Below are 54,387 nucleotides of genomic sequence, written 5' to 3' on the forward strand. Positions count from 1 at the left end.
CTTCACAAAAATGCGGGGAAGAGTCCTTCCATCTCATTAATGTGAAAAAGCAAAATCCTAGGTAGGAAAGGTCAGAAAATAGTGAGAATGAGCAGATATAATTGACAATTTTGTAGAAGAGAGAAAGCACTTAGGAAAAAAAACAAAAGGAAAAGGTAGCTATCATGGGAAAGCTTTCTTGGCAAACCTCACCAATTTGGTTTTAATTATTGTGAAGAACAGGCAGAATAATGATATTTTTAAGTAGATTCTTTTAGTCAATCCACCAATAACTCACACAAAACAACATATATTGGGTGTCTTCTGTCTGCAAAAGGTCAATCACAATGGTCCAAAGAAAAATAGGATACTTCAGCCCTCAGTGAGCTCACTGCAATTTACTCCCAAGCACCTGAAATAGCAGAATTAGCCTTGGCAAAGCTCTGTTTAGATAAGGGCCTTGGTACATGGATTGGTTTTAACACCTAAATGGCACTAAGATATTAGTGACCTTATGTATATCATTCTCCTATTTCAAAGGTATAGGTTGCTTTCTGTTTTATAATATTATAACCAAAGTTACTATTTTTAGCACTTTTCTTCTTTCTAATTTTATACTATTATAAATAACATTACAATGGACATCTTCATGAACATAGATTATTTCCTTACTCCATTTCTCAGAAGGGGTTCATTGACTCAAGAGGCTTTAACATCTAAATCATTTTTGGAGTATTGCTAGATTCTTTTCTCAAAGGTTTGTATCAATTTATAATACTGGGAGCAATGCGTGATGGTGAGAGAAGCAATTTTGTGTCCTCATCACATGATCATACTTCATAATTAATAGTTTCATTTTTAATTTAATATTCAAATAACATCATACTATTTGAGAGCAGGTACTTATTTTGCACAATAAGGTTTTTAGCATGTGATTTTAATGGAAACGATAAACATATAATATTAAAATTCAGTCTTTAAGAAAGTGTCAAGGAACAGGTCACATAAATATGAACATGTTTCAACTTCTCATTTTCCCATAACAGCTCATGAGGGCACTTGAAAACCATTAACAGGACTTTGAAAGCAAATGTTATCTACACTAAACTAAACATACTTAAAAACATTTTTAGGAAATTATAGTCTCATATTATCCAATTTCCCCATGTTTTTTTATTATAGAATGAAAAAGTTATTTTTTAAAAAATTAGTAGCTTCAAGGCATATAATAAAAGAACACTAAATACTGCACCTTAAATTTGGAAGTCATACACTTAAAAACACCAAATGATATCTTTTTGGAAAAAATATTAACTTAAAAAGTCACAAGCTATTAATGTGAACCTTTAAGTTATTTTGTTTTGTTTTTATCAGAGTAATTTAGAAGTTTAAAAGGAAACTACTGCTCACTGAACATTGAATTAAAAAATGAATTAATTTCTAGCAATCACCTCCCTGATTCTGTAAGCAGATAACTGATAGTTAATATTTCCTATTTATAGATTATTAATGTTTTAAGCATATATTCTATTTTCTAGCATTTCAAAGAAATTGCTGGATTTCTAGTGAAAACCTGTATGTATTCTCAAATGGAGGAGAAGCCAGCAATACTTGGGAATCAAAGGTTTCAAATAAATAAACAAATGGAAAAATAAATTCAGAATCACATATGTAAGTGCATTTAGCAATGGAACATAAGCCAGGCACATTTCTGTTTGTGTAGCACGTGGTCTGACAAACACAAGTGTCCTTATGTAGACAGCTGGCCAGGATATTTTAGAGTACAGCTGCCCCCAAATAGGAAGCCCATATGAATGCTGTAGGCTCATTGCTTATCAAACCCATTCCCTGATCCTAAAATCTTTAAATCTAAATTTCTGTATACTGAGTTTCTATTAGGAGGCATACTTCATGGATTCTGGAACCAAATTACCACCGTTCAAATCCCTGGTCTGTCATTTACTAGCTGTGTGACTTCAGGCTAGTTACTTAACCATTCTGTACCTCAATTTTTTCCATCCATAAAATGGGCACAATAATAGTATCCAACTCACAGAATTGTTAGAAAGATTAAATGGGTTAATATGTATATATACCGTCTTAAAATTGTACTGGGCACATAGTAAGCACTATGTAAGTGTTTGCTATTATTATTGCCATAATTATTAATTGTTATTACTACTTCTACCTGAATTTAATAAAGCTTTATAGCTGTTATTAAAGAATCAAAAGGATCGTGAATGCTTCTAGAAATATAATCTGTATTTCCCAGGGCACAGTTAATTTGGGTCTAAAAAATGTAGTCTTGCAATAACTGTTAGAGAGTAGGCAAGCATAGAAGTGGGAGAGTTTAATCGTTCTTGGCTTTGAATCCTACCTGCACTTGTAACTTGCTGCGTGGGACTGGGAAGTTTACCTATTTAACATCTCTAAACCTTTAGGAGAAGAATCATACTTGCCTGACATGATAACCAAGACTTCGATAAGATAATGAATGTGAGGTACCTAACAGATGGTTCAGTGCATATGGACCTTAGGTCTGCTTTCAAGAACTCAACTAGCTCTTGCAGCTCCCATGTGGGCCCTCCCTGTCCACTTTCTGGCTCCTTGCCACCTTACCAGGGACTTCTCGGCTGCCCAGTGAAACCAAACACCGAGAAGCAGGCCCAGGATGATCACCAACTGAAAACTTGGTGTATAAACATATCATTGGTAATGCAGTATTACAATGTTATATAATGCTATATTAATGCTATTATAATTAATGCTACATAATGCTATATTAAAAAGGTTTAAAAGTCCATATTTTTTAGAAATGTACACTAAAGTATGTATGGGTCAAGGTGACATATGGGATTTTGTTTTTAAAATAATTTACCAAAGGGAGAAAAAAGAGAAATAAAGACACATGAAACAAATGTGGCAAAATCTTCACATTGTTTAATCAGGATGATAGGCACATGAGGATTCATTATATTCTCTCTAATGGTTAGTGTGTTTGAACTTCATACATGATATAAAAAAACTGGGGAAAAAATTTAAACCTTCACATTTTTAGAAGGGTTGTCTAATATTCTAGACATTTCATCCCATTTCCAAGTCAGACCAGGTCATACATTTCACTGAATTCTTCATTCTTTCTGAATATGCCATATAATTACCGAACAAATATTTATCCAACCTTGCTTAGGTTATGGAAATTGTCATCTGTTCCAACATCATCATACAGACACTTTTATAACAGACATTTATATATCATTGTTTCCAAAAGTGAGGCCACAAGGTAAGTCTAATGCCAAAATTATGCCAACTGAAAGAAGCCAGACACAAAACACAATATATCATACAATTCCACTTATATGGAAAATTCAGAAAAGGCAAATCTATAGAGATTGACAGTAGGTAAGTGGTTCCTGGGGCTGGAAGTGGAATAGGTAATCACTCTGCACGGGCATGAGTGATTTTATTGGGATGATGGAAACATGTTAAAACTGGATTGTGGGGATGGTTGCACAACTTGGTAAAATTACTGAAAATCACTGACTTTAAACAGGTGAATTCAGGGCAGCTGGTTAGCTCAGTTGGTTAGAGCATGGTGCTCTTAACAACAAAGTTGCAGGTTTGATCCCCACTTTGGCCACTGTGAGCTGCGCCCTCCACAAGTAGATGGAAACAACTACTTGACTTGGAGCTGATGAGTCCTGGAAAAACACACTTAAAATGAATAAAAGTTAAAAAAATAAACAGGTGAATTCTATGGTATATACTTACACCTCAAAACATTTAAAAAAAAAAGATATATCTAGGTGGATCACAAATTTTTAAAAAATCATTTATTAGGCATTTAGAGCATTTTATAGTTTAGAAGAAAGAATTTCAGCACAAGTTGTGATTTCACAGTTATATAAACTTAAAATAAATTTTAAGTTCAAATAGATGAGTTAAATAATTTAAATAAATTATTTTAATTAATCCAGATAATTAAATAAAAATAATGACACTAACAAACTAGAAGTTCTGGTAAATGCTAGTCTGGGTCATTGATTCCTAGGTGATAAACCCCAATTGTGTTTGTGTGTTTGTGTGTGTGTGCACGCGTGTTTGTGTTAATCTCAGGATCATATATAAAGATAAAATGGGATAATGTCGATGAAAATGTTTTATAATGTAAATTGCCAATGCTGTAGAAATAAAGGAAAAGGAATAATCTACCTACGCGGCTTTTATTTTAATATAATAGAAATCCTAACTAGTAGGTTATGTCCGGTAAGAGACTCTCCAGGTTGGGCAGGAGTAAATCAGCGGGTTGTCCAGCTTCCTTCCTCTGGAGTGCCAATTTCTCTGGTTTTTTCTTCCTTGCACAAACATTATTGAACGCCTACCATGAATCCATTCGTTGGTAAGTCCTTATTCTTGATCCTTAAAAGGTACTCAGGTGTCCTCCTTCTCCTCCTCCTCTCCCTCTTCTTTTCCCAAATCAAGCTGCTCTATTATAACAACTTCCTGCCTGATTGGGAAGAAGCGCTCCCCACCAACCACGCTCCTGGTTGCACTTGGCACGGGTTAAATGAATTGGCATTTTTGAAGCTTTCCCCAATATTAAAGGAGAATATCCCCCTCCACACACACACACACACACACAATAGTACAGTCAAGTTTTAAAACTACAGATTGGAGGACTGGAAAAAAAAAAAAAAGCTCTCTAATCTCCATCTAGATTTCAGTTCCTAAACTCCTGTCTCTTACACCCCTTTTTCTTTCTAAGGAAGCCAGTCCTTCCCACCGTTCAAGAAAACAATCAGTGCTCGGTGTCATTTGCTACCTTAGTGGACTAATCAGTGAAGTTACCCAGGAAAACTGTCAAAGGAACCCTGCAGACGGGCTACCCCTGAGATAATCTCCCTCAACTTGACTCAGTGGAAACACAAAGACAACCCTGGCTCGGTGTTGGGGGAAAAGCCCCCATTCCCGCGGGCTGACTACTCTCCCCCCACACGGAAATGAGTTACTCCAGTGGGGCTGCAATTCTTACTTGCCTAAAGGGGTAATTCCACTGGAATTTGGAATTTTAAGTCCCATACCCAAACGAACAAAGCAGCCACTATATTCTAAGTCCACATCCCCATAGAAACCGGGAGCAGCCTCTTTCTTCCTATCTCCGCCGGGTTAAGGGTGGCTTGTTTTCAGCAAAGTGGCGGTAGTGTTATTATTACTGTTACTTTTCTGACGTTAACTTGACTAATTAATTAGGGATGTCTAAACGTTTTGGTAAATTCTCTATATTTCAGCTCTCAGCCAAATTTGCAAAGGCCATGGGGAAAGAAAAAAAAAAAACAATCAGGGTCGGGCTCCACATCTCCCAGCCTCACGGGTGTACTGTGCTCTCCCGTGGTTTTGTTTCATCTGCTGCCAATTCTAAAAGGGTGCATGCCAGGCAGATCCTATTACTCGTTGCGCCGATAGCGAAGGAAGAAGGGATTCGCCTAAGAAGACACAGCTTGCCGTTTGATGACAGAGCCTACATGGATACCCGTTCTGGCTAACCCAAGTTAATTTCTCCTTTAATTCCAAATTCCCTAGTGGAATTACCCCGCTAGCAAGTAAGACTTGCCAGCCCAAATGCAGTAACCGACTCCCGGGCGGGGGGAGGGTGGTTCGCCCTCCGGAAAGTGGACTTTTCCCCCCCAACACCGAGCCAGGGTTGTCTTTGTGTTTTAACGGAGTCCGGTTGAGGGCACCTCAGGGGTCGCCCGTCTGCAGGGTTCCTTTGAAAGCTTTCCTGGGTCGTTTCACTGCTTTCGCCCAGCGACGTAGCAAGTTACAGAAACCAAACAGCGAAATAAAAGGCAAAGCACGTGGCATCCCCGAGCTCACCGTTCTTGGCCCCTCTCCGGATCCGTAGCCACGCCCCTTTGCGACTGCGTGGGCGACTCGCTTATAAAGCTCGGCTCCGAGCGTCGGGTCGCCACGGTCTCTTCCTGTTCTGTCTCTCTGTTGTTTTTTGCTGGAACCGCAGTGGCCGTGAAGATGGCGTCTACCAGCCGGTCAGTATGTCCCGCCGAGCCCGGCTAGGTGAGGGGCGGGCGGAGAGTGCCAGGCGGCCGCCGGGGCTGCCGCGTCCGGCACGACGTCCCGGAGATACAGGCTGAGGCGGCGGGACTGGTTGGCCGCCCTGGACAAAGGCGCTTCCAGACGGCGAGGCTGTCAGGGGTGTCGCAGGGGGTACGGAGCCGTCGGCGTCCTGGGGCGCGTTCTCGCCCTGGCATTGGCGTCACCCTGTGGGCGCCCCTGTGTCCCCAGCCCCCGGCCTCGCGTCTTTTGCGGATATTTCAACCGTTTTTTTTTTGTTGTTGTTGTTTTTTTGCTACGCTTGTTTTTCCCTTTACGGCTCAAATCAGCCCGAGGGTCCGTGATTCCTCCTTTCCAAAGAGCGGGACAGGGTTAGTTCCAGGCCCCTCGCAACCTGACAGCTAGGAAGTTGGGGACGTCAGGATGGGTGAGCCTGATGGAAACTGATTATCATCCCAGAGGCCCTCTGAAGTGGAAGTTGCGGCATTTCCGAAGATTTGATCAATTCTGAGCGATTTCTTTACAAATGCTTTCCTTTTCCCCGAAGAAAACCTTGCCTGCGGAAAATTTATTTACGTACGCTGGGAAGTCGGTCTTCCAACAGATTTTTAAAACGCAGTGGACTCCTCTCCGGGAAACGTATGCGGTGCCCTTAGAGACAGCCTGTAATCCTGTCCCCGAAAAATGCTTGCCGACCCTAGTTAGAGCTCTGATTAACACTGTGAGGGACGTGCTGTCTTGGTATGGGTGTAAACTGAGTCATGCCAGTGTTGCCGCTCCCGAGGTTAGTGCGACCACAGAGTCCCCTCTATTTCCTGTTATCGCACGACGGGTCTCCAGTTAACCCGTAATGTATTAAAAGGGTCAAGTTAAGTTCCGTAGCTTTTGAAGGGGCAATGCTGGCATCATGTCTTGAACGTGTCATGATCTGGAATTGAGTTCCCAACGAAAGCCACGATCACAAATAGTGAGTGGGAGATGTACGTCCAGGCTTTTTCTGGTAACCGCCAAGACTCACTATTTTATGTTGCTGTGTTTTTCTAAGGGGGTGGGGAGGCAGCTTTCGCGAATGGCCTGTTTGGAAATAACTCTTAAAGTCAGTGACACTCTTGTTTATTTATTTTGAGTATATGATTGAACGCTCAGTCATTCTGTCTGGGCGTGACTCTGTCAGGGAAGGCTTCCTTGGACGTTAAATGGAAAACTTCAGCTTCCCAAAGACACGCAGGTAGGAACTAACAAGTCTTTCGTAGCAGTGGGTCTGAAAAGTGCGTGTGCTCACATTTGGACGCAGCTTTTACATGTGATAGAACAGGAAGTTGTATTTGAAAGAAATGGTGCACTAGTTCAGTGAATTCACTTGATAAAATTCTGTACCCAAAAAGTACTTTTCCTTTGCCTTTATTGTTTCGTTTGTTAGAAAAATGTTTGAAAATAAACTTTTTCTAGACATACCCAGCTCTTAAATATGTGTATCATTGCAGTTGTCCAGCTCTTGAATATTTCTACCAGTGACAACAAATGCAGATGTTAGTATTTCTACCATTGGTATTTTCTACCATTAGCTATTTTTTTCCTGAGGAAGATGTACAGTTACTAGGCTATGAAGCTGCCTGGTGTTTTCACAGAGAAGAGCACAAATTCAAATTCTGAATTCAAATTTAAGCTCCAATACTTACTAATTCTGTGACTTGAGGCAAATCATTCTGCGGGTAATCTTTAAAATAGAGACAATGTGCCTGTCTTGCGAGGTTGGTGTTGGGATTTATAATACATGTATAACACTAGACAGTAGGCACCCAGTAAGGTACAGCTGTACAGTGAGGCTGGGATTATGGAGCTCTTTAGGTAGTCTCATTTTTGTAAATGTTAGGGGTGGTTGTTTACTCCCTTCCGCCGTATTTCTCGCCCTTAACTTCCCCCACCACCCATTCTGTGGTTCCTCTTTTGTATTTTGTGGATGATTTGATTAAAAGTTAGCATAGTTTCATTTTATTTTGGATAGGTAACATATACACACATGGTATAAAAACAAAACGAAAAGTGAAAACCAGTCTGCCTCTTTCCCTAGCTCGGAGCCTTCTAATTCTCCCGCAAAGCAGAGATTGAAACCAGTTTCTTGGTGTTTTCCCAGTGAGTCTATGCTTGAGCAAACATATTCATATAGTTTTAATCTCTCTTCCCCTTCCAAAAACGTAATGTAAACACTGTTCTCTGCCTTTTTACTTTTTTAATGAAGTTAGCACACATTTTAAGTGCACAGCTCAATCACAAGGTGAGAAAGTACACAGAGCTACTACCCAGGTCAATAAATCAAATACCACTAGCACCCTGGAAGCCACCTTTGTGTCCTCAGTAACTACCCTTCCCAAAGATAACCACATCCTGACTTCTACCACCATAGATTTGTTTTGCTCACATTATATAGATGGCATATGTATTCCTCTGTCTAGGTTTTTATCAGCATTTTGAGATTCACCCATGTTATTGCATATAACTGTCATTGATACTTTTCCAGTTATGTTTAAAATCCTTACTTATTTTCACTTAGCGTATCTGAGATGTTTTCATGTCATTTATATACCTACACACACTACATGATAGTCTATGAACCTTTTAAGAGTGTAGAATACATCAATCCTTTTCTTTGTATGCTGTGTGCCACATGGCTGCCCAGTTTATGCATTTGTAATTACTGTTAATCTGCTAACATTCACTTTATTTCAACAATTTTTCATAATTTTTACTTCAACATTTCTTAATAATTTATTAATATGTTTCCCTAATATGAATTTATGAAATAAGCCTGAATCTAAAGCTAACCATTTTTTCAATGAAAAGATCAAAGACATGTTTTGGTTACCTCGAATGTATACATTTTGGGAATATGGATTATTTTATCAGTTTCCCAGTGGGAACCACCTGTGTTGAGAGTTAATATTCTGAATTGTACTGGCTAGCATGAGAAACTTTATCCCAAGCCACAAATACCAATTTACATGCTGTAAGAATGATTGATGTGTCTTTTAGATGTATATTTGTGGTTGCCATAACATAATCTTTTACTGTATTACTTCAAGTGAACTTTAAAGACAACTGATTTTCAGTGATACCAAACATTTCTGATTGTGAGATTATACCCACAGAAATAATTACTAAATCTATGTTAAATATCTTTGTTGCTTTTTTAAATTGATTCTGTCAGGTCATTTAAGGCTGATGTGTCCTCCCCAAACTGCTTTATTTTCAGAATAAAAATTGAGCAGATTATTAATAACACAAATGGATTAAAAAGTAGCTTTTAAAAGCATTCGTTGAATGCTAACCAACTCAGTTCTGCAGTAAATGAAATCAGGCCTTAAGCAGAGCCACATCTGCCACTCTCATTTATCTACCTGTTAGGTTCAGTGTACTATTCTAAATCGATTACTTAAGATGACTGGCAAGTAGAAAAACACAGACTTGAAATTTATTCGCTGACCAGAGAAATAAGTGGCAAGGGGCACAAACCGGATGGTTATATGTAAATGTCACAGGTGATTAGGGTAGCTAGTCATTTCTATACTAATCAAGACTTTTTTAAATCTATGTAGCCTACATGTTGAGAAAAAAAACAAACCCTGTTTTTCATTTAAAGTTTTAAAGCTTTTCCTGCCTGCAAACCAGTAACTTCTTACAAAAAATAATTCCAATGAAATTTACCTGTTAATGGCTAACTAGAATTTAACTGGTACGTATACTTTGAAAATTTAGTATAAATGTATTATAAACATACTTTGGAAAAGTGTTCAGAATCCTCTCCTCTCCCCAAAGAAAGACTACTTTGCTACGTGTTGGTTGGGAGAATATAAAAAAAATAGTTTTTCTGGGGTTTTTCTGTTTTCTTTTTGCCATTTAGTTTGGATGCTCTTCCAAGAGTCACATGTCCAAACCATCCAGATGCGATTTTAGTGGAGGACTACAGAGCTGGTGATATGATCTGTCCGGAATGTGGCCTGGTTGTAGGTAAGCAATTATGATTTTAACGAAAATCACAACTTGAGGTACTTCAGTTTTGAGTATTTTCCAAACTGTCTTTTAATGAATACGTTTTGACTTTTTTCCCCTACAGGTAATTCATATTTATTGTAAAACAAGCAAAAAGAATTAGAAAAAAAATAAGTAAAAGTAGAATCATCCAGAGATTCCATATTTTCTTGTCAATCCAGTTGCATGTATTTCATAATGTGGGATAGGAGGGAACATCATAGCAAAACAACCAGTCCAAAAGAAAAAGGCCCTCAGTCCTTAGTCTTCTGAGTCCTTAGTCTTAAATATCTGATGGGGGATTGAGGATGGCAGGATGACACCCATCCATGTAAAATAATAGATGTAATCTAACATTTGTGGCTTTTTTATATTCAAACATGATTTATTTTAGAATAATAAAGGCATATCTGAATCGAATCTCATCCAAGGCCTTTCAAAATTATTTTGAGAATTTTTATAAAAGTTTACTTGAGCCAATCTGATAATATATGCCAAGGAGCAAGATCTATTGCTCCCAAGAATAATAGTTTTGCAGTTTTTTCATGCATTTGAAATTGAGGGAATGTAAGGAAGATTACATGGAGGTGGGAGGAAGCAAGAGGGTATTGGATTTAGGATAGTTAAGATTACGTGCTGTCTTGAGGGCGATTACTGCTTTTTCCAGAAGTGTGTTAAAGTAGATGCACAGAAACAATGGACAGGGCTTGCTTAAGACAAATATAAACTTATTACTAAAAAGTTATATGCCTGGGGCATGACTATCCACCATGCCCTGTCCATTTAGGAATTTATGATCAGATCACCCTGTGAGGTTACTTTCCAGAGCACACCTTTTTTAAATCCACAGTTCCCCCTTTTGGTCATAAATCAATCCAGAGTCATCCAAGGCATTTTAGTCAACAAAAAAGATTTGTTGTAATTTTAATTTGCTCATATGGAATGATTTTACGAATTTCTAGTGTAAAATGGTCATTGCCCAAAATACTATTTAAAATTTCACTTTTATTTCTACTTGAACACTAGTGTAGACATGCAGCAGAACTTTAGAATAGAGATGGTCAGTTCAAAAATTATTCTATGGCGGGGTTGTAGCCACTCCTGAGAAAAGGACTAATGCTTAGCAGTTTGAAATACATAGGAATGAAAATGCTAGTGGGGTTTGGGGAAGTACTATAACAAATATTAGTGTTGATGTACTGTGGAAGTATCTTACTTGGACGACATCTGTAATAGTCATCCAAGTAGGCTACTTGCTTCAGATCTCCAATGGGAGTTTTAAAGCATACAGAGTTGCCAATAAGAATTGAAATCCATTTGCAATTGTATTCTACTCAGTAAGAAATACTAACAGCTAGTACACTTACTGTATGCTAGGTACTCTTCTAAATGATTTATGTATTCACTCAGTTTATCCTTAGAGAAATCCGTGAGGTGAGTGTTAACAATATTTTCATTTTAGATAGGAGGAAACTGAAGCTTAGGTAGTCTGGCAGTTTAGCTCCTCTGTCTGCATGGGAGACAAATTTCTATCCTACATTGCCTTTCATAATAAAATGAGTTCAATTTGAGATTGGCAAACTACAACACACCACCTGTTTTTATATGGCCTGTGTGCTAAGAATGGCTTTTACATTTTTAAGTGGTTGAAAAAAATCAACATAATATTTTAGGACACATGAAAATATCAAATTCAAATTTTAGTATCCATAAATAAAGTTTTATTGGAGCACAGCCACAATCATTTGTTTACAAATTGTCTGTGGCTGCTTTCACAATACATCAGCAGAATTTAGTAGTTGTAACAGAAACCATATGTGTTGCTCTCATTACTTTATTCTGTTACTCAGTGCACTACAAATTCCAGTGATGCAGTTAAAACTCCACAGCATGTTGAGTGCCAAGTATATCTCCATACTGCAACATTTTATTTATTTGTTTTGTTACCATTGCATACCCATCATGTCAAAACAAAACAAAACTGAACTTTGAATATGATGCTTTTAAGGCACAGTGGAGTATGGGTTATTTTGTTATTCAATTAGATGGCAAAGCATTGTGTTTATTATGCAATGATACTCTAGCTGTGGTTAAAAGAATACAATAAACATTGAGATCACAGACTAAGCACTTATCACAATATTCTCAAGTCAGGAAAACAATGATTAGAAAATTTAGAAAAAATAAAGTGGGATATCTCACAACAGCAGTATTTTTTCACAAAAATAAAAGAATGAAAATAAGGCGGCAGCTAAAGTAAGTTTCTGAGTGGCTCATTTGTAGGCCAAGCAGGGAAAGCCATTTACCAATGATGAGTTAATTTGTGTTTGATTGCAGCAGCTGAAGAAATGTGTCCAGAGAAAATAAACTGGTTTAAGACTATTAGCCTCACAGCAAGAACAACTGCTTAAAAAGAGTTGAGGACATTGGGAACAACATCAATACTCAATTAAAAATCAAGGCAAATTATTTCAAGTATTTTTCCTAGACTTCAGATGACTAGACAGATGTTACTGATAGGCTGAGTTGTTGTTTATTCAAGTAATTGATGCAGAGTTTGAAGTGACTCTGCATGCAACAACTACAGGAGAAAATATTTTCAAAGAAATTGCAAAAGTACTGATTCAGTACAACCTGAAGTGGAACCTGCTAAGATGTGTTAAAACTGATGATAAAACTATGCGTGGAGCAGAGGACTAAGTTGGATAAATTTACAAAGTGAAAATGTAATATTTTTAAAACCTGTACTTTATTCATTGTATTTTTCATCAGCAGATATGTTGTGGAAAAAGTTTGAATCAGTCGTGTGTTTTTGATCCAGTAGTTTTAGTAGTGAACTACATTCAATCTCATGGACGTAACCATAATCAGTTCTATGAATTTTTGTCAGAAATAGAAGCTGAATACCCTCACTTGTCCTACCACACAGTTATTTGTTAATTTAGCAGTGGCAAAGTTTTCTTGAAGTTTTTTTTGAGCTCAGGGCCAAGGTTGAAATTTATCTGAACCAGTACTGCCTTCAATCACTATCATCAAACACTGAATGGCTTTGGTAATTAGCTTTTGCTGCAGACTTGCTAATATTTCTTAACTCAACCTAGAATTGCAATGCAAAACAGTGCCTATATGTTACACACTGTAATAAACTCAATTTGTCAACAACTAACATTTGAATCACAAGTAATGTCAAATTGCTTTGTATAGTATTTTATATACTTTCATTGATGTCTGAAGTTAAAACAAGAACTAAGATCTTCATTCCCAAGCAGATCTGCAGCAGATGTGTTTCCAAATTCAAATTAAAACTATATTTTCATCAGTGTTTTTCAGACCTGGATGCAAGTGGAAAGGAAATTTTCGTATTTAAAAAACCATTTAAGTTTGCAATTAAGGAGCTTCCACCAACCCTTCAATTGGAAGTGATTAATCTACAATGTAGTGACACATTAAAAGACAAGTATCAGAAGAGCGTAGTAAAATTCTATAAATGCCTTCCAAGTAATGAATTTGCTCAATTAGAATCATGCTTATGGATTAATATCAGTATTTGACAGTATTTATCTGTGTGTAAAAGACATTTTTAAAAATGACATACATAAAGTCTTGTTAACACAGCATTGATAGATGAATATTTAAAAATCAGTGTTGATAGGGAACACTAACTTTGAATTCCAGTTAAGTAAATCTTATCCCCCAGAAAGAGAATTCCATTCTTCTCAGTAGTAGATACATTACAACAAATTACACTCAATTATTATTATGTTTCTAATTTCATCAATAATATTAGTGGATTTTTTTTGTTTTTACATAAATATGTAATGTCCTCAGTTTGACCTCTTGACTTACAAAGCTTAAAATATTTACTTCATGGCCCTTTACAGAAGATGTTTGCTAACCCATAAATTAAGTGAGAGCATTCTAATTCTTCCAAAGTATTAACTGATTTGTAAGAGTGAAACAGAGACAGAAGATTGAATTTATTTTCATCTTCTTGGCTCTCCTAATTTCTGCAGTAATTTAAAAAAAAAGTAATTTAAAAATAAACAGTGTAATAATATTCCATTATGTTTCTAGCCCTTCCATCGGCTACACTTCCACTACAACCAACAAAACAGTTGGATAAGATTAACCAACTAGAGAAGGAAGATAGAATTCACAAGATTTACATGCTTTTTTGAGCTTGGAATCCTTAATTTTTACTTGCATTTTTATGCTGTGTCAAAGCAAAGGAAGTTGGTTTTCTTTTCGTTTTGCTTTGTTTACTTATTAGTCCTGAATACCAGCATTGGAACTCTGTATTTTATTTTAACTAAAGCTGTTAGTCTTAATTATAAGGCCTAAATATTTAAAAATGTAATCTGATTGAACTTCATATATATATTCTATATATATGTGTATATAAATTTCTCTTTATGATACTGGTTTTTCTGACATAAACTATAACAAACACTTATTTTAAAATATATAATAGCTTCATTCACAGGTACTTGCAGTTAAATGTGTAATATGATGTCATGCAGGTGAAGAATCTATTTCATGACCAAACAAGTGCAGGTAGGCAATAGTCTGTTGACAAAGTTGTATTTTGCTGACAATACCTTCAAACAGATTATGTTGAAAATAGCCTAATTGAACATGACACTCCATGAGTCTAAATTTTAAAAATACATATACACACAAACATATCATTGTCATTATATTAAGAACAAATTTAGGTTGTATTATTGAATTGGATTTGTATTTTTCTGCTAGTTTAAAGTCATATGCGCTTTATTGCCAGCCAATTCAAGCCTTTATCTCTTACGATATGGAGACAGGGAGGAAATTAAGCTAGGCAATTATTCTGCGGTCTACTAAGGGCATATAATTTGTGCCTTTTTTGTTATTTGGGATATTGATATTCATAGAAATTTAAATCCAGACATATAACATCATATGTTTCTTTATAAATTATCTTGGTATACATGGTTTTTCTGTAGTTGCCATAACATTTTTACATTGTCTGAAACTTTTTAGATTATACCATATTTATTGAATAATCACCAAACAACTTTAGAAACTGAAACTCTTTTAGAATTATTTTTGGACAACTCTGTACTTAATTAATATTTAATTTGTGCTTGAAACTTAGGATCGCTTGATGTCATTAATTCCTCTTAATTTCCAACTCAAGACTAGATGCCACTTAGTTCTCATTTTCAGAGCCTTATATTACTCCTCAACTGAGTCAGCAGCTAGGAGAGCCTATTACTGTCATCTTTTGTAATGAAATAATTGATAATATAAAAATGATCTTACGTGATACAGATTCCGTTTTCTCCAGTCTTTAACACTTTCTCACTGTCCTTCAGACCTGCATCCATAGGCTTCTTGAGGCCCACCACTCAGTCCTGAAACCGGTGCCACATGTTTTTAGGATTTTCCTAAAGCAGCATCATACTTTCAGGAAACGATTTCTGTTTCAGTTACATGACAAACTACTTCAAACTTAATGGCTTATACCAACCATTTTATTTTGCTGATGATTTTATGGGTCACTCATTTGGGAAGGACTCATCTGGGCCATTGTTTCCTCATGGCACTGATTGGACCTGAAGGATCCACTTCCATGATGGCTTCTTCATCTGCATTTCTTGTACCTCTGTGCTCCTTGGCTTCCCTACATGGCTGTGTCATACTCCAGGGCTTCTCCACAGTTGTCTCAGTGTAGTCATATTTTCTACTTGTGTTTGGTTTTCAAGAGTAATATTCCCAAGAGCAAGGAATTTTGAGAGAGTGGAAGCTGGACGTGGGTAGTTAAGGGCTATGCCTGAAACAGGATCACTTCTGTATACTGTGAGTCAAAGCCCAGCTGCGCTGGAAGGGTCGGAGAAATAGGCTTCACCTCCATGTGACAGTGACAGGGTCATGGTGCAGAACATGTGGATGCTGCCATCTTTGGAAAAGACTACATATTTAAGGCCTTATGTTTCCTTTCTTTCCCAATATTTAAATGGTTGTGTAGTATTTAGTCTGTCCTATAACTTAGGTTGTTTACAATTTTTGTGGCTATTTTTAATACTATTTAACATGTAATAGTTATCTGACTTTTTTATTTAAATTATAAGATTTTTATTTTTAACATATGAAGTTATGATTTATAATTGGTTGTCTCACCTTAGCAGTGACCTTTAATATATCGGTAGTGATCTCTAAAATAGGGCCAATTTTTAGAGCAAAGCTTTGTCATTTCTACCATGAAACTATTGCCTCTAACAACAAGCACTGTTTTGTGTCCCCCCACTCCCCTGCCAAATCCTTTGTGTGGTTGTGTCACGTTAAACGAGCACTAGGTGGCAGTATAATCATATTTAGATCATCAATTTGTGTATAAATTTTACCTTGTGCATTGTTTATATATTGATTTATAATCAGCAAAGTATTAGGTTAGTAAGCTGCTGTAATAGCTATTAAAATATGAAATTGATTATGACTTTTATAATTAGAATTTCACAATGATGGGTTGTTTGGAACTAGTGGTATCATTTCTAATTAAAGCCACTTTGTGTATCATTTAAAACTGAATTCTTTCATTGTTCTTAAAAGCAACATAAGAAAAATACTGGAAAATAGTTTAGATATATTTGAAAGAGAAGATGAGTCAATTTGACCTCTCTCTCCTAAACTCATTCTGGGAATTGTTTATACCAGTGAATCTGAAACATGACTGTATGACTGTGCATTAAGAATCAGCTGGGAAATATGTTTAAAGATTTCAGGCCCCACTTCCAGAAATTCTAGCTCAGGTCATACATCATATTAATACAGATCTATACTGTTAACAGTTTACCACATTCTTTGAGATCTTTTGTATTTTCAGATTTTTCATCTTTGTTTTCATATTTTCTACATCTCTACCTAGACTGCAAATTCCTGTAGGGCAGATATCGTATGTGTATAACTAGGAGTCAGAGGCCCTCGAGTCTAGGCTTGGCTCTGCTAGTTAGTTAAAAGCTATATAGCTATAGCCAAGTACCACGAGTTCTCCAACTTAATTTTCTTATTGTACACAATTGTAAAATAAGAACCCTCCACTCCCTGAAAAAAAAGTAAAGGTGCAGTACATCTGAGAATTTTAGGAATTGTTAAGGATCAAATGAGATAATGTATAAAATATATAGTGTAATTTTATATGAGATTTTAGTGAGAACATATTTCGGGCATACAAGTACTCCTTTTTTCTTAATCTTGTAGAAAAAGAGGGTGATTCTAAGTGTGATTCTAAGTCTGAGGTGCCAGGTCAGTTACATGTGTTTGATTGTTATGGATATGTCATATTTAATGCTCCAATTGTATTTAAAGATTATTGGGTTACCATCTTTAAATTTGTATCCTCAGTGTCTCCTAAAGGAAAAAAATTAGATTTAATTTAATATGACCAAGCTATATTTTTAAATTAAGGAATATTTGTATTCATTTTCAAATTCTTGCTTTGGCTTTTCTTGTAAGCCATGAGAGACATCCTATTTTAGACTTTTTAATTTAAATGTTACTTTCTCTTAAGCATTGGAAAATCAGTTAACACAACCACTCTTTATGGTAGTTCCCCCTCCCCCCCATTTTACAGAAAGAGAAACAGACTTGCAGTGCTTAGGTATTAGCTCAGTATTCCACATCTAGTTAAGTGACAGAGCCACTTAAAGTCAGATTGTAGAACTTAAAAAGCCTCTGGTCTTTCTACTACATGTTGTGTTAAGCACTGTGCTGGTCAGAAAGAGGGAAAGAAGAGATGCTGTACGCAACCTCTGGAGCAACTCTTTTGCATGTGGAAAGAAGGAGATTAAATTAATACAACATAGCTAATAAGAGCTCTATTACTGATCTTCCAACTTTGGTGAGAACACAAAGAGAGTGTTCTCACCAAAGGGAGTGTGACTTCCCGGGGAAATCACTATTGAATTTACACTGAAAGATGGTTGTTAAGAATTAGTAGCAGTTAACAGGGAAAGTCTCCCCCTCTATACGTAGAAGGGAAAGACGTGCCATAGGAAAGTATTAGTACGTGAATGACTAAATTTATTGTGACCAAGGTTAGGATGCATCAGAGCCACAGCTTCGTAGCTTGGCTGCTGCTGCTGCTGCTGCAGACCTGCCTGTATTTGAGGAAAAGCAAGATGTATTTAGTTATTCAGGGATAGAATTTATATTTTCCTTTACAAACTATTTTCCAAATGGTAATCACACTGTTGACTTGTACATTTTTACAAGAATGTGTAGGTAATACTAGACTGAAAATCGGGATTCTTTGAAATATCATGAGAAGGAATGGTAGAACGGGTTAAATGAGGAAGATGTGAAGCTAATGATGTATTTCATTTTCAGCATTAGATTTAATAATTATAGTGTGTTGGCTTAAACAGTTTTCCAAAGCATCTTTATTTTTTTTAATCAAGTATTTGATGCTTAGGGTTTGTCCATCTTAAATAATAATACATTCTGATTACTGAACTTTTAAAGATCAGTTTCCAAGGAAGATGGAAGAAAGAATTGAAATTCTGTAAAGATTCCTTTTCATATTCCCCTTTTCAAAACTCCTTTATTCATTTACAGTAAGAAACAGAAAACAAAAACATTCTAAGAGCCTAGGTCAGGCTAGAATATCAGATCCTCTCCAGTGGTGGCTTCCTGGCTGCTTTTGGTATATTGCAGTTTTCCCCTACACTGTTAAGATTGCTGCCTTAAGCCGTTCTGGTTTTAATGTTGTATTGCATACCTTGTTTCCCTGAAAATAAGGCCTAGCCAGACAGTCAGCTCTAATGTGTCTTTTGGAGCAAAAATTAATATAAGACCCGGTCTTATTTTCCTATAAGACCGGGTATAATATAATATAATATAATATAATATAATATAATACCGGGTCTTATTTTTCTATAAGATCAGATTCTTATGTAATATAATATAAAACTGGGTCTTGTATTAATTTTTGCTCCAAAAGAAGCATTAGAGCTGATTGTCCGTCTAGGTCTTATTTGTGGGGAAACAGGGTAATACCTTTTGTTGGATTTCCAGTTTATACAGCTTGCATGGTGAGGAGTTTAAATGTCTGTTTGTCTTTTTCTTTTAGGTTATATTGCACTATTTCTTTTAGATTATAAGGCAAAGTACCATGAGTCTAGTGGACATTCTCTCTCGTCTCCTGTCTTTCTACCCTATTATTCCTTATCGCTGAAGCTGCTGGTTGTTTTCCAGTACTTATTCTCCCACTCTTTCTTTAGTAATAGAATCCTGAGCTAGACTGTACTTTCCAGCTTCCCTTATAACTAGGTGTGGTCACGTAGGCTGTTAAGTAGAAAAGATGTGTGCGCCTCTAGATTCTGCCCTAAGGGATGTGTCCTCCATTTTTCCTTCCCCCTGGCAAGAATGCAGGGAATTACCAACAGCCATCTTATGCTACAAAATGCAAGTGCTGATGAAGATGGCTTAATCAAAAAGGTAGGAGGACCCTGGGTCACACTAGTTAAGGACTTTATTTACGGTGGACTGTTAACGTGAGGAAGTTCTATCTTGTTTGAGTCACGGTTTTTTTGTGGGTTTTTTTTTTCTTTGATTAGAAACCTACCTGTATCCTTTGCAATATACTTCTTGAACCATACTGTGAGTTTATTTTGTTTGGGCCGTCAGTTACCAACCAGAAACTGTGAGTACTCAGAGATTGAGAGTACTGTGGTTGGGATTGGAAGCAACACTGCCGTCACTGGACACTTGGATTGACAGGTTTTTATTATGGCATGAATAAGCATGAAAATCAACATGAGGCTTTATTTAGTTGGTATTTACGAATACCAACTACAGTGAAGAGGAATAGTGACCTATGGACTTAACAGAAAATTCCGCCCCTAACAGTTGACTAGAAGAAAGTTACAGAAGATAACTGATTTTTGTGATCAATGAAATAAAGCTTCCATCTTAAGTTTCTGTTAAATGAGGTCAGAAAGAAAGAAGATAATACAGGGGACAAACACAGCACAAAGTGTTTTAGATAACTGCAAGTGTTATCTAACTTCACATTCTAGAAAACTGAATCAATAAAGCAGACAGCAAACCTGAGAATAGCCAGAGTGAATGTGAAAGTGGTAAAAACCGTTGTGGTTTTACTTGAAGATCCAAGTGAATGGGATAAAATGTTAAAGGCACAATAGAAGAAAATTTTGCATTTTGTAGCAGAAGACCCTAAGGATTGCAAATCAAGAATCCTACACACTGCTGGGAATATATCCTTTAACATTTAAAATTTTTTATTGAAAACTTTCAAGGAATTGACCAGTAAAAATTTTACTTTGAAAGACCTAAAATGATTGACGGATTACTTGTCTGTGACAAGTGCCAAAATACAGTGAAGTTAATATTAACTCTGATTGCTCAGTTTGTTATATGGTACAAAAAGAAAATCACAGAACAATCTTTTAAAAGACTTATATATAAATCCCCCCAAATACAGTGCTGAATTCTGTTTGCTTATTGTCACGTAGATCAGCACTGATGACTATTCACTGATATTTCTGGTTCTTTTCCTTTGGGCTACATGGTACAATTGTACTTCCCCACTTCCTTTGAAGTTGAGCATCATTCCTTACTGATTTTGGCCTATGACGTGTGAGTGGAAAGGTTACTGTTAGAATTCATGAGGTTAGTGCGTAATTCACCACATTTCTTTCCCCCAGCATGGTATGGTGACTGCCATGTTTCAAGTGGTGGGGATTCCATCATCTTGAATAAGGATGGCATAAGAAAGCCATGCTGTTTCTTTGGAGACATGTAGTATAAATAAGAAAGAAATCTTTTTAACCCATTGAACTTAAGAAATTATTATCCCACCATAATTTATACTAACATGTAAGTACTAGAAATACAATCACAAACAACTATGGTTGCTTTTTATAATGTAAGTAAACAGTATGAAAGAAACCCTACGATCTGCTAAGATGATACACATTTAATAAACTCAACATTTATTCCTAATATAAGATACTCTGAATTAAAGTTAAAATGATGTTTTAATAGAAGACTGTTTCACTTCACTTGTTACTTTTATGCATAATGTTGAAATATTGGAGAATTTCATTTTAAAACAAAGGCATTGTTTTGAAAGTTTTGACAAGTACTTTAGATATTAAATAGAAATGAGAGTTAAGCTTGGAAAGGGAACAAGCTCTTTGCCACTGGTGGGGTTCTATATCTAGAATAGCATATCAAATTTTAAAAATTAATAGTCCATTAAAAGTGGCTGAATCTAAGCATATAAAATATTATAGCAATTACTGGTTAGAAAATGAGATTAACAAAAAAAATTTAGGTCTAGTCTTAAATGTGAAATACATATAATCTGAAAGAAGACCTTAAGAGCATATTCTCTTCTCCAAGAAGATAGATAAAAATTGTCCCGTCATTCTGAAAATAACATAGATTTGGTGCAGTTTAATTCAAAATCAACAGTATTTTGGTGGGAGTGATTTAATTTTTAATTTATTGAGTTACAATCGCATACAGTGCAATGCACAGATCTCAGATCTACCATTTGAATTTTGAATTTCATATACTGGGTAACCAACACACAAGGTGTGTAGACCATTTTCCTCACCTCAGCAGTTTCCTATGCCTCCTGCTGGTCAATTTCCTCTACCCTACCCCCACCCATAGCAATGACTACTTATTTCTATCCTCAGATTATTTTGCCCCTTTTTTTTGAACTTCCTATAAATGGAATCATAGAGTATGTTGTTTTTGTGACTGACTTTTTTTGGCTTAAAATAGTGTTTTTGAAATGTATCAGTTTATTTGCTGAGAGAGAATCCATTCTATACATTTTCCTATTAATGGACATTTGGATTGTTTCCAGTGTTTAGCTAAAATGAATAATGCTGCTATGAACATTTTTTTATGAGACTTGTAGGTAAGTACTTGAGTAGATGAACCGTTTTAAACTGGTGTGAATGATTTTTGACAATTTAGTCTCAATTTGTTCTTGAAAAATAGAGATGAAGTTTTCTCTTTGGAATATGATAACATATCTTGATTAATACTCTTTGGGCCTACCACCCCAATATATCGATTGGGAACTATACATGTGTGTAATACATCAGTGTACATATCAGGTGTGTTTGCTTTTCTGGATGGTTAACTTGATTAAAATGTTAGCGATCACAGAAGTAGTGCTGATATATATATATATAAATATATATTATAGTAGTGTTATTATTTTAGCTATTATAAGTCTTCATGTATAGACTTTCTGTCAGGTGTTAATTTTACAAAAATCGGTGTGTGGTTAAGAAAGGAACTGGTACAAGTTGAATATCTCCTGGTGGACAGATTCAGACTCTGATCCAGAGAGGGACTTTCCAATCCAGAAGATCAGATCTCCACTGTCATTTCTGTTGTACGTGGAAGGGGATGGGTATTGGACCACAAAGAAAAATGGTTTTCTCCCTTGCACAAAAGGTAGGGCAAACAGTACCACTCAGAGCTGGAGGAAAACACCAGAGAAAGAGACATGAGAATACTATAACCCAAATACAGGATCGCAAGACTAGTGATGAATTTATACTGCAGGCAGGTAGAATGCACACTACCCAGAGTGAAACCTTGGAAGAAGAAGAAATCTTAGGTCACCGTCTCCCTCCTGGGCACTAACTTTGGTCCCCAGCATCACATGTCTCCATTTATCCACTGAGAGCAGCAGTCCTCCCCTTCTTATGCACCCCGTTTCTAGTGATTGACCACAAATTCAGTAAAGACTTTCTCTGTCAAGCTGCAGCCAGTTAACTAGATCTTAAAGCAGTTATTTTTGCAGTTATCGCGTTAGTCAGTACACGCATATTATAGAACATTTGAAGATGACATCAGCGTCGTGGTGAAGTGAGAAAACGCCTTTGGATCTCCCCTTAAATCTTTGTTTCTCTGTTTCTAGAACATTAAAGGATATGTGAGTTTGTGGGTGTTTTGTGTACATGTGCTGATTGGCAGGCTTCTTCCTTATCAAAGGTTGATTATACCCAAACATTATGGCTTGCCTTGTATGCTTACCCCTTGAAAAGATTTTGTATTGCACTTCCAGAGCAATTTTAAAATGCTTCCTCTCATAGGTTTTTTTCAAGTGAAAATCCTATGTGTATTCTGACTTTTTTCCCTGAGTGGTCCGCCCTGTTTCTTGTTACTCATACACTTAATCTAATGGTCTAGTTGTAGTTTCATGATGTGTTATTTCAGCTATTTTGGAAATTTTACTTTTTATAAGTGCTGTTTTTAGCAGTAAAATATAAAAAGACAGAATGGCTCTTAGCACAAACCAGAGATTGTTAATGAGTCATGGAGATGATTCCCACACATGTGGAAAAATTACATCACTACTCAGTTCTGAGTTTTCTATTTATAATATCCTAGGCAAGATTTTTTTCCCTCCAAGCCATCTTGTCTTTTTTAAGGCAGTATAAAGCAAGCAGTAAAAGAAACTCATAGGAAGTTAGGTTGAGGCCAAAAGGAAAATACTATGAAATGAGGCACCTTGGCTAACATTTTATCTGTAGATTGCTAGAGACTTAAAAGATGTGAGCATACCTATCTGCCTTTTCATTTGCACTGTTCTCTCAGTACATTCATTGTTAATTAAAATATTACAAGTTAATGATCACATTTGATTTTTTTTACTTGTAATTTAGCAGGTAACTCCAGATTTGAAGGCCACAGTTTTTTTGTTTTGTACATGTTTGTTTTTATTTTGCTGACTATGAAAAAGTTAGATTCACTTTTCTCCCTTTGAAAACATAAGTGGCATCACTTTAATCAGTGGATGCTATTAAAAGGGCTAAACTTTATCTAAAATTTTTGTTTTGGTGTTTATAATATAAATTTAAAGAAAAGGGCTACATGGAACAGGCACAATATGATCAAATTTTAATTTTAGGAAAAAATACATGAGTGAAAAAAGTGGAAAAAAAGATTTAAAAAGGAAAAAAGGCAGAAAGGATATATATCAAAATATTTACAGTGGTGGTCTCTGGGTGTTGGGAATACAGGTTATTTTGTTTTGCTTATATGTCTTGTTTCCTGTTGTTTGTTTTTTAGTAAGCAAATATTCTTTTATAAAAAAGAGAGAAAAATCAGTCTCTTTAGAGTGGTCTCTTTGAGACATGGGCCTTGTTTAGCATTGTCGTAAGGCTTCAGTGCACAGTTACAGATTTTATTTCAGGTAAATTTTTAAAATCTTAATTTATATAATTAGAATTGCTTGCCAAGTTTAGTGATATTATTATGAGAAGAGAGCAGAAATCCATCACGACAGCCTCTTCATTTACCTTTTTTCTCCTTATTTTGGGCCCCCGCCTCAATCTCTGATCTGCTGAAATTGCCTTATAACCCATTTCCCTGCTTCTGCTTTCCTTGGCCATTCTTGTTGCATGCAGATGTGGCAGATGGGACCCCGACCTCTAATCTCAGTTCCCTTGTGACACAGACATGTGATAGGCCAAGTGATACTTGGTTTATTCCCGAGTGATTGAATGTTCAAAGAAAAACGACTTTTTCCAAAACCATCGGGAATTAATCATTCTGTTGTGCATTTACCTGTGATCTTATTTATAACACTGATTATTAATTGATGTAAAAAATAGAAGATTTAGCTGTCTACATTGAGTGCCTTCCTTTAGTTGTTTCCCTACCTCTTTTGCTGTCCTGCCGACTATATACCTGCAGCAGAGGAGTCTGATACTCTTACAGTCTAATATGGAGATTAATTAGTTTACAACTGGTGCCTCTCCTTATTCCCCCCGCCACACACACCCCCCAAAAGGGGGGAAATGTCAGACTATCTGCCATTTTATTTTCATTTTCATGGCAGTAAATAGCTAATATCAAGTACTAATTTGAATTTTTAAACACTTGACATGGACTAATACCTGTATTAGCTAACTGTAATCTTTACCATTTTTAAAATGTTACTGGGAAAATTGAAAGCTGACGAAGTGAAGGCACAGAAGTGAGGTAATTTGTCCAAGGCTAAGCAGCAAATGGTGAGTGCACACTTGTAAGCATTTTATTAATTGACTATCAGTACCAGGACTTGTTTTAATTGCTGAGGTAACTGATTTCTGCCATTCCTTTTCCTTACTGTTTGTTGTGTATAGACAAAGATGAAAGTGATCTGGTTCCTGCTTCCACTACATCACACTTCAGTGAAGAAGCTCATGTTTTACAAATTCAGTATAGAATAGACTGTGAAATCTGATGCGTATTTCATTTCTAGCTGTGTAATGTTAAACAAATTAATGTTATTTCTAAAGTGGCAATAAAAGAATATTGGGGAACTTATGACTTTAAGAGAGAACATTTATAAAGGGCACATGACTAGCTTATGTAACTGTTCAATCTTAACTCTTGTCTGCTAGGCATTGAGCATTCCCACCAAAGCACTAATGAGCCAGATCTATTTATGTCTGGTTTCTTGGCATGACATTTAGCCACTGTCTCTTTGCCTGTAAAGAAAAATTTGCCTACCTGCCTTTCTTCTGACTGATTCTAGGCTTAAAGTTGAAAATATTTTTTCATCAAATAGTACCAAAATGTAAAAATAGGCTTAGTTCTTTTTAAAGCATTTTCCATGAAAACTTAGTATTTTTTAGTGTTAAACAATATGCGTTAATACCATTGTGAATAGTGTTTTGTTTTTTTCCTTGCCTGTTGCATATTCTTTGCAAACTTTAGTTCAGAACCATTATATTGTTAATAATTTATCTTTGCATCACATATAAATAGACTTATTTTGCTATTTGTCTTTGTTTTGACTAATAACTTTTTCTTCCAGGAGATAGAATATTACTAATCATAGCATAATGTTTATAGGGTTATTATTAATCTGGCACAAAAATTAAAGGAATGCTTTAGGACAAATGTCTGAGACATGATACTTAAGCTGAAGCTTAAATGTCTGTGTTGAGATATCCTGGGAATAAAAGGATTGAGTTGGGCATTAAACAGTGTTAAGTAAACCCTGTCTTGAAACGACTGTTTAGATTTGTGCTTATATTCTTAGGTGACCGAGTTATCGATGTAGGATCCGAATGGAGAACTTTCAGCAATGATAAAGCAACGAAAGATCCATCTCGAGTTGGAGATTCTCAGAATCCTCTTCTGAGTGATGGAGATTTGTCTACCATGATTGGCAAGGTAATAACAAGTGAGAACTGACGAAAGACCTGGGAATTTGGGAGCTTTGCAAAATTATCAGTCACTGCCCCAGTGAGGAATCTTGACCTGAGAGTAAGACTTGCCAGTCATACCATTGTGATAATGGTTGTTGCCTTATGCATCGCTTCCATCTTAAAGGGAAGACCAAATAAGAAGTAGAGTCTTTATGTCTCAGGCCCTTGTTTTCATGAAGCATATGTTTTGCACAGATATTTAGTTGAATGTAGTGTGGTTGTTATGAGTTCACATTGGTATGTTCCTAGAACATTAGTAATGTCTTCTCTTTTCCCTCCAGACCACCTAAGATAAAGGGGAGTTCAGTCAGTATAACCTATTTTCTAATATTGGGGAACTTATGAGTTACCTAAGCTTCACATTTGTCATCAGTAAAGTGAGAATAATAGTACTGTGTAGAGATATTGAGGGTTACATGGGAATGTATGTAAAGTATTTATAACACAACATGTAGTGTGTAGTATGTGTTCAATTAATGGTAGCTGCTCCTGTTACTATGCCAGTAACACAATCTTCCTGGCAACCTGGCTTTTTTTTTTTTTTTTTTTTTTTTTTTTTTTTTTTTTTTTTTTTTGTGCTCTGCTACCTGAATTGGAAGTAGTAGTGGCATATTCCAAAGGACCGATCAAGGAAATGTATGTTATTTTAGTAATTTATACTACTGCATAATCTGGTTTTAATCAAGTATCATGAAAAAGCGGCCCGTTTATGTTTTCATACTTAATATAAATTACATATCAAATTTGGAAAACATGTCGACAAGGTTAAAAAGTTTACAGTATTCAGAAATATCTTAAGGTGATTTCTGCATATGCTTTAGCCTTACAGGCTGGAAAAAAAAATTTAAGATGTTAAGATAGCAACTAATAGACACAGAAACATATTTTTAATGTTTAATTTTTTTCAGTGGGAAATAACATGACTCAAAAACAAAAATGTAAAAAGAACACAGTAAATTTTCCTCATCAATGACGCAAACTCTCAGTTTCCACTGTAACCCCCTTTCCTTGTTAAAAACAAGTAACCATTATTAGTTTCTCCTGTATCTTTTGAAAGTGGTTTATGCCAATATGGCAAAAAAAAGGAATTTTTTCAGTGCTACATTTATCATAACTGTTGAACAGTGTAGGAGTTAGGGGTGCCGACCCCTTGAGCAGTTGACAATCGTGTGCAACTTTTGACTCCCCCAAAACTTACCTAATAGCCTTTCTTATGTTGACTGAAAGCCTTCCTGATATCACATAGTTAACACATATGTTTTATGTTATATGTATTATATACTATATTCTTAAAGTAAGTTAGAATAAAAATCATAAGATACATTTACAGTACTGTACGTATTGAAAAAAATCCACATATATTTGGACCTGCACAGTTCAAACCCATGTTGTTCCACGGGTCAACTGTACTAAATTTCTGTGTGTATTGGGGAATATTTTGGATTTTCTGTCCTGGTCTTGTTAGATGCTGTACCACACTGTTTTAATATCTGGTGGTATTAGTTCTTCATTGCTCTTACATTTCAGCATTTTCTTCACTAGGCTTTTCCATTTAAAGGATCACTTTGTTTTGTTTATTTTTGTTTTTTAAAAAACTTGGTGATTATTTTTATTGAGATTTTGGTTAGATGTATTTGCAAATTGACGACGTCTTCATAATAAATTTTCGTATCCAAAAACATAGTATACCTTTCCATTTCCGTAGGTTGTATGTGTCCTTCAAGGGATGTTTTAAAGATTTTTTCATGAAGGTCTTACATGTTTCTTAAGTTGATTCCTAGATTTTTTATCTTTTTTGTTGCTGTTACAATTGGAATGTTTTTCTTTCATTGTCTTCTAACTGGTTGATTACACATAATAAGGCTATTGATTTCTGTTGGTTAATTTTGATCTTGCCACTCTTAATGAATCCTCTTATTATTTATAGCAGTTTTTCAGTGATTTTCTTGAGTAGTCTAGATAAAGATACTAGTATCTGCAAACTGTTTATCACTTCCATCCCAGATTTGTACTTAAAATTTTTTTCATGCCTAATTTTAATATATTACACTAATATAACTTACATAATTACATCATATTGGCTAGTTGTACTAATACAGTGTTAAAAATGGTGGTGGTAGGAGGTGCCTTTGTTTTCTCTCTTTAATGTAATGATGCAGATATTTACTCCCATTAATCTTGGTGGCTGTGCGTCTGGGAGAGTGATTTTCTAATAAGAAGAAGTACCCATTTGTAACGTTTTATGAGATTTTATCAAAAAATGGATTTTGAGTTTTTACTTGTCTTTTTTAAGCACCTTTGGAGATGTTTTCTCCTTAGATCTATTAATAAGATAGTTTATATTATTAGATTCCCAAATAATATTCCTACATTTAAAGTATTTGATAGAAAACATTGTTAAACCCATTTTAACCTGGTACCTTTTCTGTTGAGCAGTGAGGGTGCACAGGATAGATTTCTTGGGCATGTGGAGTCAGATTGTATAAGTTATATTTTCTTAGAAATTGTTCATTCAAGCTTCCAATTTTTTTTGTATAAAGTTATAAGACTTTGTTTTATAGGGTACGGGAGCTGCAAGTTTTGATGAATTTGGCAATTCTAAGTACCAAAATCGGAGAACAATGAGTAATTCTGATCGGGCAATGATGAATGCATTCAAGGAAATTACTACCATGGCAGACAGAATCAACCTCCCTAGAAATATAGTTGTAAGTTCCTGTCTATCTCCTTTAAGCCATTCTGGCATTGACTTAGCATAATTTAATGAACACATGAAATTTTGATATTGTAACTAATTAAATGGCCTAGAGTTAATTAAAGTTAGTTTCTCTGCTTTGAAGGATCGAACAAATAATTTATTCAAGCAAGTGTATGAACAGAAGAGCCTGAAGGGAAGAGCTAATGATGCCATAGCTTCTGCTTGTCTCTATATTGCCTGTAGACAAGAAGGCGTTCCTAGGACGTTTAAAGGTAAGTTTTTAGTTGCACAGATAACATTTTTGTCTATGTCATAATAAAGTAATAGACCAAAGTGGAGCAGCTTTGACTCTAAGTAGCTATGTCATGTCTTCATGGTTACATGCAGTAATCCACTTTAGTATTATTTCCAAATGCTTACTATTTTGTTCCTTGACAAAAATTCATTCTGTGATCATATTGACCGTGTTCTTTTCAGGCTGTTTTTCCACATAAAGGCATTTTAGTCCATGTAAGCCCTTCATTCTTTACTAGTACGATCTTTTGACTAATGGTATTTTGTGGGGCTTTGAGGCCTGGCATTATAAGCCAGAGTGGGCCTTTGTAGTAAGTCTGTACACTTGATGAATGGAAAACAGTTTCCGCTCCTAGCACAGGTTTGTACAAGTGAGGGAGTCAAGCCTTCGAAAGCCATTAGGGAAATTTTTTCTCTTGAGTTACACAGTTTGCACTTTCACACTTAAGTTGGAGGCTTTGGGAGAACTAGTATTTTTCATCCAGTTTGCAGTTTACCCATTAGTAAGTGACATCCTACTCAATATTGCTGTCATACTTAAACTGACTTTAACTGCCAGAGTTAATTTTAACTTAACACTATACTTAATTACCCTTTAATCATCCATGAATATTTATTTTTTACATTTTCTTGTGTCATTGTAAAGAGGCAGTGGCCTTTATCGTCATCTTTTTTGTTATTACAAGTAAAACTAAGGCTTTAGTTAAAGTGATTCTGAAAGTGTTTGGTAGTTGAATTTTTAAACTAACAGGGTTATTTATATATTTGATCTCCTTTTGCTATGGCCTATAATCACAGGGATTGCATGTACATACGACATTGTGTAGCTTGAGAAGCAGTTTTTAGCTTAAATATTTTCATCTCCTTGATATATTCCTTATAGTAAATTAATATATAAATATCAAAGAAGTTTTTGATTGGTTGAAGAAACTTACTTGAATAAATTGAAACTTCAGAAAAAGTTAATATTTTTAAATACTAAGACCTACATTTAACCTTTGAAAAAAACTTCTTTAAAATGTGATAAACATTTAAAAGAAATTTTAAATTAGCTCTATGGGAAGTATCACAGAAAGGATTAGGGATTCATCTATACAGCATGATTGAATTTTTGCAGTGAGAATGTATTACTTTTATAATCAGAAATGATAGATTTTAAACTGTATGACTTATGTGGATTTATTTTTTTCCTTTCAGAAATATGTGCCGTATCACGAATTTCTAAGAAAGAAATTGGTCGATGTTTTAAACTTATTTTGAAAGCTTTAGAAACCAGTGTGGATTTGATTACAACTGGGGACTTCATGTCCAGATTCTGTTCGAACCTTTGTCTGCCTAAACAAGTGCAGATGGCCGCTACACATATAGCCCGTAAAGCGGTGGAATTGGACTTGGTTCCTGGAAGGAGCCCGATATCTGTGGCGGCTGCAGCTATTTACATGGCCTCACAGGCATCAGCCGAGAAGAGGACCCAAAAAGGTAGGATTCTTCATTAGGAAGAGTAATTAAAGTATGATGGCTGCAGTGTGTAACTGTATTTCCATTTTAAGTATGAAGCAGGTAAATATTCAGAACCCACATTTAAGAGGTAGTTCCTTAGCATCAAAACTTAAGAAAATACAGTATTTTCCTTTTAAGTGCCTCCTAAATAAAAATGTTTGGAGGTATAATCCTGTGTACAGGCTTACCTTTTTCCTTTTTTCCTATTTGAATTATTTTAGTTTGTACATTTTTCATTTTTAGAAGTTTTTAATTCCCCCCCCCCCAATATATATTCCTAGTTATTTTGAATAGTTCCTCCCACCCCCAATTTTTTAAATCTTAGGAGGGAGCCATGCTTTGTTTCTCATTGCCTGGCAATGTGTTGGTCATCAAGCATTAAATGTTCTGTGAAGCGTGTTCTCTTTCTCCGTTTGTACAGTGTTCAGTTTCTTAATGAAAATACTAGCATTAGTAGTTCAACCTTCGGAACCCATTTTTGAATTTAATGTTGTAGGGAAACTTTCAAACAGAAGTATTAAGTGAGTTTCTTTACAAGCATGAATTATTTCTGTGATCCTTAAAAAGATCTGTAAAGAAAAAAAGAGCGAAATATGGTAGTGAAATTACTTGCTGCAGTAACTTTGTAATACCTTTTTTAGACCAGCCTGTCACCTCAGCTTAGGCCATATGTTTCTATTATTAATAAAAGTAATAAATTATATAGAAGAATGGTTAGAAAAAAGAATCCAACCATCAGTTATTTAAATATGCCATTATTTATTCCCTTTGGCCTCCACTCATATTTCTTAAGGAAATTTTGGATCTTCTGGTAGAATTTTGAAGCTGAAGCTAGGCGCAGATGGTCCTTGATTTCTTGTTGTAAAGTTTATTCTAATCAACAACACAAAAATGCTTATCTTGACAGTTTTTGCTGCTTATGTTTTAAATGAAGGGTTTTGTTGAAATTTAAGGCCCTTTTCTTCCCTGTGCAGGAGCCAGTTGCTATTCACATAGCTGGCATTCATCAGTATCTGTGTCTAGAATAACCTAATAAAACATGATAAGGAAATTGAAAATTATTAATTGCACACTGAGGGAAGTCGTCTACACTGAAAACTGTAAAACTTCACTTTCACTGACTATGAAAAGACACTAAAATGAGTTTGTATTAAAGTGTGTTTTAAAAATCCATATTAATTATTTATAATTAACCAATAACTGTCAGGTGGTAGTCCTTTGGGACTTCTTTTAATAAAAAGAAGGGGGAAAAGTGACAATTTCTTTGAAGGGTTACATTGGATCCACTCCTAGACATCTACAATAGACTGTAGAAATCCTCATGTGAGCTCAATATATATGTGCTCAAGTATGTGTTTGTAATAGTGAAAAACATGTACATTATGCTATAATATATAGCTGTTTGATTTCAGATGTTTTGGGTAAAAAAAAAGTTGTAGAACAATATTTGTAGTATGATCCCATTCTGGTTTTAGCCTCTTAAGAGAAGTTAGCTATGGAGAGAGGTTGCAGGGAAAACACAGAAATAATAAAGTGAATTTCTTGACAAGAATGTTTTCATGGATTACTTGTATGATCCTCAAAAAGTTTCTTGTGAAGAAAAAGAAGTTCAAATACGTTGACCAATATAATGGTTATCACTTATGGTGCTATGCCCTGAGTATTGTTCAAATGGTTACATATAGTAAAACTTGTACCACGACAACCCTTGGAGGTAGTAAGTACTACGCCCATTGCTGTTGTTACTAACTTTAGCCCTGCTTTCTACCTTTTAGTATTTAACTCTGTTGACAGTTTTTAAAACTCCGTATTTTTGGTTTGTTTTTCACTTGGACATTTTATACAACCATGTCTCACAAAATGAGATTCTGGTTGTAGAAGGTAGGATGGAAGTTATACTTAATATTTTGGTTTTTGTCTTTTAGAAATTGGAGATATTGCTGGTGTTGCTGATGTTACAATCAGGCAGTCCTACAGACTAATCTATCCTCGGGCCCCAGATCTCTTTCCTACAGACTTCAAATTTGACACCCCTGTGGACAAACTACCACAGTTATAAATTGAGGCAGTTCAAGTCCAACTCTTACGATCACTGAACTTTGCCTGCTGTACATAGCCTATACAAAGTGCTGAGGTGAGCCTTTAATAAGGAAAAACTAAAGATGTGGTACGCATTCCAGGGCTACATGTTAATTGCTTGGCATTATGTATGTATATACTAGTGAAACATATTTAATGATTTAAATTTCTTATTGAATTTGCTTTCTTTTGTAGCAGTCTAGGAAACTATTTTGGAAGATATTTGAAATTGTGTAATTCTTGAATAAAATGTTTTTCAAAACAAAAGTTTTTGTTATAATTACATGTTATATGTACTTTATAATTTATAATATATAATTACAAATAATGCATATTGCAGCTAATAAAGCTGATAGAGGTCCTTGTTTTCTGTTATTTTTTTCATATATAAGTTTTATTTTAATAAAGTCATGAAAATAGCAAAGGCTTTTGACAACCACTGTTGACATCAAGAACATAACTTATTTGTAGTTTAAAGGGTGTGTGTGTCATTTGTTAATATATACTGTATGTATTAAAAAGCAAGAAGTGATTTAACTGGACATTGAAAGGCACTAGCTTGAGCGATATAAAAATGTGAAAGTGTGTTTTCAGTAAGACTGAGCAGAGAAGATGCTGCTGGTAAATAATTAGCTGATCAACAGATTTCAGTTTTTGGATCTTAACATTTTACTTTACAGAATCTGCACATCTACAATTCTTTGTTACTTTTACTGATTGGGATATTCAGGGTAAGAATATTTAAAATGGAGATTACTGGGTTTGAGAATGTCCAGGAATTTTTTTTTAATAAGTACCTTGTCCCTAAGTGATTGTGATATAGAGGTATTTTGCATATCACTCTGAGGAACATTGATTTAAAGTCTCTTGGCTGCTCACCAATGTAAGCGAAGACCAACAAAATATCACCCTTTTACCAAGTAGATAGTTTGTACAGTGGACTTAACCATGCTACACATCACCACTGTAAATTACACTGCTTTAAAATGAGTGTTTGTAATAGTGATTTTACATTTGTGAAATCGTTCTTACCCATTTGTGAAGAGGTTAGCACGAGATTAGAAGGACAAGCTTTTATTTTGGCCTGCTGGGCAGATTCAGGCTGATCCAGAGAGGGACTTTCCAGTCTAGAAGATCAGACCCCCACTGTCATTTCTATTGAACATGGAATGGGGATAGGTATTGGACTATAAAGAAAAACGGTTTTCTCGCTACGCAAAATGCAGGGCAAACAGTACTGCTCAGCTGGAGGAAAACACCAGAGAAAGAAACATGAGAATACTATAACCCAAATACAGGATCGCAAGACTAGTGTTATACTCCAGGCAGGTAGCATCCTACCCAGAGTGAGACCTACTGTGTTCACTTTGGTCCCCAGCATCTCCCATCTCCATCTATCCAAGTATGACTGAGAGCAGTAGCCCTCCCCTTCTCATGCTCCCAGTTTTCTAGTGATTGACCACAAAATTGCCCATCCATTTTCAAGCTGCAGCCAGTTAACTAGATTTTAAAGTAGTTATTTCTGCAGTTGTCAGGGGTCAGTACACGCACATTAGAGAACATGTGGAGATGACATCTGCGTCATGGTGAAGTGAGAGACCCCTTTGAATCTCCCCTTAAATCTACGAGTTGGACATCTATAACCCAACAAAGGTTCCTCTGCTCAACACTAGCATGACATGCACACATCAGCACATCTGAAGGTGGGCATACTAGAATGCCTCGGAGACAGAATGGAGGGAAGGATGGGGTTAGTGCCCAGAGCCAGTTCCCCAGCCGTTAGTAGCTGTGCCTGCAGCCCCCAGCTCGTGTAGTGGTGGAAGAGTCGGGGAGTGGCCCCACACTCTGCCCAGAGGACGGTAAGGGGAGAGGCGTCAGCACAGCAGAATCCAGCTCCCTACTGCTGAGGGGCAGAGCCTGGTAGCCCCTGGAACACATTGAAGCTCTTCCTGTTAAGAGCACAGTGGCGCCAGTGACCCTACGTAGGGAACCAGGTGACAGCATGGCAGTCTCATGAACCTAGCTCCTTTTCATCCACCACATCCCCCCACCACGGTGATAGTGCCCCGAGACCCGAGTGACAGCTGGCACACCCAGACAGCGACTCCCCACGACCGTAGGGGTGCCGCCCCTGCACCCCCCAAATGTGCAAGTAGTGCCAGAAAGAGAAAACGAAAACGTGCTATAGCGCCATCTAATGGAAAACAAGATCTCTATCAACCTGCTGAATTGTTCAGGTCAAACCGGTACCTAGGAAGTGTTCACTACTTTACAATGTGCCCACAGAGGAAAAACGTATCAAGCACCATGAACAACCAAAGTAACACGTTAACACAGAAGGAAAATGACAGTTCTCCAGACATCAAACAGAGTCACAGAAGATTGTGATCTAAATGATAGAGAATTCAAAATAGCAGTCATGAAGAAACTCAGTGAGATACAAGACAACTCAGGCAGTTCAATGAGTTCAGGAATAAAATTAATGAACATAGGGAGTAATTTACCAAAAAGATTTAAATATAAAAAGAACCAAACAAGTTCTGGGGCTGAAGAACTCAGTAAATGAGATGAAGAATACATTAGAAAGCACTGGAAATGGAGGAGAGAATTAGCTCAAAGCTAGAAATTTAGAAATTTAGTTGGATGAGGAGGGAGAACTAAGGTTTTTTAAGAATGAAAGAACTCTATCAGAACTATCTGGCTCCATTAGGAAGGGCAACCTAAGGATAAAGGTAATCCCAGAAGGAGCAGAGAGGGAGAAGGGAACAGAAAACCTATTCAAAGAAGTAATTGATGAGAAATTCCCATAGCTAGGGAAGGAATTGGACCTTCAAATACAAGAGGCTAACAGAACACTTAATTATGTCAACACAAAAAGATCTCCAACACACATATTAAAACTGTAAAAAGTTCATAATAAAGGAATTCTCAAAAAGCTGGGAGTGGGGCTGGGGAGGAAGACAGTAACCTACAAAGGAACCCCCATCAGATTATCAGATTTCTCAGCAGAAACCCTATAGTGGGATGATACATTAAAAACACTGAAAGATAGAAACCACCAGGCAACAATAATATGTCCAGCAAAGTTATCTTTTAAATATGAGGGAGAAATAAAGGCTTTCCCAGACAAAAGCGAGGGAATTTACCTCCACAGGACCTGCTTTCAAGAAATGTTGAAAAGAGCTTTTAACTGAAACAGACAATAGTACACAAACTTTGATTCTGCTCTGACAAACAGAGCAGAAAATTGCAACTATTTCATAATAGGGTATTAAACAATTATAATGAAAAGTTAACGGGAAAACACCTTTTAAAAAAACTGGCTACTGCAATTTGAACACAACATAAACAACATAAAAAGGGATACTTTGTGACAACAAAATGAAAGGAGAGAAGAAAAAGGATGAAACTTGTATAGGTGAATGAAGATAAGATGCTATCAGAATAAAAAGGACTATTTTAGCTATGTAACATTTTATATAAACCTCATAGTAACCACAACACAAATATCCAGAGCCCGAGACACGAAATATTTTTTTAAAAAAAAGGAAATGGAGAAAAACATCATAGAAAACCACCAAACTATTATAAAAGAGCATACAGAAACACAAGGGAAAAACTGGAGATACAGAGCAACCAGAAAACAAAAGATATAATGGAAGTGGTAAGTCTTTATATATCAATAATCACCCTAAATATAAATGGACTGAACTTACCAATCAAAAGTCACAGTAGTTTAATGGACTACCTTTACAAGATGTATCCCAACAACAAAGACAAACATAGGCTCAAAGTGAAGGGGTGGAAGATGATACTCCAAGCAAATGGTACCCAGAGGAAAGAGGGTGTAACCGTGCTTACATCAGACAAAATAGATTGCAAGGCAAAAAGGTAATAAGAGACAACAATGGATATTTCATAATGATAGAGGGGACAATCCATCAAGAAGACATAACATTTAGTAATATACGTGCACCCAACCTGGGAGCACCAAAGATATGAAGCAAGGCAATTTCCATGAAGGGAAAAATGGATCCATCCTATCTGTGCATGCTACCATCTTTAAGCAGTTGAAATCTTGTTTATATGGCTCCTTCCGTCCAGGTATTTAAAACAAAGACTCACTGGATGCTACTTTCATTGACAGTCTCTGCTATTACTCTGAGAGTTCAAGGATTTCATTATAAGTTTCATGGAATCTAAGTGTGAGCCCTCTGGCCCAATATCCCCATTTTGGAGATCAGAGAAACCAAAAGATATGTCAAACTTGACCTCATAGCAAGAAATGGGACCAATTCAGGTCTCTAGATCACTCAGGACAGTGCTCTTTTCCACCAAACCATACTACTGAAGCTTATTTCACAGGATGCCTCAGGACTGACATTAGTTGTAGCTTCCAAAGAGAATTCCATTCAATTACTAATTTAACAGAATTATTCAATGCAATACTAATGTCTGGCTTCTTGGGGAAAGTTTCCAGAGTGAGTTTTAAAATTATGTTTAAATCAACCCAGGTGTCAAGGAGTTAATAGCTATAAATTGTTCTTTAGTTCTTCCAAATTAAATGCTTCTTAAAACTAGGTGCCTCTTGATAGTAAGCCTTTGTGTGCAAAGCAACAAATGTACTTTGCCCATGGTTGTCTTTGGTTTCTGAGCTAATTTTGTATCACAGGTGCAAGATTTACTTTAATTATCAAGACGAACAGCTGAGGGGGTCAGCCGATTACCCATCTGGTCCTAATCCAGCCAAGAGGCCTCTGTTCCCCATGCCAATATTTTAAATTGTCAATGGCCTTGACTTTTCCTGTTGCTGGACTTTTAATCTCATCTGCCAATTGTGGAGCTACTGAAAGATCCCCTGGCCCCCTAAACACCTCCTCACCCCCTCCCAGATTATTACACAAATATACTCCTTTCAAGGTGTCGCTGCAAAAGCACCATCAGCGAGATCTCTAAGCCACAGAGGCCCCAACACCTTTCACAAGCATAACCTTCCATTCAGAACCCTCTGTGGTTCCTTCTAGCTCAGTGGCTATGAGACACCAGAGAATTTACTGATGGACTAAGAACTATCATCTCCTCCTACATTGCTGTGGCCCAACAAATGTTATGTGCCATGCAGTCAACTCTCTCACTGTTCTCATTTGTTAATCAGAGGGGTGGTCTGCTCTTCAGTACAAAATAGGGGCCTGGATTTTGGACCTGATACTACACTTTCGCTCTGTGACTTCGAGTCCATCACCATTTTCTTCTCTCTCCATACTGGGGCTGGTGGATGTTCAATGACAGTCCTAAAAGGCACCGTATGGGTTCTCTGCTGGCATCAGACTGTGTAGGCCTCAGAAGTGGCTGCAGGGAGGACACCCTGAGCCCCCAGCTTGCCTCTGCTCTGATGATCTGTTATGTGTTGGAGTAACACTGAAGGTTTTGTTTGAAAAGGAAGGTAAAAATGCACGACCTGCTCTAACTCCTTCACTTTGCCGGTGAAAACAAAAGAGTGAAATGTTCACATATCACTAGTGAGCTGAAATAACTTGTCCAAGGTCACACTCCTAGTTAAATGAGGACTAGTCCCAGGCCTCTTGGTACCTCCATGCGCTGATTTTCAAAATGCTTAAAAGTTCTGAGTGACAGCACGGATGTGAAAGTTCTCTGCAGATTAGGGAGGACTAAACTTAAATGAGGAGTGATTCCTGTGGTGGCCAGAGGGACACCTTGAGTATATTGGAGCCCAATCGCGATTCCTATCAACAGCTGATCTTTGGTTGGATCTCAATCACTAAGAGAAACTTCTTAATATTTTACATCATTGTAAAGTCTTTGCATAGAACACAACAGCCATTCATTTATTCTCCACTATGCAGACTCCGGAGGTACGAAATACAAGAGGTGAGTAAGACATGCCTTGCACCCATACAATGAGGGCTCCAGGGGGTCAGAGAGGAAGAAACACTCATTCTGCCTGCATGGAAAGAGCAGGGCACAAAGCGTAAAAAACCCCAAAAACCCAAAACCAAAAAAAACCCAAAGCTCCACACATTTTAGTTGGAAAAGGCCCTTGAAGGATAAATGGAGACATTGCTATGATGTGGTCAGTGTACGGCCCCGTATGGGCCACATGTAGGCAGGCCCTGCTTTCTGTCTCTACCACCTACACAGAGCGTAATTACTACCCACTTTGCTCGCTCCTAACTGCCATGTCCTAGTTCAGCTGTTTGTCATCTCCCACAATTGCTGAGGTGTCTCCCTGCTGATGAAACTTGAGGTGCATTTGCACAGGTCCCTTCCAAGGCTCTGAAATTAATTTTTAAAACACAATATCATGGGTATCTTCAAGAGGGCGCCCGCAAAGTGTATACACTTCCAGCCCCGTAAAACCTAGATCTGCTCTGTGATAACCCTTTCTGAACAGTGTCTACAAGGTGTTCAGAAACCTTGTAGACACAGTGTCACCATATGATCTTTTCTTTCCTAATCTCTACTCACCTCCGTTGCAGTTTATACACATCCTCCAGCTATGGTGAAGTCTCATTTCCTCAAAAGTGCCATATTCTTTCATTTGTGGGAAACTCAAATATGCCTCCCCCACTTAGAACCTTTCTTGGCTTCCTCTTCATTTGTGCCCAGGTGTCAACCTAAATACCAAGCAAGATCTCCCGAAAGTCTTTGCGGACCCCCCAGCCTGGATTTCAGATGTACTCCCAGAGCACCTTGTCCTCTCTCTAGAGGAGTCCTGATCACACTATAAGGTCATTGCTAAGTGACTTGTATGTACTTCTACTGGTTGTAGGCTCTATGGAGGCAGTGACATCACCTTCCCTTCCTTGTCTGCACCAAGCATAATGCCTGGTGACCTGTAATAGGGGATCAATAAATATTTACTGAATGAATAAACATCAGACCTTGATTCCAAATGTTGGTCAAGCAATATATAATAAAGCTGAATACTTCTCTTCGGACAAAGTAGCAATTAAATTTTCTTATATTTTTGATAGTGTGAAACTTAACTGTGAAGAAAGTTGTACGAACCTTAAGTTTCCCTTTGAAAATTGGCTGTTTACAGAAATAAAACAGATAATAGTAAAATTTGTATGGAACCACAAAAGACCCTTAATAGCCAAAGCAATACTGAGACAAAGAACAAAGTTGGAGGCATCATGGTCCCTGATTTCAAACCATATTCCAAAGCTATAGTAATCAAAACATTATGGTATTGACATAAAAACAGACATATAAATCAATGGAACAGAATAGAAAACCCAGAAATAAACCCACACATATATGGTCAAGAATATACAATGGGGAAAAAGACAGTCTCTTCAATAAATGGTGGTGGGAAAAGTGGACAACATATGCAAAATAATGAAACTCAACCACTATCTTACACCAGACACAAAATTGGATTAAAGACTTGAATGTAAGACCTGAAACCATAAAATTTCTAGAAGAAAACACAGGCAGTAAGTTCCTTAATATTGGTGCAGTCATTATGGAAAACAGTAAGGACATTCCTCAGAAAATTAAAAATAGAACTATCATACAACACCGCCATTCCACTTCTTGGTATTTATCCAAAAGAAAACACTAACTCAAAAAGATACCTGCCACCTCCATGTTCACTGCAGCATTGTTTACAATAGCCAAGGCATGGAAACAACTTAAGTGTCCACTGATGAATGAATGAATAAAGAAAATGTGGTATGTATACACACACACACACACACACAAATATTATTCAGCCATAAAAAGAAGGAAATCTTGCCATTTGCAACATGGGTGGACCTTTAGGCATCTTGCTAAATGAAACAAGAGAAAGACAAATACCAGATGATCTCACTTACAGGTGAAATTTAAAAACAAACAAACAAGCAAAAAACTGAGCACATAGATTTCTTATTTTCAGGGAAACACAGTAGGTAATAGCAATCACTAACATTTTAAGGCAAATAGTGTGGCTGGCTTGCTCTACCTCTGGTCTAACCTCCTTCTAGCATGCTTCCTTGAACAGCAGATGCTAGAAAGCAAAAATAACACCCCAAAAAACAAAAAACAAAATCCCAGACATCTTTGAAGTTGAAGTTTAAGATATAAATTAAGTTCTTACCAGTCACATGCACCCACGTGATACTTGAATTCAAAAAGGAGTTAAAAAGGAGGGTACCTGGCATCCATTTGGTTAGTGTATATTGTGTAGCCAACGCAGCTTCCCGATTCTCCAGGCCCTGCCAGGTTGTGCCGTGAACAGTGGCTCCTTCTTGGCCCAGTCCTGCCCTGGGGCTTTGGAGGTCAGTCCTAGAAGAAGTTCAGTCTGGAGTTAGCCTCCTCAGTCCTCCAATGATTCTATTAGCCATTTAGTAGCCAGAACTAACTCCTTTCTGGAGGGAATTCTGTCTTCGGCAAGTCCTAAGAAGTAGGGGGCCAAGCCAGGTCAAGAGCGTTGCTGTAATACTGAGTTTCAGAGGAGCTTACTGAGCAGGAACTCTCAGTACTTCCGTTTTACAGATGAGAAAAATTGAAGTAGAGACTGACCTGCCCGGGACCACACTTTGACCCATTATTCTATCTGGCTCCCCAACTAGATGATTCTAATGAGTGATTTTTAAATCTGAAGTTCTGACTCTAAGTTTCCTGGATCCTAGGACTGAATGGTGATATAGTTATGAATCAATGCCTGTTGGAAATCTGAGGTTCTAACTTTCCCAGCATCCGCTTCAGGTTATTTTAGTCATGGGATTGCTTGACCAGGATGCCAGAAGGACCAATGGGCCTAAGAGGGTATACAGTATATGTGCTATATAAAATGGTTCCATTATGTTTGACGTGAAATGACCTTTTCAGTCCCACATTTAACTCATTCATTCAACAAGTACTATACACCAACTAATAATATCTGGTACTATTTGAGGCACTAAGGAAATAGACTTGAACAAAGAGCAAGGCCTCTGCTATCATTCTAGCTGGAGAAGCAAATACATAAATGAGAAAAAATCATGTCACTGTAAGTACAAAGCAGAAAACTAAAAAGTGCTAGTATGATAGTGACCGAATGTAATACATAGTTATTTCAATTAAACTGTAGGAAAAGGACTCTTTGAGTAGGAATGGTTTTAGAAACTTTTTATTACGGCAATTTTCAAACATATTCAACACAAAGAGAATATTGTATTACCCTTCCCTGTCTCTCAAATATCCATTACCTAGCTTTGTGAACTAGTAACATTACATAATTCTTGTGTAATTCTTTCACCTACTCTTTGCCTCTTTGGACTATTTTAAAGCAAATACCAGGTATCATATCATTTCATCCATAAAGAGCTCAGTATCTACTGATAGGAAATTCATAAAAAACACATGACCACAAAATTATCAAACACAACTATATTACCATGTGATATGCAGTCCATATTCAGGTTTCCTCATTTGGTTTGAAATTTTTTTTTTTTCCAAATTAGGAACAAAATTTATACATTGCATGTGGACTATATCTCTCTTGCATCTTTAAAAAAATATATAATAGATACTACCCCTCTGGGTAGTTTGGTTTTTCCCAAGCCATTTATTTGTTAAAGAGTTTAGGTCACTTGTTTTGAAGAACTTCATACATTCGGGTGTATCCTCATGCTGTTATTTAACATATTCTTCTACCCTTGTATTTCCTGTAACTGATAACGTGTTTTCCTGAAAATAAGACCTAGCCGGAACATCAGTTCTAATGCATCTTTTGGAGCAAAAATAAATATAAGACCCGATCTTATTTTAATATAATATAAAACAGGGTCATATAATTAATCTAATCTAATCTAATCTAATCTAATCTAATCTAATCTAATCTAATCTAATATATACCGGGTATAATATAACACAAGATCTTATATTAATTTTTGCTCCAAAAGACACATTAGAGCTGATGGTCTGGCTAGGTCTTATTTGTGGGGAAACACAGTAGTTAGAACTAGAGGCTGGATTAGATTTAGGTTCAAAGTAGGGGCAGAGGGTTTAAGGGGACAGAAGGTGCATTGTGCTATCTATTGCATCAAATCAGAATGTAGACTTCTTTCTGCTTTCAGTGATAATAAGATTGAGTTCAAGAGTTGCCAGACTGATTCATCTATTGTAAAAACTCCATGTGAACTTTTTGCCTAACAGTTTTAGCCGCTATTGCCAAATTGTTGCCAAATTCCATTGTTTCAATAGGGGTTGCAAAAAGCCAATTTTTTAATCCTGAAAACTGCATTTATTAGCTATGATCCTGGTATATAAAACAAGGACTCTACCCATATCAACTATTTGGTTACCCTGAAATATAGTATGGCACAGGAAAGGCAGAATTGATGCTTGATTCTTTCATTTATAAACTTTCAGAGTAATGAATTGGAGCTTTATCAATCTGAAGAGGTAACACAAGTTAAAATCTGAATTTCAAAATATAGCCATGCAAGAATTAGAAGAAATCGGATTTCAGGAATGGAAAACAGTTAGTGAAAAGGCTCTAAGGTAGGAGAGATTTTGGTACATAATTTGTGTTTACAGGCTACAGTCATTTTGGGTATTAAATGAATTAAATGAAGCAAGAATGAGAAGTAGGTTGGACCATATTCTACCTTATGATCCAAGGTAAACAATTGAAATTTTATAGTGAAAATGGTGAAAAATCAATGGAAGGTTTGCATTTTTAAAAGATAACATCTGCTGTAGGGGAGAATAGACTATTGGTGGACAAAAGTGAAAGATGGGAGACCAGTTATTAAGCAGCCTAGGGGAAAGATGGTGATAGCTAGAACTAGAGTGATAATAAGAAAAGGGTGGGAAGGCGGAGTCAACAATTTGCCTTAACCATATAAAAATGTGACCTGTCTCTAGGCCATCCATATGTGAACACGGAAAGGTCACATAGGCAATTGAATATAGGTGGCTAAATTTCTCAGAAGAGTTGGGACTGGAAATATGACTAGAGTTAGTGACATATGAATTGTATTTTGAGTCCGGAGATAAGAAAATAATGTGTTAATAGAAAAGAAAAAGGGGCTTAAAACAGGGTCCTGGGGTACACTAGCATCTAGAAACTAGTGGAAAAATGTACAATGGCAGAGATTGCACAGATATTACACCCAATATGTGCCTTCCCCTCCTGTTACAGTAAGAGAACACACACACATATACGTACCAGATAAGAATTATCTGAGTCAGTCATTCCTGTAGCCAATTTTAGGCCAACTGGACAACTGTGCAAGTGGTGTAAGCAACTTTTGGGTCATCCCAATAACGGAAAATGTAGTGGCCCCATTCCTTTTTCCTTCCTACTGACTGGAATGCACATGTGCTGTGAGCCATCTTGGACTGTGCAGACCAGGACACGTAGAAATGGCAGGGCAATAAGTTAAAAGGAGTCTGAGTCACATGGATAAACTTGTGGTAACAGCAGCCACGCCAGCCTCTCCTTTATTCAAGCTATTGCTCTTTTGGGTTTCTGTTACAACAGAACCTGTATTTTAATTCAGAGTCCAACCATTCTATGAGGTGATAAAGATATTTGAACCTACAGCAGAGGACCTCACTATGAATCTCTGGTAACTTCATAATATGTCAATACCTGCAGTACCAAATGGCTTCATTTTCTACCCATCTTAATTAGACTATGACACAACTCAAGGAAGTAGTCAGTCTCTAGCATCAATGTACAAAGAAACAGCAACAGGTACAGTAAAGAAAAAGGTACCAAGGAGGCATCAAGTGTTCCTTAGAAATTAGATTGCAATTTATTTACTTTATCCAAAAGAACTCTGGATTTGATGAGTCTAGGATGGTAGATGAGAAATAAAGTCACAACTCTCTCTTACAGTGTTCAGACTGCTGGAAATCCTTGATGGTCTGCTAAATGGCTTACAAACAGTTTTGGTGGTCAGAGAAAATTTAACAGGATTAATTTTTTCACGTAATTTCAAATTTGTAAAAGGTAAAAGTGGTTACTATTTGCACATAAACTCAATTCTTTTGTTAATTACATTTTTAAAAATATTCCATGCATACTACACTGATGGGATAAGGCAATAGGGTATTTTCACTTCATTTGCAATATTGTTTACTTTTGGTTACTTTGCATTTTCCATTATTTTTATTGTGCTGCATTATATCATATTTCCCAAGAAATAAACCCAAATAAACCACGACTCAAAACTGGTTCACTGAGGAGAGATCCAAGATGGTGGAGTAAATAAATAAATACTGTGCTTGTCTCCCGTGGACACATTAAAATTACAGCTAAATTTCAGAATAATCAACCTGGAAAACCATCTGAAATCTAACCAAATAGAAATCCTATAACTAAAAATATAAAGAAGCCACATTGAGACTGGTGGGAGGGGCAGAGTAAGTCCCACACCTGTGTGTGGTGGTTGAGAATAAGGAGGGATATCTTGGTCTCTTGGTTCCCCCTGGAGGAGCGAGGGACCACAGCCCCTCCCCTCCACTAGGCTCCCCATCCCCGAGTATTGGTGCTGAGAAGAGGAGTCCCCACAATATCTAGCTGTGAAAAACAGTGGGGATTCTAACCATTGGTAGGCCGGAAGGCTGCAGGAAACCCAGATATCCTCTAAAAAGGCCTGCACACAGACTCACTCTAAAGCACTCACCTTGGGTTCCAGTGGAGGGATGGTGACCCGGGGGGGCCTCGGAGACATACGGGGAGCAGACTGGTGTGTGGCTTCTGGGGAGAACTGGAGGACAGTTGTTGTTTTCAGTAAGAGATCCACCTTTGGTGTGGCCAGAAGGGAGGTGCCATCTTTCCTGTGTTAAGCCCGCCCCCTTTGGCCAAATCTGAATCTGATTGGCCTGGTGAGCTCCATTGCTCCGTCCTGCTGACTCACTCAGACCCCGCCTCACTCACTTGCAGACTGTCAGAGGCACATTCTCCGAGAGCAGCCAGCCCCACCTGCATTGCACTCTTTCTTGGAAAACTGTCGGAGTCCCGCAGGCCTCAGGTTGTTGTTGACTGGCCTTGGTGTGGTCTGAGACTTTTTGTGAGTCACTCCAGGCTCAGCACTGGCACCAGAATTTACATTAATTTGGTGACCACAATTCTTCCCATCTAGTGACTCCCTGAGACAATGGCTCACCCAACTCAGGTACCACATGAGGCTTTAGCAGGAGCTGAACCTTAAGGGACCTGGCAGGTGGCAGCAGGCCTTAGGGTGTCCTGGCTTTTTGCAGAGCTACCCCAGACACAGTACGGGTGGCAGACGTCCTCAGTTCACCCTGCGGCCTCTCCCACATGCCCCCAGGTCCAGCACAGGCAGTGAACAATTGCAGCTCCTACTGGGTAGCCCCTGCCGGGTCACAGGCAATAGCTGACCTGGATTTGCACTGGAGCCCCTCTCAAGAGGCCCCAGAACCAACATACGGGTGCTTGGAGGTTGGCTTCAGACCACAGTAGAGCACTGCACTATTAGCCCCACAAGCAGCATACACAAAGGTGGTCTCAACAGGCACCAGAGCCCACTGGAAGTATCAATTGGTTGTTACACAGTAGTCATGGGTATGTAGGGTACAGCATAAGGAATATAGTCAATAATATTGTAATAACTATGTGTGGTGTCAGATGGGTACTAGATTTGTTGGGGGTGATAGACGGGAGGGGGTTGGTGGCAGGGTGAAAAAGGTGAAGGAATTAAAAAGTATTAGGTTGGTGCAAAAGTAATTGCGGTTTTTGCAATTAGTTTTAACCTTTTAAACGGCAATTACTTTTGCACCAACCTAATACAAACTGGTAGTTATAAAACAGTCATGGGGATGTAAAACAAAGCATAGGGAATATAGTCAATGATATGGTAATAACTATGTATAATGCCAGGTGGGTACTAGACTGGTCAGGGGGATCACTTCTTACATTATATAAATGTCTCACCACTATGCTGTACACCTGACGTTAATATAAAATAATATTGAACGTCAACTGTAATTGAAAAATCTAAAAAGGGGGGAAATGGGAAGGGGAATAAGAGGTTCAAATCTCCAGGTATAAAACAAGTAAGTCATGGGGATGTGATGTACAGCATAGGGTATACAGTCTATAATACTGTGACAGCATGGTATACTGGACTTATCATGTGTCACATGTGACAATACATGTGTCACATGTCACATGGTTGCTGGACTTATCATGGTGATCAGTTCTTTAGGTATGTTAAATAACTATGGTGTACCCCTGAAACTAATATTGTATGTTGGTTATATTTTTAATAAAAATCTTTTAAAAATACTGGTTCACTGAAATGTAAAAACATGAAGAGGCAATCACTACAATTCAGTATAATGCTGTAGATGTCAAAATTACTGAACTGAAATCATATAGTTCTCGACTTTTTTCTGTGTGACTTATTTTGCTTAGCATAATAATCTCAAGATCCATCCATTTTGTCACAAATGGCACTATTTCATTTTTTCCGATGGCAGAGTAGTATTCCATTGTGTATATATACCTAGATGATGTATTACAGAATTGTACACTTGAAACCTATGTAGTTTTACTAGCCATTGTCACCCCAATGTTAATTTAAAAAAATACTGAACTGGATTCCACAGAGAATCTAAAATGTGAATCTGTACACCAGGACAAGTAAATTGGTGAGTGTGATGATTTTGCATAAACAGCTGAAAAAACAGAAATTAGGAACTATGACAACAATCATCTAAAAAATTTTTTTTTTTAGAACCATTGTTGTATTCACCTGGTTCCCATTGATGCATGAAGTCTTTTAATGTTTAATCAAAATATTCTAAACCAAGTAAAATATATTACTTTCTAGTATTAAATTGAATCACCAAATGCAGGATATTGTAAATGAGGTCTTTAGTGGCAGAAGAGAGATGCAAATATGAAATGTGGATAAATTGAGAAAGAATCCTGTGATTTATTTAAATAAGCATGAATTCATGATTTTGGGGAAGTTCTATTTCCTAGCTCTATCAACTAAAAGAGTCTAGAAGTCATGGTTTCACAACATCAAGCAGATTTTAGTTTCTAAATATCCTTTCTCTGCTAAAAAAGAAAAAAAGGCTAATCTCAGATATTCTGGGAACATATAAAGTGGACTTGGAACATCTTATAATGCAAGAAAACAAGAAGGTACTCGAAGACCAATGAAGTTAAATTTGGGGACAATTTAAGAAAAAGGAAAAAGTAATAATAGTAATAGATTATAATACAATGAATAAAAAAATCCACGTACCCATAGCAATACTCAAGGAAGAAAAAAGGTAGATTGAGGGAAGGAGAAAAAAAGAAAAGCTTAAAACAAACAAACAAAATGCATGTAGAAGAAATACTAGAGTTAGAAAATTATTTTGCAACTCCCAATGTAATTATTTATTCAGATGAGGATAAACAATTGGGAGGATAAGACCATTGGAAGGAAAGTTGTTGTGGAAATAGAATATTTAAATGGTTCAAGTATTATCTGGGATTGCCTATTAGTTACAAAGGCAACATATCTTTACAAAGAGCGATCTGGTGATCACCACCTTAACCAAGTGATTAAACTTAGATCAATGATAGTAGAAATATTTGAGATTATGTATCTCCTGCTGTGATGAAGTAAATATGTATTACCACTAATGTAGCACCCCTGGGAGGTGTGGGTGTGAGTGTGAGTTTTAACTTTAATCTATCTTCATGTTACTTTCAGGAGAAATTGACTACTGATTGGTCTAATTTAAAATCAACTTATACAAAAGGATTTTAGTGTAACAGAAAAAGCACTGGGCAAGGAAAGGGTCATAGTTCAGGCTCAGCCACTCAGCTGTGTGAGCTGGGGCAACTTACTTCACTCTCCCAACTTTACAGGGGTGTCTTGAAGATTAAATGAGATCATATATGGGAGATTACTAAATTATAAAATATTACTATTGTACTTCTAAAAGGAGAAAAAATTGGTAATACTAATGTCACAGGCAATGTTTTCAAGTGAGAGACCTGATTAATATAGGATGACAAGCGAGTAAAGTAGATCTGAGTAGAAGAGAAAATTAAGCAAGGTCTAAAAAGTCATTGAAAGCAGGAACACTTAAGCTGCCCTAGAAAGCCTGGTGCCAAAGTAGTGATCTTGGTATCTTGGAATTCTGGCTTTCTGTTTTATATGTTTTCATGCCTAGGATATACATAGTGCTGATTATTTAAAAGGAGGAGGGATGTTTACAAATTACATCACATAATTATATTACCTTGACAATACCAAGCAGGTATTTCCCTTACACAAATGCAACTATGCCTACTTGGCATGCACACACACATAAGAAAGAGAAATAACTTAAATCTTACAACCAGTTTTGCCTCTTATTCTACTCTATCTCTTTTGAATCTGTCTTTCAAGAGTGAGCATGATAAGGGAGCCAAGTTTACTGTCCCTCAGCTGGATTCGATCCGCACGGCTTTCATAGTGTATATATCTCACTGTGCTAAGTGATTCTAGCACTTAAAGATTTGAGATATGTATGTCTATATATTTACATCTCTACAAGTAAACATAGGCACATTACACATTTATGGGGGTTTACAACATAGTTCCTAAATGCAAGCCAATGCTCAACTTAAGAAACAGCTATGAGTTCCAATGCTATAGGACAGACCCCTTTGACACAGACAGTATTTCTGTCTCTAATGTAACAGAAATAAGGTTGCAACAAAGTCAGCAAGCAATCAAAATTGGAATGAGAAAAAATGTCTAGCAAGAAATAAAAAGGAATCCAAATTGGGAAGGAAAAAGTAAAATTGTCATTCTTTGTAGATGATGTGAACTTATGTAAAGAAAATCACAAAGACTTAACCAAAAAATGGTTAGAACTAATCAATGAACTCAATAAAGGATATAAAATCAACATCAGATGTGTTTTGATACATTAACAACATAACAGCTGAAAAAAAAAGAAAGAAAAATATCCCATTCACAATAGCATCAAAAACAATAAAATACTTAGAAATGGATTTTACCAAGGAAATGAAAGATCTGTACAATAAAAAGTACAAATCTCCGATGAACAAAATCAAAGACACAAATGGAAAGATCTATCCTGTGTTCATAGATTGGAAAAATATTGTTAAAATGTCCATATTACTCAAAGCCATCTACAAATTCAACACAATCCCTATCAAAATGCCAATGGTGTTTTTTACAGAAATAGAAAAATCAATCCTAAAATTTGTATGGAACGACAAAAGATCCTGAATAGCCAAAGCAATCCTCTGAAAGAACTGGAGGCATCACACTTTGATTTCAAAGTATACTAAAACTACAGTAATTAAGAGTATTATACTAGCATAAAAATAAACACACAGATCAATGAAACAGAATAGAGAGCCCAGAAATAAATTCTTGCATTTATGGTCAAATATTAGAATACTCAATGGGAAAAAGATAGTCCCTTTAATAAATAGTGTTAGGAAAACTGAACAATAACATGCAGAAAATGAAACTGCACCCCTATCATACATCGCTCACAAAAGTTAACTTGAAAAGGATTAACGGCTTAAACATAAGCCCTGATGCCATAAAACTGCTAGAAGAAAGCACAGAAAGAAGCCCCTTGACATTGGTCCAGGCAATGATTTTTAGATATGACACCAAAAGCACGAGCAACAAAAGCAAAAATCAACAAGTGGTACTATATCAAACTAAAAAGCTTCTGCACAGCCAAAGTCAACAAATGAAAAAGTAACCTACAGAATGGGAGAAAATATTTACAAAGCATATCTCGGATGTGGGGTTAATTTCCAAAGTATAGAAAAAACTCATACAATTCAGTAACAAAAAACATCAAGCAACTGATAAAAAATGGTCAGAGGAACTATGATATTTTTCCAAAGACAGACACATGGCCCGTGGCACATGAAAAGATGCTCACCCTCAGTAATCATTAGGGAATTGCAAATCAAAACCACAATATCACCTCACATCTGTTAGAATGGCTACCATGTAGACAAGAGAGAAGTGTTAGTGAGGACGTGACACGAAAAAAGGGAACCTTTGTGCGCTGTTGGTGTAAATGTACATTGTTTCAGCCATTATGGAAAATAGTATGGAAGTTCCTCATAAGAAATTAAAAACAGAACTATCATATGATCCAGCAATCCCAGTCCTGGGTATTTGTCCAATGGAAATGAAAACACGGTATTGAAGTGATATATGTAGGCCCTTGTTCATTGCAGCATGATTCACGACAGCCAAGACATGGAAACAACCTGAGTGCTCGTCAATGGATGAATAAATATGTGAACACGGGTGCGTGCACACACACACACGAATATTACTCAGCCATGAGAAAGAAGAAAATCCATTGGTGAAAACATAGATGGATCTTGAAGGCATTATGCTAGGTGAGATAAACAAAGAAAGCCAAACACTGTATGATATTACTTATAGCCACATAAAAAAGCTGATCTCGTAGAGAGTAGAATGGTGGTTACCAGGGCCTGGGGGCTGGGAAAATTGGGAAGATGTTGTTTAAGGGCACAAATTTGCAACCAGTGGGTAAACAGTGCTGTAGAGCTAATGCACAGCACAGTGATTACAGACCACAAACTAAAAGTTGATGCTGTGATTAGACCTTGATTGTTCCCACCACACCAAAAAAAAAAGTGATATGACAGAGGTGTTTGCTAATGCAATTGTTAATCATATTGCAATAAAAAATGTATCAGATAAACATGTACACTTTAAACTTACAGATTATATGTCAATTATGTCTCAATAAATTTTGAAAAAGAAAAATTGTCAAGCCATGGCACCAAATGATCCAGAGTCCCATGATGTGATGAGCTAAGTTTATTACAAGACTTTAGAGAAGACAAAACAATGTATTAAACTTACATTAAATTGTTGGAAGACACAAACAGCAAATGTGTGTTGATGTGGTTGGTGACCCATTGTGAGAAAATGAACTTGTCAATCTTTCTAAATTCTGGTAAGAAGCCAAAGTTGGCCATACTTTTGAGTGAAAAATTTTTCAGGGAAAATTACGATTACACGCAAGTTTCACTTTAATTTTTAAATGAACTTATTGCATAAGATTAAACTAAACTTTAGGTATGTGCAGATTCACACTTTGTGAACTACTCCAAATGCTGCTGAATTATGAAAGCATTACTAAGTATTTCTTTCAGCACTGATTGCTTCATAAAAAAAGAAAAGTGTTTTTAGAGTTTACAATTACATAAAAACATTAGTATATTAGTCTGATTATTCCTTTTATAACTTTAACTCTCTTGCTGACTTTAGCAAGCATAATATGTGACATATTTTTCAAGCAGGCCACATATATGGATGAGTATTAAGGAAAGTGTTGTCTATTTCCTGGACTTTTCCTTATTATATGAATAGCTTAGTATGCTGACATCCACATTCTTGTTATTTTTATTACTTTAGCAACAAAGTCAGCTGCTGCAAGACAATTCCCACATAAACCTGTAATAATTGTGAAACGTTAAATTTCAGATATTGATAGTGATTTTTAAAATTTTGTAATCTTTTAAAATTTATTGAGACTTGTTTTATGGCCAAACCAGAGGCATCAACATTACCTGGAAACTTACTAGAAATGTAAATTCTCAGGTCTCACTCCAGACCTACTGAATCAGAAACAGGAAGAAGCCGATGTCCTTCAAGTGATTCTGATACATGCTCAAGTCTGAGAGCCACAAGACTAAGAAAATTTAGTCGGCTCATTTCACGATAGTGAGAGGAGTTTGCATGGTCGTTTGGATGCAGAGAGAGATATAACTGGTTGACGTGGGGGTTTTGAACAGGGTTGTACAAAGAAGCAAGAGGGGCAGGGAGCTGAGCAAATAAATAAGTGGCTTGATGGATATAGGAATATAAATTGGAAAAGGAGAAAAGTGAGGACTCAAGAGGGTGAGGGGTACATTATTTATTATTAATACAATGAATACTGATGAAATCACCACCCAAACTGAAGACCTAAAATACTACCAATAATTTCTATCTACCAACGTATACCACCACATTTGTCTGCCTCCCTATCAGAAAATCACTCTTAATTTTTGTTCTATATTCCCTTGCTTAGAAAAGAATCAATGTTTCATCACATTTGTTTGGTTTGGCTTAGTTTTAAATTTTTAAAAATGGCATCATGCTGTACATAGTCTTTGATTAGCTTCTATCACACTTTCTTCTTTTGTATTGTTCCCTTAGCTGCAATTAATGTTCAATTGCTTTATATTTCAGTGTAACCTTACTATATTTTATTAAGTCTTCTTCTTCCATTGATGAGCTTTTGGGTCGTTTCCAGTTTTTGCTATTACAGTGCCATGAACATTCTTGTTCATGACTCTAGGTGCACATACATAAAGTTTCTTTGGGATACGTTACACGCAAGTGGAATTGCTGGGGGCCAAAGTATGTAAATGTTCGGCTTTACAGATACCAAGTTGTTTTCACAAAGTGGTTGTATTTCTTTACACTACGCACAATGATTTATACAAGATCTCATTGTTCCATTCCATCACCACTTCAAATAGTCAGCATTTAAAAATTTTGCCATTAGAATGTGTGCAAAATTTCAGTATGCTCTTGATTTGTAGTTTCTGATTACTGTTGAGATGGGGCATGTTTATTGTCCATGTGAAATGTATTTTCATTATCTTTTGAACTTCTCAATTTTCTTTTCCTTATTGAGTTTTAGAAATTTTTAATGTTACCTATTACAAGTATTACATATCTTTTGTTAGAGGTCTAGCTTAGTGGACATCTATAGCTTAGTTGCTATTGTAAAAGTTGTATTTTAAAAATAGTATGTATTCTAATTGATGATGGTGCATAGACATGTCTCTAACTTCTCTTACCTTCATCTTATAACCAGCATCTTGGGTAAACTACGATTGCTACCAAATTGCAGTCTTTTGGGTTTTCTTTTGGGTAGACAATCATTATCCTTTGCAAATAATAACTATTTTATTTCCTCCTTTTAATTCTTATGTTACTGAGTAGCAGAGTTCAATGTTGAAACGTAGTATTAATGACAAGCATTGAATCCTGTCACAGGCATCCTAATTTTAAAGGAAATGCTTCTAGTATTTCCTCACATGGGATAATGCCAGTCTTTTTTTTTTTTTTTTTTAAATATAGGTACTATTTATCAGTTTTAGGAAACCCTACCTGTATCCTGCACCACCCTCCCAATTTTTTTTAAAAAGCAGGAATGTTATCAGCTTTTTCTAGATTATTTTTTGCTCCTTTAATCTGTTAATATGGCAAATGACAATTATAGATTTTCTAATATTAAGCCATACTTGCACTACTAGGATAAACCCAATTTACTAAGTTTTTTTCATACATTAATGAATCTGATTTAGTAACATTTTGTTTAGTATTTTGTATCAATATTCATGAGTGAAATCTGCTAGTAACATACTCTTCTTATATAGTTTGTTATCTAGATTATACTGAGTTCACAGAATGTTAGGAGATATAACTTTTTCCCATTATGTCAAAAATAATGAAACCC

The 54,387-nt window shown here is 36.5% G+C and overlaps 1 protein-coding gene across 2 annotated transcripts; it reads left to right on the top strand.

Annotated features, from left to right (window-relative positions):
* The first annotated feature begins 5,893 nt into the window (after positions 1-5,893).
* Positions 5,894-33,238, top strand: GTF2B (general transcription factor IIB). Of its 2 annotated transcripts, none has more exons than XM_081054903.1 (7): positions 5,894-6,832; positions 9,947-10,053; positions 26,138-26,271; positions 28,868-29,014; positions 29,147-29,276; positions 30,496-30,777; positions 32,724-33,238. In XM_081054903.1, the coding sequence occupies exons 1-7, from the start codon at positions 6,810-6,812 to the stop codon at positions 32,855-32,857; spliced, it is 957 nt and encodes a 318-aa protein (XP_080911029.1). In that variant the 5' UTR covers positions 5,894-6,809; the 3' UTR covers positions 32,858-33,238. The 2 variants fall into 2 exon arrangements, with proteins under 2 accessions (XP_080911029.1, XP_080911030.1); XM_081054904.1 differs by having other exon boundaries at positions 5,900-6,023.
* The last annotated feature ends 21,149 nt before the right edge of the window (positions 33,239-54,387 follow it).

Source organism: Rhinolophus hipposideros, assembly GCF_964194185.1.
Source record: "Rhinolophus hipposideros genome assembly, chromosome: 8".
NCBI classification, from domain to species: Eukaryota; Metazoa; Chordata; class Mammalia; order Chiroptera; family Rhinolophidae; genus Rhinolophus; species Rhinolophus hipposideros.

What these genes read in the sequence shown, in the direction of transcription:
- GTF2B (XM_081054903.1), top strand. Translation starts at nt 6,810, where the DNA reads ATGCCAGTGTTGCCGCTCCCGAG. An exon ending in TGTCTACCATGATTGGCAAG is followed by an intron (nt 26,272 to 28,867) that starts GTAATAACAAGT and finishes TTTGTTTTATAG; the next exon opens with GGTACGGGAGCTGCAAGTTT. An exon ending in CGAGAAGAGGACCCAAAAAG is followed by an intron (nt 30,778 to 32,723) that starts GTAGGATTCTTC and finishes TTTGTCTTTTAG; the next exon opens with AAATTGGAGATATTGCTGGT.